Source organism: Pan paniscus, chromosome 9 (assembly GCF_029289425.2).
Source record: "Pan paniscus chromosome 9, NHGRI_mPanPan1-v2.0_pri, whole genome shotgun sequence".
Taxonomy (NCBI): domain Eukaryota; kingdom Metazoa; phylum Chordata; class Mammalia; order Primates; family Hominidae; genus Pan; species Pan paniscus.
The window spans coordinates 83615787-83687875 of NC_073258.2; the positions used below are offsets into that span (position 1 = coordinate 83615787).

The 72089-nt window shown below is 41.8% G+C and overlaps 1 protein-coding gene across 1 annotated transcript; it reads right to left on the bottom strand.

Moving 5' to 3' along the window:
• Positions 1 to 46649: 46649 nt before the first annotated feature.
• FAM181B (family with sequence similarity 181 member B) lies at positions 46650 to 53007 on the bottom strand. Its single transcript, XM_034933454.4, has one exon. It carries the CDS (start codon positions 50442 to 50444, stop codon positions 49164 to 49166), a length of 1281 nt encoding a protein of 426 aa, XP_034789345.3. The 5' UTR covers positions 50445 to 53007; the 3' UTR covers positions 46650 to 49163.
• Between the last annotated feature and the right edge of the window lie 19082 nt (positions 53008 to 72089).

Below are 72089 nucleotides of genomic sequence, written 5' to 3' on the forward strand. Positions count from 1 at the left end.
ATGGAGAAACACCAGGGTCCTTTGTCTTGTGCCAGTTAGATAAACAACATGGACACACATGGAGTGGTTTTTAAGGAACAGAAAGTTTAATGGGCAAGAAAGCAGAAGAAAGTCTCCCCCTGTATGGGGAGTTGGGGGTGGGCTCCAAATGGAGAAAAACCCTGTGTGCGGTGGAAAAGTAGTCAGTTATATTGGGAGGCTGCAGGAGGCAGTGTCTGATTTGCATAGGGCCCAGGGGATTGGTTTGAACAGATGTGTCATTCACGTAGCCTGCGAGAAACCTGGCCCTCTCACTCTGGCCTTTTAACAGGCCAATGCAGGTTGCCATGATGTCATGCACACATGGAGTCATCTGGAGGTGGCCATGACACCTGGCACACATGGTGACAAGGAGAAGAGGGTGGGAATCACCATACTGGATGAACCCAACTTCTAATTGCTGGCATTTGCATATCAAAGCTTGCTGGCCTGACTTTTCAAGCCACTTTTCTATTAGAAATGTTTCAGAAGCTGTTTATTTTAAAAGGAAAAGTCTTACCAAGGACTCCTTACCCTCCCTATCTGCCTAAAATAATTTATTAATATTCCCTGTATTATTCCCATTATAAAAGTGTATTCCATAGACACATGAACGGTCAGGGCACAGAGAGACCAAAGAGGTCATCATGCCTCATTAGCTCCAAGAGGGTGCATGACTCCCCAAAAGCCCACCATGAGCCATTCACTGAAATTAGAACCCCAGTCCCCTGATGCAAGCTGGTGCTCTTTCTACAGCATCACATCATCTCTTTGAGGAACAAGATTATTGGAAAAAAGGCACCAACTCGACTGGGAATTTAAGATCTGGGTTTGAGTACCAGTTCTCAAAAGTTCTGCTTTCCAATTACTTTTCCTTCATTAAGTGCTGAAAGTGAAGACTACATAAAAAAGTTGTGTGAAAGTGCCTCATAACCAAATTTAACACATAGTGGGTGTTTAATAATAAATGCTTTTTGAATCTGAATCCCTCAGGGGAGTAAGATTTGGCTAAGGTAATCCATGTGAACATATTATATAAAAGTGTAGTGTGATACAGAAATGGAAAGAATTGTTATATTTTTCGATAGTAAAACAAAGATTTTTTTTAGATAGGATTGCAGTGGATGAGGGAAGTTATTACTTTCCATCTCATGGACAAGTTGTGGCAGTATTTATGTTCTTAAACTACCATTGCCTACACTTCTGCATCCAAACTCTGAGCCCTGGACTTAAGCATTCAACTCGACTTGAAAATAAATCCATTCTATCTGGACCAACAGGAAACACACAGCGTATAGCAAATATACTGAAATAAATAGCTTAAATGTTGGCTATCACTTGCGGAAAATAGCCAACCAAGCCAGCCTATCTCCAGAAATAATTCAATATGCCCTTGAAATAAGAAAATTCTGCTTAAAACACCTAAATATTTTATAGAAACCAAACTAAAACACATTGATACGATGATAAAATCTTACTGCCTTGAATCTTCTGTGAAAATACCTGTTAACATCCCTTAAAGCATTGAGACGGAACAGACAGAAGAACTAACACTACTGGTGCCTGAATGCCAAGCACTCCACTAGATATTTGACATATACTGTCTCATTTATTTCCTCCCTTAATCCTGTTATTATCCCCATTTCAGAGAGGTGGGCAAATTTCCCCCTCTTTCATCCAGTTTGTAAATAATGGAACTAGAGTCAAATCCAGGTCTATTTTTTCCACTGCATACAATCAACTCAATAGAAGACACACAATCTCACATACACCACAAGATACACCTTTCTAGTGAGTTAGGCACAAAAGCCAAAGCAGAGATTTAAACACTTGGAAGACACTTAGGGAATTTGAGAGTCAATTTTGGAGCATTCGATTTTTGCTTCTTTCTCCACAGTAAAACGATAACAACACCTTTTGATATGGTTTGGCTCTGTGTCCCCAGCCAAATCTCCTCTCCAATTGCAATCCCTGTGTGTGGAGGGAGGGACCTGGTGGGAGGTGATTGGATCATGAGGGCGAATTTCTCCCTTGCTATTCTCATGATAATGAGTTCTCATAAGATGTGATCGTTTGATAAGTGTCCGGAGCTTCCCTCTTCTCTCTCTCTCTCCCACTTTCTCCTGCTACCATGTAAGACATGGCTTGCTTCCCCTTCACCTTCCACCATGATTGTAAGTTTCCTGAGGCCTCCCAGCCATGCAGAACTGTGAGTCAATTAAACTTCTTTTCTTCATAAATTACCCAATCTCGAGGTAATATCTTTATAGCAGTATGAGAATGAACTAATATACCTTGGTTCATGAAGAATTTTACAAAATGTTTTTAATAAATAGCATAGCTAAGATTTAAATCCAAGTTTTCTGACTCCAAGTCTAGCCCTCTTCCCAAGCAAAGGCTGACTAAAGGGACTCTAAACCAAACTTTGGATGTCTTAAGGGAGACAACGTAGTATTTTTGTTTGTTTGTTTATTTTTGAGACAGAGTCTCGCTCTGTCACCCAAACTGGAGTTTAGTGGCGTGATCTCTGCTCACTGCAACCTCTGCCTCCTAGGTTCAAGCAATTCTCCTGCCTCAGCCTCAGGAGTAACTGGGACTACAGGCACACACCACCATATCTGGCTTATTTTTGTATTTTTAGTAGAGATGGGGTTTCACGATGATGGCCAGGCTGGTATTGAACTCCTGACCTCAAGTGATCTGCTCATCTCAGCCTCCCAAAGTGCTGGGATTATAAGCATGAGCCACCGTGCCCTGCCTAACATAGTATTTTTGTAGTCTGGGCCATTACAACAAAATATCATAGAGTGGTTAGCTTATAAACAAAGGAAATTCATTTCTTATAGTTCTGGGGATTAGAAAGTCCCAGACCAAGGCACCAGCAATTTGGTGTCTGATGAGAGCCATCTCTTGTTTCATAGACAGCAATGCCTTCTCACTTTATTCTCATATGATTGAAGGTCCTAGCTAGCTCTCTGGCAAATCTTTTATAAGGGTATTAATCCCAGTCATGAGGACTCGTCCCTCATGACCTAATTACCTCCCAAAGGCCACCTAATACCATCACCTTGGGCATCAGGATTTCAACATCTGAATTTTGATAGGACACAAACATTCAGACAATAGTATCTCTGAAAAAAGAAACCTCCTTATTTACTGAGTAAATTCCCACTGAATAAAACAATTCCAACGGTATCATCTGAGGAATGTAGGTATCATAGATTGGTGTCTTGATGAGAAAATTAACAAGCAAGGAATAGTGATCAATTGTTTTCTAATTTCCCATCTATAAAATATATATTAGCTACTTGATAAAATCACCTAAGGCCATAAAGAGGAGCAAAAAAGGAACCATATTTATTGAGTCAAAAAAGACTTTTTTGAATCTAGTAGTATCACTCTTGAGAATCGTTATAGGAAGAGGGGAAATGCCTAAAGGAAAAGCTACAAAGACATTCATTACAATGCCATTTAAACAGTGAAACGCTGAAAATAACCTACAAACCAACAATAGGGGAATTGTTAAATGAACAGTGGTATATCAACCAGATGGTATGTTACGTAACTTGTAAAATATAATATTTCTAAACACTAGATAAAGATAAAAAGTTCACAGTATACTAAATTTAGAAAGAAAAATGTCTATGCCATGCAAAAATACCATATGCATACAAGCAAAGTGTGGAAGAGAGCATTAAAATAACAACTATTGATTCGTAAGGGTGACGGGATTATAGGCAGGTTTTTCTATTCATTTTTTAAATTTCCAGTACATTTTTTGTAATATAACTTATTTTAATTAGAGCTTGGCATTACTCTAAACCAACTGTCTTTTATCCAAACAACAGCAAGAGACCAGACATTTACAAACTCTGGGGAATCAGTATTTTTTAATCCATTGTGTGAAAGTTCTTGTAATTGATCTTGTCATTCAATTCAATGTCTCCCACATTTACAGATCTCTTTTGTTTCAAGGTAATGTAGATAAATGAGGCTCATATTAGACTATTGACATTATCTTGGCACCTGTGCACATCAGTACTTTGGATGTTTGATTAACACATAAGCTGGACTTGAGGAAGTTAAGAACTTGGTGTTAAGAAGTCATCTCTCCTTTCTAATTTCTGTGACAGTGTAGAAAGAGCACTGGGCTCAGAATTGAGAGACCTGGAATCTATTCAGTCCTAGTTCTATAACACACTAGTTGTATGAATCACTTAGCACCTGTGAGCTTTGTTGCTTATCCTTGACAGAATACAGAGGGATCTCAGCCTCACTCACCTCACAGGGCTATGGTGAGGCATAGATTCACTGAGAGGTAAATATATGCTACGCAGAGCTTTAGGCTGGGACACCCAAGACAGAAATATCTTTTCAGGTGTTTCAAAAATAATACAAACTACCACTTACTTAATACTGTCTGTGTGCCAGGCACTGTGATTAGTACTTTACATGCATAATTCACTTACTTTTAAAAGATGTGTATTAAGCATCTTATGTAACAAATGCTGGTGCGTGCTGAGTACATGGATTATATCAGCAGAGAAAACAATTCCCTGCCCTTGTGGAGCCGACATTCTTCTGGGGCAAGACAATGAATAGCAAACGTAATTATAGTGTGTAAGAAAATTATGGGGAAAAAATAAAAGTAGAGTAAAGGAAGTTCTGAGGACAGGAATGGGACAGGAAAAATTATAAATAGGGTGGTCTGGGGGAGCAAAGTCTTACAGGAGAAAGGAATTGGTCTTGCAGATATCTGGGGGAAGAACGCCTCAGGCAGAGGGAACGAGTCCAGGGCAAACAACTAAAAGTTGGAGTTTTCTTGAAATGTTTGTCAAAAACTTGGACACAGGAAGGGGAACCTCACACACTGGGGCCTGTTGTGGGGTGGGGGGATGGGGGAGGGATAGCATTAGGAGATATACCTAATGTAAATCATGAGTTAATGGGTGCAGCACACCAACATGGCATATGTATACATATGTAACACACCTGCACATTGTGCACATGTACCCTAGAACTTAAAGTATAATTAAAAAAAATTTTTTTTAAATTGATGATGTTTTTGTGTCTGGAATAGGGTGAAGAAGAGAGAGAGCAGACCAGGTGCAGTGGCTCATGCCTGTAATCCCAGCACTTTGGGAGGCCGAGGCAGGCGGATCACGAGGTCAAGAGATCAAGACCATCCTGGCTAACATGGTGAAACCCAGTCTCTGCTAAAAATAAAAAAAAAATTAGCCGGGCGTGGTGGCACGTGCCTGTAGTCCCAGCTACTCAGGAGGCTGAGGCAGGAGAATGGCATGAACCTAGCAGGAGGAGCTTGCAGTGAGCCAAGATCGTGTCACTGCACTCCAGCCTGGGCGACAGAGCAAGACTCCATCTCAAAAAAAAAAAAAAAAAGAAGAGAGAATAATCAGGAATGAGGTCAGAGATGTAACAGGAAATCTGATTGTACAGGACTTTGTAAACACCATTTTGGTTTTTATTCTGAGAATAAAATGGGGAGCTGTTGGAGAGTTTGAACAGAGAGGTGACATGATCTCACCTGCTTTTTAATACAATCCCTCTGGTTAATGTGTTGAGAACAAACCATGGTGGGGCAAGGGTAGAAGCAGGGAAATCAGTTTGGAAGCCATGACAAAAATAACAACAATGGCTTGAATCAAGAGGGCAGCAGAGGAGTTGTAAGAAGTGGTTGGATTCTGTGTTTATTTTGAAAGTAAAGTCAACAGAATTTGCCAATGGGTTGAATGTGGGACATAAGGGGAAAAGAGGAGTCAAAGATGATTGTAAGACTTCTGGCCAGAGAAGTTGGAAAGATAGAGTTGCTGTCACTTGATGTGAGAAAGACTGAGAACAGAATTGTCTGTCTTGATAATCCTCACCATAAGCCTATGAAACAGGTAATGTTATCGGCATTTCACAGACGAGGAAACTGTTGCTTGCACAGTTAAGTGACTTATCCAAAGTCACACCTTTTCAGATGTTGAGCCAGGATGTAAGCCCTGGTCTATCTGACACCAAAGTCTAAGCACTTAAACACTGCACATAGCTGATCTATAAAGTGAAAGTCAGGAGCAGCCAAGTTTTCCTATTAGTGGCCACATGATCAAAATTTCATATATGTGTAGGCATATGAATATTTTGCACCTTCATGGTACCCATTTTGTGATGTAACTCTCAGGATTATACATGAGTCATGTTTAGCTTCAAATACTGTATAATGACTAATGGATCTCAACATGCTGGCCTGACACCTGGCCATAGTTGTTATATAGCTAGTTCCCATCAGGATCATCTAGGGTGCCTTTTTAAAATGTAGATTCTAAGTCACACCCCTCACCTACAGAAATAGAATCTCCTCAGGTGGATTCAGGAATCTGTATTTTTAGAACTGATTCAGACAGAGTTAAACAACTAGTGATTGCAAACTTCTGAATTAAGCAAAAACAGTAGAAAACAGGTGGTTGGGGCCTCTTGGCCAGCTGGGTTAGACATTCTAGATACACTTAAAGAGTGTCACTACTCAGAGTATGTCCCCTGAGTGGTGGCAGCAGCAGCACCTGGGAGCTTGTTAGAAATGCTGAATCTCAAGCCCCACCCCAGACCTACTGGATCTGGACCTGCATTTTAACAAGGACTCCAGCTGCTTTGTAGGCACGTTGAAGACTGAAAAGCACTAGAACATGCTCAACAACAAATCACAAGAGGAATCCAACCCTGGGGTCAGGTGGGTTGCAAATTGCTCATTGGCCATTTGTTAGACAGTTGACACATATGTACAACTCAGTTGGTACTAGACCAGGCGCTTATATACATTATCTTACTTAATCATCCTAAAAACCCTACATGGTAGGCCCTGTTATCCTCATTTTTTAGGTGAGAAATCCAAGGCTCACAGAGTTATAGTAACTCACCAAAGGCCATTCAGCTTTTAATAAGCAGAGCTGGGATTTGAGCCTGAAATTGTCTCTCCAAAGCACACGCTCATTCCACTGCACCATATTGCTTAAAATGAAGAGCAAATCAAAGGCACAGCCAAATTTAGGAAAACTCATATGGGCAATCAGGTGAAAAATGGAGTTTGCTGTCCAAGAATATCTGTAGTGGGATTCAGAACAACATGTCACTGAATCAGGTTTGTTCCTCCAAGCCTTAATCACATTAGATACCTGCCATTACATTTTTACAAGACAGCAGGTTCGGCTACTCTCTACTGCACACATAGTGTGGCATCTGGCATCTGGCTGGCTCTTGGGATGGCGTAGCCTGTGTTCTACATTAGGTGGGAGGCACCCTGTGCTATTTGTAGCAGTTACAACCCTGTAATGAGTAAAATATTCCCTTGGAGTAAACTGTTCACCCATGTGCAGTAAACAGAACCGGAACAGCTGCTGCAGGGTATGCTAAGCAGTGCCATTTATGTACCATCAGGTTCCCTAGAATTTTGCAGGTAGCAATAATAATCACAGCAAACTCTTGGAAAGTGCCTTGGGGTCCACAAAGAACATTGACATTTGTTGTTTTATTTGATCTTTACAGAAGCCCCAGGAGTGAGATATTTTACTGATGAGAAAACAGATTCAGAAAGATTGATGGTTTATCCAAGACCACACAGCTAGCAGGTGGCCAAGCATGTACCCAAACCCAAAATCTGATTTTTAAATCCTGTGGTGTATAGCCCAAGACAGTGAAAATGAAATGATTTAAGAGTTGAGCTCCAGGCCAGGTGCGGTGGCTGATGCCTGTAATCTCAGCACTTTGGGGAGCTGAGGCAGGCATATCACGAGGTCAGGAGATCGAGACCATCCTGGCTAACACAGTGAAACCCCGTCTCTACTAAAAATACAAAAAATTAGCCAGGCGTGGTGGCGGACACCTGTAGTCCCAGCTACTCAGGAGGCTGAGGCTGGAGAATGGCACAAACCTGGGAAGCAGAGCTTGCAGTGAGCCAAGATTGTGCCACTGCTCTCCAGCCTGGGTGACAGAGAGAGACTCTGTCTCAAAAAACAAAACAAGAAAAAAAGTGGAGCTCCAAAGCTGTGAGAATCAGGGATAATTTGTGGCCCAATGGAGGGAATTTAGTACTTCTGAACCAGAATATGCATATAATTTTTTGAGAGAAGACAAACCATTTGTTTCCAATGCCAGGGACAACCCTTTCCTCCTCATTCCCTGAAGTCTTTATAATAAACTAGTTCAACTAGAAAGAAGAATAATAAAGTTTCCACAGACAACAAAGTTGGTTCACAAACCCCCTAACTAAACTCAGAAGGATTCTCAAGGTTAGTTCTTCAACCAAAAGCTTCTTTGTTACATAGAAAACCAGGTTTCCCCCTCCCCCAGTCCTCTGGCTTTACCTATAAATGTGTAAAGCAGTTAACAACATCTTTCTACTGGGGCACTTTTTACTGCACTATTCAGCTCTGCAGCCCAAACACATCTCACTGTACAACTGTACAGGCTCCATGGTACTCCTATGCTTTTACGTCATTCTCAGCAAATCTTTTCATAGTTATCACCATATGCCATTAGCAGTGTTAGTTACCATGCACCATGTGAAAGTGGCATTCACTCATGAATGAAAAAGTGGTGTGGGTTCACTCATTCCAGTCTGTTTTGTGCTGCTATTACAGAATACCTGAGACTGGGTAATTTATCAAAAACAAAAATTGACTTTCTCACAGTTCTGGAGGTTGGAAAGCCCAGGATCAAGGCACTGGCATCTTGTGAGGGCCTTCTTGTTGTGTCTTCACATTGCAGAAGGGACAGATGGGTTAAAGAGGGATGAACACTGTATCCTTTCATGGCAGAAGAGAGCAAACCCATTCCTGTAAAGCCTTTTTATAACAGCATGAATCCATTCATGACAGCCGTCATGATCTAAATACCTCCCATTATGTGCCACCTCCCAAGACAGTTGGAGATTCAGTGCCCAACACATGAATTTGGGGAAACACATAAAGGCCATAGCATGTGGCATATCTAACAGGGGCCTGAAGAAAACATCAGCAGGAGCGAGTGTATGAGTGCACAAAACTAGAACTGGACTGCCTCCAGGGTGGCTGTCATATGTCTCCAAGCCAGAGAAATCTTTAGATGTTTGAATGGTTAGTTTGCATTAAAGGGTATGCCACCAGCACTGTCAAATGAACCTGAATGGCCTGTTATGGGGGGACTATCAAATGATTCCCACTATAGAATGAGTTATTTGGGTTGACTAAAGATAAAAAGGAAAGCCTTACTGTATTGAACTGGGTACTTGGTGGAATTGTGTATACATACCCAATCAAGGAGAGTTCCCAGAAACAGTGGAGATAACTGGAAATGCAAGGCTGTAGTCACTCAAAGGTAGCTTGCTCTCCTGGCATGGTTATGCAAGAAATGAGGGCATCAGGAAAGAACTTCAGGCAATATGCTTTGGTCCAAAGAATGTTGAATGACTGGGCAAGCCCCTCCAACTGGGCAAGTGGATCATGGCCTTGAATTTGCTCTTGTGTAGTAAAGGGATAAAGAGCCTGTTTCATCCTCAAAGAAGGATAATAGACCTATCTCCACTGGTCATTCGGGGGGTAAATAACTTCTTTCATTCTCACTATGGTTGTTTTGGTCTGCCTGTGCTGCTATAACAAAATCTAAGACTGGGTAATTTTTAAACAATAGAAATATATTTCTCACAGTTCTAGAAGCTGGAAAGTTCAAGATTAAGGCTCTGGCAGGTACTGTGTCTTGTAATAGCCTTGTCTCTGCTTCCAAAGGTGCTTTTAACACTGACTTTTCACACAGTAGAAGAGACAAAAGAGACAAAAGGGACCTAGCCAGTTCCCTCCAGCCCTTTCATTAGGTTGCTAATCCCTTTTATGAGGGCTTTGTCCTCATGAATTAATCATCTCCTAAAGTTTCCACCTCTTAAGACTATCACATTGGCCATTAAGTTTCAACATACAAATTTAGGGAAGGGGGCACATTTGGACCACAGCAATGAACAAAGAGCCCCAAAAGAGTTCTTCTTGAGAGTCCTAGACAGTGGCTTGAAATGCAAACTCATCACTATGTTTGATATACAACTCCTTACCAAACCCAGCCACAGGAAGCCTCATTAACACCCACCTGCTAAGCACTGCCATAGAATCTGCTGGAGGCAATGGAGAAAATGTTGTAAGCCCCCCAGGGCAAAGAATAGATAGGCCCTTCATAACCTATTAATACATCCACATACCTCTTCCCATGCTGTCTCACTCCTCTCCAACATGTACCTTCTTCAGAGTGTTCATGTCCTCTGAGCTTGTCCTACACATTTCACACCTTGCTGCAGTGACTTCCTCACCTTGAAATGCTCTCCGTCCTCACTTCTGCCTAATTAAACCCTACCTATCCTACAAAGTCTAGCGCAAGCCCATCTCTTGCCCTCACCCCTGCCAATTAGGAAGATCATTCCTTGGCTATACAATTAGAATAACTGAATTTGCTTTACCTACTTCAAAGCACAGTTTTCCTTTTTTAAATATTCACTGAGCACCTACTATGTGCCAGGCCTTCTGTCAGGGACTAAAAATATCACCCTAAATATTTACTGTGCCCTCAAGGAGCTTCTGTTGGTCATAATCCAATAAGATGAGGAACGCATCTTACAAAAAAGGAAACAGATGTTTATAAATGTTATGTTGCCTATTCAGGTTCACACAGCTAGTTAACAGGATAACCAAACTTCAAATGCCTTTCTTTTTCTAAACAAAATGCTACCTTCCCATAGCCTAAATTTTCAGCTTTTCCTCGTCTACCTTCCAGCAGTATGGGGCTCATAGGCTCCTGCCTTTACTTTAGACTTTAATGTAGCTTTATATTTCAGTATACAATCTGATTTGGGCAATAGGCTGGGTGGTGTGGCCAAAATTAGCTAAGTAATAAAGGAACAAAATGGCAGGCACTCAACAAGTGCTGGCCTTATTGAATTAAATCAAATGGTTCAATAATTTGGTTTCAGGGGACTTGGAAAGGAAAATTCAAAGAGCTGGACCACTTCAAGTCTCCAGCTGTATCTAATCAGTTCAATTCAATTTAATTCAATTCAATAAGCCTTTATTGGCTATCTATGATGGCAGGGCACTGTGCTAGGATGGATGATACAAGTATGAACCTGAAGGACTAAAGAATATTTAGATAGAACTAATCTTAAGTAAAAGTAGCTGCTTCCATACCTGGTGGTTAGATACTGCCTGGTTACTTGAATGAATGAATGAATGAATGAGTATTTACGTTCCAATTACTACATTTGCTTTTTTGTTTGTTTGTTTGTTTGTTTGTTTGTTTGTTTGTTTGTTTTGGAGATAGTCTCACTCTGTCGCCCAGGCTGGAGTGCAGTGGCATGATCTTGGCTCACTTCCACCTCTGCCTCCCAGGTTCAAGCAATTCTCGGGCCTCAGCCTCCTAAGTAGCTGGGATTACAGGCATGAACCACCATTCCCTGGCTAATTTTTTTGTATTTTTAGTAGAGACAGGGTTTCACCATATTGTCCAGGCTCATCTCGATCTCCTGACCTCAAGTGATTCACCCGCCTTGGCCTCCCAAAGTGCTGGAATTACAGGCGTGAGCCACCGCGCCTGGCCTTCATTTGCATTTTTAAAAGAACAAGCGTTCTGATCACATAGATTTTTGTTTGAATTCTGGCTGCCACTTACCACTGAGTGTGAGCTTGAGCAAGTTGTGTAACCCCTCTGTTTCCTAATCTATAACAAGGTGATAATACTGCCTACACCTCTTTTACAAAGAGTCTCTCAAACACTTTAAAGAACCAAAGTTTTGAGAAAGTAAGGGAAAGGTTCGTGCTAGCTACAGAATTAAATGACAGATTTTAAATCTCTACTTACCCCTTCTTTCCAAGTCTTTGAGATCTGGTCCTGAGATCTTGGACTGGGACAGAATACTGTCTCGAAAGCTAACTTGCTTTGTGGCTTTGGTCAAATCCTTTCATCTCTCCAAGGCTTAGTTTTTTGTCTATAAAATGGGGAAAGTAATAGTAGCTAACTCACAGAATTATTTTGAGGACTAAATAAGATAATACGGGGAAAGCTCCCCTCCCAGTGCCCAGCACAGAGTAGGCACTCGATGAATGATACTTCCCTTCTCTTATACTGTCTCCTTTTTGCTGCTCAACCCTAACACAGTAGTCTCTTAGTTTAAACTCACTCTGGCCTTTCCAGTAGGACCTTCCAATCCACATTTAGTAAATGCTCCTGTCTGCACCACAGCAAAAGCAGTGGCAGAAGTCTCTCCCTGCAACTTGAAGTTCACCAACTTTTATAACTGGAGGTGCAACCACCCAATAGCACAGGAGCCCCATCCTGGGCCACCTAATTGCCAGGGAGACAGATCCTGTACCAGCTGCAGGCCGTAAAAGAAGAGGGACTACCTAGGGCCCTCTTTAACTCAAACAGAACCAACACAGCTGTGCCCCGCCTGGCGGAGTTCAGAGTAAACACACAGGCAAACTCCATCTGCTGGGAGAGGGTGAATCTACAGCCAGGTCCCCAGAGGTGCCTGTGGGCTCCGGGTGGATGCTGCAGGGAAGGTTGACTCCATTGCTGAGCTCACAGTGCCACCTGATGGGAACTGTGTGCCAACACAGCTACTCTAATCCCAGCACCAAAGCCATAATAGTCTGGGGTTGGTGGGGGGACCATTACCTCTTTTTTAAAATTATTGAAGAATATATTCCAGTCAGACTTACCCCACTGGTGAGTTGGAATTTGGGAAGTACAGGGCAAAAGCTATGCGGTGCAGACCTGAATTAAAATCCTAGAATTTAAAACCTACTGACATTAGCCTGGCATGGTGGCGGGCACCTGCAGTCCCAGCTACTCGGGAGGCTGAGGCAGGAGAATGGCGGGTGAACCCAGGAGGCGCAGCTTGCAGTGAGCCGAGATCGCGCCGCTGCACTCCAGCCTGGGCGACAGAGCGAGACTCCGTCTCTAAAAAAATAATAATAATAAAATAAAACCTACTGACCCGGGTAGCCTGGGGCAAGTTACTACTTACACCTTCAGAATGGAGATAACTGTACTGATCTGGCAAGGTCTGGGACAAAATTAAATCAGTGACTGTATATAGAACATCCGAAAATCGGCAAATATTTGTTCGCTTCTTCCCTGACCAGCATGAACTATCAGTGTGAGCTCTTTGTGTAGACAGACTTCTGACTCAAAGCAAAGATGGCAATGTTGAAATTAGTCGGTGGGTCCCAATTTTCATAAAGCTTTTCAAGTGTTAAAAGAACACCTTCCATTCCTGTCTTCATAATACGCCATCCCCTCAGAGGTCCCAGAGAGCCAAGTTAAGAACCACTTATTAAGACTGTTTTTGTGCCTTCTAGCTCACTGTGACAGGCCACACAAGAATTCATGTAGCTCATAAGAGAGGGCTTAAGTGTCAAGGTTTCAGCATAATGATTTTGTGAAGACAAAGATAATTTTTAAAAGTGATGCAGACACAGCCCTGGAAACTGCCCCCAGGCACTGGGTGCTGGGTGAGCCCATCGTGACAATGGGTTGAAAACAACCCAAGAGGGAGGAGGATCTGAAATCACAGTGGAGTTTTGGTATCAATACACAGCGTGAAGGCTAGAAGGAAACTTCAACACCAACTCTCCCAATCCTTCATTTTACACAGGAGTAAACTAAAGCCCAGAGAGGATAGAGCTTTGCAAAGATCATATTGAAATTAGTGGCAGAGCTAGGGACAATACCCAGATCTCCCAAGAGAGTGAAACCTTTTAATACATAAAAAAAGAAGATATTTCAAGTCAACAGGGAAAAGACAAACTTAGTCAATAAATAGCGTTGGAATTACTGGCTGGCCACTTTACAAAAGGAAATTAAGCTAGATCCCTACCTCACTTTCTGTGCCAAAATAAACTCCAGATAAATTAAAAGGTGTAACTACTAATTGTTTAACGATTATCAATTTTATTTTTAATAATTATTAGTTTTATTGTTAATCATTATTAATTTTACTTTTAAGGAAAGATGTAGAGTAACAGTATAGTGTATACATTTTTTCAAAGTATGTATGCCATAAATTTAAATTTTTTTCTTTGAAAAAAATATGAGAAATCAGTGATAGGTAAACCTCTTGAGAGAGGGATGGTAGGAGAATATTGTGTGGGTGAGAAAGAGAGACATTGTTTAATATTTACATTCTATATTGTTTACTTTTTTAAATCTTATGTATGTATAATATTTTCTTAATTGTGTTAACATCTGCTAACATAGAGATTCTCTGGGTGTTAGGCGGATTTTGTTAGTTTGTTTTCTTCCTTATTCTTTTCTGTCTTAAACAAATAAATATTATTTCAGGAATTTTTTTAATTTGCTTAAAAAAACTAAAGAAATAAAGTCACAGAAATACAAGAAAAGAATGGGTTAATAATTTTATAGTATTGGAGTGGAAAACACCTTTCTAAGCATGGTATAAACCCCAGAAGTCCTAAAGGAAATGACTGATAAATCTGATCACACAAAATGTTTATACTCCCACACAAGAAAACAAGTTAAAAGACACAAAGGACTTAGGGGAATATTGGCTATACATCTGCTAGACAAAGGGTTAATTTTCTTGCTTATCAAATGAGCTTTTCCAAATCATAAGGAAAAGCCATCCCACCCAATAGAAATGCTAATGTCTCATACACAGATTTTAATATGTTTGATTACATTCACAATTGAGTAAATACAAATTAAATAAAAATTGGGATAGCACTTTACATGCCTATCAGTTTGGCAAAATATTTAAAGTTTAATGAAATTCACTGTTGTCAAAGATAAGGGGAAATAGGCACTTGCATACACTGTGGGAGTAAAAATTTGTCCAAGTTTTAAAAGAAGAATTTGGGAACATCTACTCCCCCAATTCAAAGTGCAAATACCAGCATCTTTTTTGTTTTTATATATACATACTGCTATGGTCTGAATGTGTTCCCCAAAATTCATACATTGAAACTTAATCACCATTGTGACAGTATTAACAGGTAGAGCCTTTAGGAAGTCATTAAGTCATGAGAGCAGAGCCCTTGTGATGAGATCAGTCCCTTTATAAAAGGGCTTGGGGGGAATAGGTTTACTCTCTCCTGTCCTTCTACCATATGAAGGTGCAGCTTTCAAGGTGACATCTTGGAAGCAGAGACCAGGGCCCCCACTAGACATCAAACCTGCTGGTGCCTTGATCCTGGACTTCCTAGCCTCTAGAACTGTCAGGGAAATAAATTTCTGTTTTTACCAAATGACCTAGTCACAGGTATGTTGTTATAGTGTTACAGAAACACAAACGAACTAAGACACACGGTCTCATGTGGAGGTCCAGAATCTCTTTCCTGAAGCCCTGCCCCAACTTTCTAAAAGTCCAAGGGCTCCACAGTCAGAAGGTGAGGGTGGGCGCCAGCCCTGCTCACAGCTTCCAGCAAAAAGAGAACTGAAATGGGATGTCTGTTCCTCCAGTGCTTCTCATTCACTACAGCTCCAATCACTGTTGAAGGCTAGTTCTGGAGTGTTCCTCAGATGAATCTTGCCCCACTGCTCCTGTTGCCCTTATGATCCCTATTTCAGTCATTGGTATTCTTCGAGGGCATGAAATGTCCATATCCAAGAGTCAGCACAATGAAGAGGGCTTCTCATCACACTGGGTCTTTGAGGTCAAAACTTAGATTTCGTCACACAGCCACTTCACTTCCGTAGACAGGTCTGCAGGCTGCTTCACATTGGCAGAGGTGCAGGCCCAGAGTCTGCCCTTCACAGGCTGGGAGTGGTGGGGTGGTGGGGCTTCTGGTGCTTGTGGAAACATGACCCAGGAAGGCTCAGAGGTAGGGAAGGCAGTGTCCCAAGTGTGGTAGCAGACCTGGTCCCTACCAGAGTGGCTGGTGTGGGACCCTTTCCAGTGATCTGTGGTTCTTTGAAAATCTGTGAGTGTTACAGCCAAACCAGAGGCGTTCATCCTACTATCACAGACTCTGCTGTTCTCTCAGCTCTCTCAGAGCTACTTCCCCAGAGAGCAAGAGTGTTGTAAGAGGGCTGGGTTCTGGAAATTCATTAGGCCATAGATAAGATAGACAAGGCCGTCAACATCCACCCCAAAACCTCTCCTTAACTCTGAATCTCAGGGAGAAAATGAGTGCAGGAAGGAAACTTGGGAGATGTAGAACTCCCTGCCTCCAGATGAGCTTCTTACAACCATTGGCCTAACCCCTCCCCTGAACTTCCCAGTGACTCCATTACACCTTTTATCCAGGATAGGATCACAGCCTGGTACACATGTGCAGATTTAAGATGTGTCCCTCAAGATGTGCCTGTTCATGGTAGTATCAGTTGGCAGCTGCTTCCGCTGAAGAAGAAAAAAATAGATACCCTATGGTAGGGCTCCCTTATACCAGCGATGTGATTTGTGCTTGAACAAGTGCACAAAGACAGCCATTGTAGCATTGTTCGTAAGAGTGAAAAATGGAAACAACCTAAGTGTCCATAAATATGAGACTGATTAAATAAATTACAGTATGTGCATCCCATACAGTGCCTTGCAGCATTAAAAGCAATGAGGTAAATTTATGTTTACTGATGTGGAAAGATGTGTAAGATTCTTTAGTGTGTGAGAAAAAGCACACTGCAAAGCACTATTAAAATATGTTCCTTTATCATTTTAAGAGATTATCTATATTTTTTATATTGACTTCCTTGTGTTATCCTAGAAAAGAGATTATCTATAAATGTAACAAAGACTATATGCCAGGCACTGTAATTCCTTTATACATAACTCATCTAATCCTCATAACAACCCTGTGGGGTAGGTGTTCACTTTACTTATAGGAAAGCCATGGTGTAGGGAGGTTATGTAACTAGGATAAGCTCATAAAGCTATAATAGCAGAGACTAAGAGTTATCATTGGAACCCAGGCAGGCTGGCTCCAGATCCTTGCATCTAAGCATCACACTGTTCTGCATTTTTCTGTGCAGGTGTGTATGCCTACATCTGTCTGGAAAGATACCCAAAAAAACTCTTAATACTAGTTACCTCCAAGGAACTGAAGGAATGAATGCTAAGAAAACGTTTACCTTCTCACTATATGGCTTTCTGTACTGCTTGACTATTTTTATAATGAGCATACATTACCTTTACAATATACATTGTGTGTGTGTGTGTGTGCTTAAAGCGAGTCAGTAGACTTGGACTGATGCAATCATCCACCTTAGGCCTAAACTCACCGATACTCCCTACACTCATACACTAAAATTCTACTCAGGTTTTATTCATTCATCCATTAACATTTAAGCCCCACTGGGTACCAGGCATGGTCATTGGATGCACTACCCTGTTTAAAACCTTCAGTGACTTCCTACCAGCCATGACTGTCTGTGATCCAGGCCCTCCCCACCCCAAACCCTTGCTACTTCACACTCGAACTGTATACTTCAGCAATGCCGAACTGTTAATCATTCCCTGCTCACCAGTGTCTGGTACTAGCTTCCTTTCTGCACCTTCTTCATGGAGTACTCTCATCCAGCCATCCTCTCCCACCCTCCGATGCTGAACCCCTACTCATCATGTACTGACTCAGTTGAAGAAGCACCTCAGACAGGAAGCTTTCCCCAAGCTCGTCACCAACACCCTTCCCCATCGAAGGTGACTTTGGTGCCCCTCCACCTGCTCCCATAAACCCTGCCTGAGTCTCAGTCCTAGGGCTTCACACCTTGTTTTAATTGTCTACTCTGTGCACTTGTCCTCTTTGACTCCATGAGGGTGCTGTGTTCATCTTTGTTTTTCAGGCAACTAGCATAGGACCTAGCATAATGTATATGCCCAAAAATGTTTTGAAACTAATAATAGAGAATATTAAAAATAATAGCTAGGACTTATTAAATCCTATCATATGCAATATATTAATCTTAACCCTTTATATTTATTAGCTCTCAATTAATCCTCACAACAGCCCTGTAATTAGGAATTAGAAGATCCTCTTTTCCAGCTGAAGCCATTTTAAAGCACAGAGTGATTAAGTCATTTGTCTAAGTGCACACAGCTGAATAGCAGGAGTCAGAAATAGGCCCAGGGATGGGACCCCAAAACCCGCACCCAGCCCCTGTGCAACAGTCGCCTCTTGAATGGAAAGCTCAGTGCACCATTCAAAGCTTGGTTTTTAACCTCTCTCCAGCCTCCCCCCATCACTCTCTAATCTTTGACTTAGAAATGAAGCACCCATGAAACTTTTATTGTATGAGGCACATACAGGTGCCATTTCCTTGTTCCACCAAAGCTTCCTAAAGAGGACTCCAGATATTGCTCATTTCTGTTACCCTGGTGATCAGCCCAGAGCTAAAAACCTAAGAGCTGGCACTAAGGTATTTTCTGAAGCAAAGAAGAAAAGGAGTGAGAGAAGGAGCAAACAATAAGTCTTCCATCCTCCACCCCCTTTGTCACTGCCAACATGTACTCACATGTGTACATGCACATGTGTGTGTGCGCACACACACACAGCCCTTGGATCTCACCTCTTCCAAGTATTTCAGTGTCAGGGGAAAAAACACCTTGAAAATAGCATCTCATCTTCTTTCCTATGGTTTTCTTTATAAAGAAAACCAAATGGTCCTATCATTCTGCCACAATTCCTAGCTGCAGCAAAGCACCTCAAAACTGACACTACAGCGCCACCTTTTGTTCAAAGGCCATTATGCCATCCAAATTGAACCATGCAAACAGGGTGGGAGTAAGTCTCCTTTGTCCAGTCTAATGAGTGTTAATAATCACACAAACACAAACATTGTTTTAAGAACCCCACCCCCTTACAATACCAAGGCATGGCAGGTACGGTGTGCATTGCTTGCAATTCACTTCAGTGAATGGCTTGTTGCCTGCTGCTGGGACTGTACATGTGGAAAGACTTCGGCTGTTAACAAATTGCCTCTACTACAGAGACCTGCCTCTCCCAAGGTCACGCCCTCCCCAGAGTGACCCACATAACAATGACTGACTGAGGCGGTAGTGTAGATGCTTGACCAACTTACCCCAGCTCAAGACCTCCGAAAGGCCATTCTCGCTCCAGATCTCCCCACAGGGTGGGCTGGGGCTGATATTGGGCCCATGTTGTTGGTCAGCTTCTCTCTCTGGCTAATCCTACTTCCAGTCTCTTCATTAGGTGTCAATCCTAAAGGCAGAGCTGAATAACCATCTCAGAATCTACTTCTACAACACCACCTCTGCTAGGGAAAGCATCCCTGTCCATTCTATTGAAGGAGCATTTATTGAGCCTGCATGCATTAAAAAAGCAGACATGTAACGAACACGCACGTGTACCGCCTGAATCTAAAATAAATTTTTTTAAAAAGAGAAAAAGAAACAAAAGACCAAATTCTCTATTTCTGTAATCTAAAGCCCAAACTAGTCCATATGTAACTCTTAATCCTGTCAGATCAAGACAAGGGTGACTACAAATAAAAAAGGTAAATCAGCTAATATCCCAAAACCCTGTTTGAGTAACAACTGAACCACATAATCTTAGACTGTATCCATGTCATATGACCTACCATTCATGGGAAAAAGAGGTATGGAAGTTTCCCACTGGATTCAAAGGGTACATTTTGAACACATTTAGTTAAGGTAGAGAGGGAGAAAACTTTTCTCAAGGCAACATTTCATAACCCCTTCTTGGTTTTAGCTCCTTTTCATCACCACAGCAACTAAGGGCACTTTCAGGTAGGAATCAGCCACTGTCAGCACCACCGTTTGGGAGAGACCCCAACTTACAAAAGAAGTGTGGCTTTGCCAAGCCCCCACAGAACAACCATAGCAGAGTGCACTCTAATAAGACACAGAGAAGTAAAGTAGTGGAGCGGGTTTTGTTACGCTCTAAACAGGTCACTCGCCTCTCTGGGTCTTCTTCATTTGCAGCAGGAGATATAATAGTAGCCATTTGATGGCCTGTGTGTCTCAGGTGCTGTGCTTGGGCTTTACTTTACACTTCACCTTACTTCTCTCAACTACTTAACAAGGCAGTTATCATTTATTCTCATTTTACAAATGAGGAAGTGGAGGTTCAGAGAGGTTAAGTGACCTGCCCAAGGTCCCCCTGCTGGGAAGTGGCAGAGCTTGTATTTGATCCTAGGCTTATGGAACTCCATAGGCCAGCCTCTTCACACATTGCCATCTCTTAATTCCACCATACAAGTTTCCTGAAAGGGCACATGTGAAAGCCCCTCCTAGCTCAGTGTCTGCACATCCGAGACACTCAATAAATGGAAGAAGAGACTGAAGGTAAACTGGAGTCATAACTGCTCAATGCAAATTTGCCCAATGAAAACTTGAACAACCCAGTCCACTGCCATCACATAGTCATCAGTAAGAATGGTTACCCTAAACTGAATATGGAAGAGGCAGTGCATGCTCCCTTACCCAGGACACCTCTCAAAAAGATTTTATCCGGGAGGCAGTTTCAGGTGCTATATAGACCCGAGCACGGCTGGAAATTTTCCCCTGTGTCTCCAACTCTTCGATTCAATACCTTCACCCCAGGCAAGAGGTTTATAGGTCTTCATGCATTTTGTCACACCCTTTCGCTCCCGTGATTGGTGCTTTTAGAATAAATGATCTGTCTTTCAGCCATTAATTGCCTGAGTTTCAGGAACCTTTTCTGCAGTCTCAGAAAAGTCAATGAGTCATGCTTCATCCCCAGGTCAATCTTTTTCCAAGGCAAAACTGAAGCAGTGAGGCCCAGAACATTAGTATTTTATTGACAAGTTTATCTAACCAAGACAATGAAGCTTCTCTTACTGACCTATGAAATAAGAATAGTGAATGGAATAATATTAATAGACCATATCTAGCATATTTGACACCTGGTGGGGATCATTCTTAATACCTCCCTCCTCAATAAAATTAATTTATTTTCAGTAAAAACCACAAAATAAAGCAAATAATAAATTAAATTCTAGAGGGTATTTAATGGATAATCAGACAACATAAGCAAGCAGTGAAATTTTTAATACTGTATTATTCATGATAATAAAAATAAAAACTGAAAAAAAAGTTAAAGTAGAAAAGGAAAGAAATAATAGGTTAACATTTTATGATTACATTAACTATCTATTTTTTAAGGAGGGGGTAGTAAACAAATTAAGAAATACTTCCAAGAGAGTAAACTCTGCAGGGTTCTAAGAATGGTTTGCATAGAGAATGACAGAATTGAAATAACTCAAGTTCTGTTTTTTCATCTTTAAATCACTGTGCTATCAGTATTTATTTTGAAACTACTGTTTAAATGCATAAACATATAGTACCACAAGGACTGGGGACACAGGGAACTGTGCCCAAAAGGAGCTGGAACAATTCCACATGATTATGAATGTACCCTTCAAACACACATATGTAGCTGAGTGTATGTGTGTCAGAGGCTGCCTGAATACCTGGGAAGTCTCCAGCTTAACTTCCACGTAAATTCCAATTTTTAATAAAAGATAAATAACAAAAACATGTTAGTATAAAACAGATATTTCTGCATATATTAATGCACTCACATGTTTATTGCAGCTCACATGTTTATTGCACTCACATGTTATTGCTATTCACAATAGCAAAGATATAGATCAACCTGTGTCCCTCAGTGGATGTTTAGATAAAGAAAATGTAGTATAGATGCACAATGGAATACTGTTCGGCCATATAAAAAGAATGAAATTGTGTCTTGTAGCAACATGGATGGAACTAGACACCATTATCTTAACAAGTCATACACAGAAAGACAAATACCACATCTACTTATTTATAAGTGGGCACTAAATAATGTGTACTCATGGATGTAGAGTGTGCAATGATAGACATTGGAGACTCAAAAGGGTGAGAGAGTGCAAGAGGAATGGAAGATGAGAAATTAATTGATAAGTGCAATGTATGTTATTATGGTGATGGAGACACTAAAAACCCAGACTTCACCACTACATGACATATCCATATAACAAAATTACACCTGTATCTCATAAATTCACACAAGTAAAAAAAAATTATTCAAAAGCCACAGTACCTATAGCAACTCTTTTTTTTCAGAGATAGGTATTTGTAATTGACATTGTACAGAATTGCTAGTTTACAGTGATAATAAAAGGCAGATCAATTTCTAGACAGCTTTATTACTGTTTCTAAATTCCATACAGAAAACCACTCCTTTACTACTTACACATGCAGCAGACCACTTCCAACATGCACCCTTGGTGCATCACTGTTATACTCCTATTTTCAGACTCCTGCTTTGTGCCATAGACTGCTCCAAACTTGAAATACATTATCTGATTTAACTCTCACAGCAATCCTGTTAAATGAGTGCATATACTCAGGACATTGCTGAGCACACAGTAAGGCCTCAATAAATGTTAGTTATCATTATCATCATTTTGAGGCAGGTTCTTTGTGCATTGGTTACCACTTCAGCCCACTTCATCTTGGGCTGCGCTTCTACTACTTGCCTGAGTCCAGTGAGACAAAACACTCACATCTACAAGTTACATGAGGGGACAGCAAGGGACCATAGAAGCCTAGGATTCACTTCCTAACCCTTGTCCCCCAAGGCTGCTTGGGGTGGATGGAGTCTCATCTGCCTGTGCTCCACATCCACCACAGCCGGGGAAGCCCAGAAAGCACTCTGCCCTGGATTTTATACCCCAGGAATAACATGATTCTCTGGGCTAATGTGTTGAAGGACAGCCTGTTCTAGGCAGGACTAGAACATAGCCTGGGCTTTTCCAGCCAGTTTCTCCTTATTTTAGGATGTTGCATCCCCTGCACATCCACAGTTATTTTGGGGAACTTTATGCAAGAAAGGGGGTTAAACTAGGTCGGTTCAAAGCCAACCAGAGAAATGCCCTAGAGGCATCATCAATATCATCAGTCCCACTTAATCATTTAACACTGAGGCAGAGAGAAGCTAAGTTATTTACCCAATGTGATCCAACTAGTGAGAAATAGAATCAAAATTTGAATCCCAATCTACCTGACTTCAAAAGTGAGTTCCATCCACAATGCCATTTGTCTAAACATTTGCACACTGAATATTGTGTAGCAGAAAGAGAAGCTGCCTACTTGGAAGTGATTCAATAGGTCCCAAAAGCTTCTGTCTGCAATTAACTCTCTCAAGCTAGCCTTTCATAATAGCTGAAATTCAGTCATTTGCCTCTCTTCAGTTTTAAGTAACATTTACAGCATTTATTACAGATCAAAATTAAATATTTCTGTGATCATTGGATTAATGAGTGTGTCCCCCATAGGCTGACAGCTGCATGAGAGTGGGCGGGGACCACACCTGATGCTCCCAGAGCATCTCCGGGACCTTGCATAGGTACCAGAACATCACAACATCAAAAATGCATATGTGTACAAATAAAATAGTGGTGACTGAAGCAGTTACCCAGCTCCCTGCCTCCTTGACCCCTGTGAGTTTAGCTGTCTTTTTTCTGCCTATATTCCCACCATCTAAGCTGTAAGCTCTACAAAAATAGGGACTATGTTTTGAAGACTGTTGTATCCCCTAGCAAGTGGCACAATTTTGGACACATTGTAGGTATATAATAAATACTTGGATGATAAGTAGAAATATATGTATAAGAAATAAAATATTCTGAACTTGAGTCTCAATTCTTTCTTATCTAGGAGTCCTTAGACAAGTGACTTAAACTTTTGAACCCAGTTTACTCATCTATACAATAGTGATAGTAATACTTTATTGTAAAGTTGCTTTAAGAATTAAAGATACAAGAATTCCTAGAATTGGCTGGATGAGGTGGCTCATGCCTGTAATCCCAGCACTTTGGGAGGCCCAGGTGGGCAAATCATTTGAGCCCAGGAGTTCGAGACCAGCCTGAGCAACATAGCAAAACCTCGTCTCTGCAAAAAATATAAAAATTAGTCAGGCATGGTGGCATGTACCTGTAGTCCCAGCAACTTGGGAAGCTGACGTGGGAGGATCACTTGTGCCCAGGAGGTCGAAGCTGCAGTGAGCTGCAGCTGTTAGACCCTGTCTTAAAAAAAAAAAAAAAAAAAAAAAAAAATCCTAGCACCTAGTAAGAACCCAACAAATGACAAATGCTTATTTTTCTCTGCCCTGTTCAGCTGTAGTCATAGAGGACCCTCAAACAACAGGTTTAAACACTACCAGTTCCTACATTAAACCTGAGAAACTCGGCAGAATGTGACGACCCTCTTCCCTCCTGCAAGTAGGCTCTGAAATTGCTCTTGCCTCCTTATGCCTGGCACCTGGTGTGCTGGGTGAGTCCTGGACCTAGACCACTAAGGTGACAACCACCCTAAGCCGTACCTCAAATCCACATTTTTTCTTGTTTTATGCACCCTTGCTGATTCCCGGTTTCCGCTGATTCTGACTAAAGTTTCTGCTCTACTCTGCCCTGTATATGTTTCCTGACACACCCGCTAAAATGAGAATCCATTTAACAAACTGTGTTCAAGTTGCCAGAGCGGGATAGAAAGATGGATAGAGCGCACACCTGTCGTTGGGGAGCTCACAACACAGTGGAGTCGCCCACGTACACAGAAAAATTACAATTCAGAATGCTAAGGACAACAGCACAGTGATGCAAAGACTCCTGAGAAACTCGAGCACGGGGTGACCACAGCCTTCTTATGCTCTCTAACCTGTGAACTCTGTGTTGTAAGCACACTCAAGCCTTGGGAGGGGCCTTGAATTGCTTATTTTGATGAAAAAAGAAATTTTTAAATGGGGGTCCAAGCAAAAACGGGGCCTCCTAATCCCATCATGTGGAACATGGCACGATGGTTAACATACTGGCACAGCTCAGGACTTTCTTTCTGCCCACAATCCCTGCCTGTTACCCTCTCAAAGAGGAGGATAACAAAGAGCTCCCAAATGGGCACAAGGGCAGAATGGAGACTTTAGGACGTAAAATTAGGCCATAAGGCTAAGAGATTGTGTCTGAAGGGACTGCATAAGTCCTTTCTTGGCCTCTTCTGCACCTCTTTATGTTCTGAGTTTTATCTATCTATCCATCTACCTCTAGTTCTATCCCTATCAGTTTCCCAGGCAGCTGGTAAGATATGAAGGCCCTGTGCCTGATACAGCTTAGGTCCTTCCAAAATGGCAACATGGCAGGGGTAAGAAGGAAGGAAGCACAAGGAAAGCTGCTCAGACCGGCCTCTAGTCTGGGCTAAAAAATTGACCTCAACACTTATAGGTGTTTCAGCCCAACTACAGTAAGACCCACAAAGGAATTTATGGACAACAGCCCATGTGGTAACTAAGACTGTCCTTTGACCGTCCAGAACACAGGAGTGAATACAGTCACAGCAAGCACTGGTCTGAGATTCAAATCCTGGCCGCCTTCTCCTCAGAGGAAGAGAAATTATCTAGATCTACCAGCCCTTGGAGATCTAAGCCAATTAGTTCAAGGCCAAGAGCTGCAAAAGCACAAAGTCCTTGAGTATCAGGAAGTGAGAGGTGGATTTTTTTTCTCCTTATCTCCTCTGTGTTCCAGATACCTGCTTTTGCACATCTCTCTCTAGTTTTCACCATTTTCTCCAGATGTGAACCTTTCCTCTCCTTTAAGCTCTACAAGAATGCCTCCCATCACGTGTGCCTATGTAAGCTGATTATCTCAGCGGAAGATTTCACACACAGAAGCAGCTTCCAGTAGGAATCATCTCTCATCCCTTCCTCAGGCTCTGCACCAGGGGCCTTCCTGACCCTTCACCTGCGTGCTTCCAGCTTCTCCAGTTCAAACCTCTCCCTCTTGTTTTCTTTGCTCCTTACCTCACCCTGCCAGTTGTTCCCACCTCCCCAATCCCAGAACTCCATATTTTTCTGCCCCAGGTGTTAAGCCATTTTTGCATTGCTATAAAGAAATACTCAAGGCTGAGTAATTTACAGAAAAAAGAGGTTTAATTGGCTCATGGTTCTGTAGGCTATTCAAGCATGACACAAACATCTGCTTCAGGAAGGTTTTACTCACGGCTGATGCAGAAACAGATACATCACATGGCAAGAGCAGGAGCCAGAGAAGAGACACAGGAGGTCCTAGACTCTTTTAAACAACCAGATCTTGGGTGAAGTAACTGAGTGAGAACTCATTTATCATCAAGGAGATGGTGCTAAGCCATTCATGAGGGATCCACCCCTATGCTTCAATCACCCCCCACCAGGCCCCACTTCCAACATTGGGAATCACATTTCAACATGAGATTTGGAGAGGACAAACATCCAAACCATATCACCCTATATCCAAAACTATAGCACCAAAGTCAACAAGCCACTAAAAGCACAAAGGTCTTGCCATTTAATGTGACCTGCCCTCTTTAGAGGTATATGTGAATATATACGTAGCAAAATAATTTCTGTGGGCATATTTAATAAACGGCACGCCTCCTTGGATGCAGCACTCTGAAATTCTACTTTGACACATTTCATATCACCAGTCTTGAGGCTATTGAAGCTACCCCTCCCTCCTTGCAGTGTCCAGACATTGCCATTTAAGTCTCCAATATTTATATATGATATATTCCTCATTCCTCATTCAAAGGATACAAGAGTCTCAATTAACTTCAATTCAACATTTATAGTGTCAGGTACTATAAAGGAAGAGGCAGGAAATATTAAGCAAAATCTTTGCTCTCAAAGAACTTGCTTTCTAACAAAAGAGACAAGCAAATACCCAAATGGACGGGAAATGATTTGCTTTCATTTCCATGTGCCAGTTACTACAGTCTAGTATCTTTGCTAGACACAGTACTGAAGTCTGTCTTACGTCTTTCCTTACTGGTCCCTGTGATTCATTTTGTGTGTGTGTCTCTCTCTCTCGCTCTCTCTCTCTCTGTCTCCCAACATGAGAGTAGCTACGTTGAGGCCATCTGAAATAAAAGACTCGAGTAGGAAAATAACATCCTAATTTGGTATTTGCTTAATTCCCTTTGTTTATTGAAGAAAACTTTATGTGCCTTATAGTATTAACTTTCTCACCCATATCTTATTTTGTTGCACAGAACAGATACTCTTCCATGGACCTCTGGACTGCTATAAAGGCAAAAAATAAACTCCTATCTGTGTTGAACCATTAGATGCATGAATCCTTTTGTTACCATAATCTAGCCTACACAAACTAATTTTAAAATTGATCATAATACAAGACAGAATGAAGTAAATGCTCGGCAGAGGTTTAGGTCATGTGCTTAGAAGAGCACAGATGAAAATATTACATTTTCTACAATTCATATCTGATATTCATTATCTAGCATATCAGAATTTATCCTCACAATAACACTGTTTAGAATATTTTATCTCTCTTTTTTTTTTTTGAGATGCGGCCTCGCTCTGTCACCCAGGCTGGAGTGCAGTGGCACGATCTCAGCTCACTACAATCTCCACCTCCCGGGTTCAAGTGATTCTCCTGCCTCAGCCTCCCAAGTAGCTGGGACTACAGCTACAGTACAGTAGCTGGGACTACAGGGATTACACACCTGGCTAATTTTTGTATTTTTAGTAGAGATGGGGTTTCGCCATGTTGGCCAGGCTGGTCTCAAACTCCTGACCTCAGGTGATCCACCAGCCTCGGCCTCCCAAAGTGCTGGGATTACAGGTGTGAGCCACTGCACCTGGGCTGTTTTATCTCTTTTATATAGCTCAGGAGACTGAGGTTCAGAAAAGCTAAGGAACTTTCACAACACAAAGCTAACTATTGGTGGAAATGGGATATAAATTTAAGTGCCATTTTAAAACCCAGAATCTTTTCACTACACCATATTACCTCTTATAGCACACCGTATAGTGGAGGTCAAAGATGATTTGACAGGGAACTGCTATATGAATGGGGCCTGGCATAAGTAGACTTGGTGTCCCACAGACTAAGATGTCCCACAGACACCCACACTTTCATGCAAATTAAGCTTTGCATGAGTGACCCCAAGTTATATCATCATGGCTACAAATATGGTAACAAAACTCATTTAATTCATAAAGTCACTTTCTGGAGAGCTAATTAATATTCTTGCTTTTAGCAAGAATGAAGTGAATGCCAGGTAGAGCTTTAGGTCATTCTTTGAACAAGAATATTGATTCTTCCTCTTCTTCTAATTGCACAAGTTATTGAGATAATGGGTCCATCCACCATCTGTCTGGGTCAATAAAAACTGCCAAAAACCAGGGACTGAAGCTCTTAACAGAGTGAGGAAGCTCTAGTATCAGCAGTTGGCTTGAGCCTTCTCACATAGAACATGCCAATTAAAGAGGCTAATTAGGCTTCAGTTAGATTGCAGTGGGATTTATTAAAGGAAAATCTCATAAAACATTTTATCCTAGAACATGTATTTGTATAATCCAGAAGAGTGATTTAATTAGGGAATTAAAAGCCCATTGAAGTATATTCCAGAGTGGAATTGTTTCTCTGAAAACTACATGGAGATCACAGTCCTGGGGCAACAATAAAGACATACTAAGCATCCTCTGTCCTACTTTTTAATGGGCAGATGGCTGCAATGATTCATTTATTAATCATTCTAGCCCAGGCACATAGAGCAACTTTTATTGGGTCTTTCTGCCATGATTAAGCCATATTGATAAATATAGATCTCAATTTATCCTCCCAGTGTTGCAAAACTATATCATTGGGGACTGAATCCCCTAACATAATCCATGTTCAAGGTCAGCCTTGCACTAGAGTTCTGTGTCTCCCCTTCCAGATTGTGAGAGAAGCACAAGGTCTGCCACATAATATTAACACCAACTCAGTGTCTGGTATATTGTGTGATAACCCAGAGTTTACAACTGCTCCACCCTTCTGGTTCTTTGCATGAATCTTGCATTGTCCTAAGCTTCAAATCCTGTTTGTGAGTGAGGATGGGGTCACAGTGACCGTCAAAATCCAAATTCCACACTTTCTCTCTTCCATCTATATATGCAAACTCAATTCCTGCAAAGTAACTGCAGAGTCTTTCTAAGAATCCCCAGAACATATCTCACCTGTGCTCAGGAACAAAGCCGGGCAACTAGCATGTGAGGTCCACAGCCTCTCTCCTCTTCCCACCCACTTCTTTCTTTCCAAGGAACATAGACCCAGAACCAGTGGGAACTACATGAGGAGACAAACTGAAAGAGAAGACACTACCAAGTCCTCCTTGCTGGCTCAAGTTTATTCAGCTTGGCGTCTTTTTCCCTAGGGATAGAAGCTTTTTAGGAGGTTCCTCAGACCCCCTGAGCAAACAGACTTCTGTTGAGTGAGACCCTCTATGTTAGCAGATAGCTGTGCCTCCTCAGACTAGTTTAGGCTGCTGTTCCTCGGACTGGAAGTTCATCACAGCATTATTTGTGGAGACAGGGAGTTGGAGGCAATCTGGGTGTCCACTGGGTAAAACATAGTAGGTGTCTACCTTGGAGCAGAGCAGTCAGACGTAGTAGATAAGATGAGCACAGAACAACTCAAATGGGTCTCTAAAATACAGTGATGAGTGGCGGAAAGAATGGATGAAACAAGATATATAACACAGGACCACTTATGTGAATAAAAATACACATACACAAAACAATATGCATTTTACAAGAGTACATACCAAGAAGATACATATTAAACACACACGGTGGGGTGGAGAATGAGGAATGAAAATGGAATTAACAAATGAATGAACAGATGAATATATGTATACATATATAAAAGAAAAGAGACTTGCAGAGACCAGTGATGATGATGTACCTTCAACTGAAGAATATGATTACTTCAACCCTCTGCACTGAAGTTCCAACCTAAAAAAAGAAAAGAAGGTTTTGTGAATGGAGCATTTGAAGGAGAATGTAACAGTGGCCAGATGGGTAAGGTGGACAGGTTATAGCATTTGATTTTTCCCAAGGGCAAGGTAGTTTAATACACTGAAGCAAGGCTGAATCCTGTGTCAATGCTGGGGTTTGCAGACTCTGAGTTCATCTGAATCACCTGGAGGGCTTGCTAGAAGACAAATTGCTGGGTCCACTCTCATAATTTCTATGTTAGATCCGGGGCAGGCTCCAAAATTTGCATTTTTATCAAATTCCTTGGTGATACTGATGCTGCCGGTTAGGGATTCTAAAGGCTTCTATTAGTCTTAGACTGGCAAAACTACTCACTTAGTGGGAACTCTCCTCATAGAGTGGGGGCTTCTCTGAATCATAAATTAGGAAAAGCAAGGGAGGTGGTAAGCTTCCTTTGTAATCTTTGAGTATTTTCTCTTCCTATCGTAATTTGCTTTAAAAGATGTACAAACATCCAGGGTGGGCCCCACCGCAGATTGCATTGGATTTAAGTAAATAAGTGTTTCTATATCCTCAAAAATAAGTAAAAACGGAAGAGTGAAAGAAATACAAAATATCTCTTTGTTATAGCAGAATTTCAGAATCTCTATATAATGATCAGAACACAGAGCAAGAACGACGAAGAGCAAACAGCTTAAAGATGAAACAGGCTAATTTTGTTTTAACCAAGCCTGGTACTGGCAAATCAGTGAGAGAGCAACTCTTCATCAAAGTAGCCCTCGATATCAAATAATACCAATAACAACAACATCATTGACTACGTGCCTGCTATGCACCAGTCACTGCGAAGTGCTTTGCATGGATTTAGTCCACCAATAAGGGAGATATCCTTAATATCCCTCTTTTTCAGATGAGGAAGCTACAACTTATAGAGGTTAAGCATCTTGTCCAAGCCCACACAGCTGATAAATGAAGGAGTCAGGTTTTGAACATAAGAAATCTGAGCCCACACCCAGTGCTGTCTGAATCACGCTGTCTGATATAATTACCAGATTCCATTCTCAGCACCTTTGAAACAATACATTCGCACTCTCAAAGGCCATCGATGCGAAATTCCTTATTTTCCCTTGTGAGTGCCTCAGGTCTAAGATCTAACATCTTCTCAAGGGATAAAGAGAACACAAAATTATGGCTTCTTACCAAAATATATTTTCCCAGCTCTATCAGTCACAGTCTTAGCCAAAAACTGATGACATGCTCCAAGGGAGAAACCAAAGAGAGTTTCACAAAAAAAATACTACTTACAGATGTGTGGACGGAGGTAAGGGAGCCAATGAGGGATGGTGAAGACCCAGCGCCTAGAAACAGCAAGACGCCTTTACCACGCCCAGGCATGAGGAAGCCAGGGAAGAAGCAGTGTTAGAAACCCTGGACGGAGCTGGAACCGCTAAGCTACCAAACAGGAAACGCAGCCTGCTGCAGGCAGAATTCCTGAGAATGTCCCCAGGAGTCCAAACCCTGTCCCTACCCTTTGAGTGTGATGAGGAATCCCTCCGTCATTGTGTTATGTTGTATCTCACTAATGGCCTTTACCAATAAGGGAGATTATCCAAGTACATCACTCAAATCACACGAGCACTTAAAAGCAAATAACATTCTCCAGCTGGTAACAGAAGAGGAAAGTGGGAGGAGATGACAGAAAGATTCGAATTGTGAGACAGACTTGATGTGACGTTTCTGGTCCATTGAAGATAAAGAGAGGGCCATGTGGGAAGGAATAGAGGCAGCTTCCAGGAGCAGTGTGGAGCTTCCTTGCAGCTGACAGCCCGCCAAGAAATGCAAATCTCAGTCCGACAACCACAAGAACTGCATTCCTCCAGCCTGAATGATCTTGGAAGTAGATCCTCACCTCCACGTGAGCCTCCAGATAAGAACCAGCTCTACAAACACCTTGATTTCAGGCCTCTGAGACCCAGAGCAGAGAAGCCAGTTGAGCCCACCAGGGCTTCTAACCTACAGAACTGCGAACTAATAAATGAGTGTTGTTTTAGGCCACTAAACGTGGTGATTTGTTAGGCAGCAATAAAACACCATTGTACAGCCAAAGAGGACACAGCTGTTGCCAGAATTAGAAGCCAGTGCCGGGGAGGCAGGGAAATAGGGAAATCAAACTGTTTGCTCCTGCCCTCCATCCTCCTGCCAAGGCCGCCCATTGATCAGGCCACTGAAGTTAGTCTCCCAAGAAACTTCAGCCTCACTGCAAGCCATGGATATGTTCCAGTCCCAAGAGCAAACTTGGATTTTGTGAACATGAAGTTTACACAGTTTTAGGGGTGAGCTCAAGAAATGACTAAAAAAGAGCACAAAATTAATTACAAAACTAAATACTAGTTTAAAATGAAAAAAGTAATAAATTATAAAATCTATCAGGTACCAAACATCCCAAAATTCAAAATACTGAAAAGTAAACACAATCATGTGTCACTTAACACAGGGATACATTTTGAGAAATGTGTCTTTAGGTGATTTTGTCATACTGCAAACATAGAGTGGGCTACATAAATCTAGTTGGTATATCCTACTACATTCCTACGCCATATGGTCCAACCTTTTGCTCCTAGGCTACAAATCTGTACAACATGTTACTATACTGAACACTGTAGGCAATTGTAACACCATGGCATTTGTATATCTAAACATAGAAAAGTACAGTAAAAATATGATATTATAATCTTACGGGACCACTGTCCTAGATGCAGTCTGACACTAACTGAAATGTTATGCAGTGCACAATTGTATTTTTATTAATTGCTTTTTCTCCTGGACTTTTGACTATGTTGCCTGTAACTGCCCCTTCATATGATGACAATGGCTGTATATAACATTTTCAATAGAGAGAATATAAAATTGTCTTACCTTTAGCATGAGTGATTGATTTTTTAAATTATTCATCTTTCCTTTAGCATGGGTGATTAATAGTTTAAGAAAGTGTTTCTCACCTTCACAATTTGTAATTGGCTCTGCCATATAAATTTTTAGAATCGTTGTTATATGTGGGAAGAGGTCTATCAATTCTTTCATATTTGAACGGTAAGATTTCACTGTATTTCAAATTTTCTTATGTAGTGGCTAGTCTTAAATCATTCTTGAGTTGATTACACTCATTAACTAGTTTGTTGTTGATGTTCTTGCCATAGTGGCGTATTGTGAGCTTTACGGGTCTGAATTTTACACCAAATCAGCAAGAAATTGAAATCATTTCTGATGTGTGCATATGATTTACTCCTCTTCAGTAAATGGATTACCAAGTAATCCAAGAGCCTACTAACTATTTCTATTTGCAATTTATCTTTTCCTCTAATGAATTACTGTGCTGGGTACTATCTGAAGAATTTTTTGTTACAACTCACTTCTTAAAGTCAGATCTTTTCTTATTTTTATCTCTTATTAATTGTTTTTCTTTAATATTCCATTACTTTTATCTGAATTTTCTCTCTGTTCTTTAATAGCTAAATTTAAAGTGTCAAAGAAGGTCCAAATCAAAAATCCATAATTTCTCCTTTTTCTATTAAGACATTCCAGAATATCTTTTGGAAATTCAATTTAAATGCTGTATTCAAGCTTTATCAACTAAGCTAGTCCCATGAAAAAAGGAGATAAAATATAAAGTATATTTAAAATTGTATATGGTTTTAAAAATTACCGAGTGTGTCCTGACAGGAATGAAATTCAATTTTGACAAAGCATCAATAAGAACTAAATTCTCTGCTTACAATTTTACACATCAGAATGGATTAGAAGAAATCTCTATAGACTAGTTTCTGACTCCATACATTTCAAGCCTTGTTTCTCCCCTCTGCTCACATTTTCACTGAACCAGGCACCCTGAACAGACTCTATTATAGTACAACCTCTGACCTTGCATCGTGTTTTCACAGCTGCACAGTGGGCAGAGTACTATCCCTGGAAACCATTCTTATACCAGAACAGCTAGCAATAACTCTGCATGAAAGAGACAGAAAACCATGACAATACAACAACTACACTCAGACTAAATGTATCCCCACTCAACTTCCCTGAGCTGGGTCCCCAAAATGTCCATGCTTCCCCAACGCCATCCAACACAGAGTAAAATGTGATGGAGCGGAAGTTGACAAGGAAAGAGGCAGCACACCTAACCAATTGCATGCAGTTGAAAATATCTTACTTTTGCAAATTTCACAAAACATAACCATGAGAACACATTGCCAGGGGAACCCCCCCCCCCCACCCACTTCCTCACATGCACACCTTGGACCTTGGAAAGGGCCTACGCAAATGAAGATCCCTGAAGCTAGAGCTTCATTGGCTTCACGGTAAATCTGTCTCTGATTTTCATAGTTAACTTGACTAACAACAACTATATTCGTTAAGGTAACCCTAAATGGTATAACAAACAAACAAACACAAAGATGCATAATAGCTCAAAGACACTTAGAGGTTTACTTCTTGCTATGGAAAGTCCAAAAGAGGTGTTCTTCATGGACAGGTAGCTCTCCTCCAAGTGGTGACTTGAAGACCCAGATTCCTTGCATCTTGTGATTCCATCTTCAACACATGAATCCCAAAACTGCCATGCTCATCTGCATCACACCACAAAAGGACAAATGACTTGGAGATTTCTATGTAGAGAGTTCTATGGACCAGACTCACAAGTGATGTGTATCACTTCCGCTCACATTCCATCACCTAAGACTCAGTCACAGGCCGGGCATGGTAATCTCAGCACTTTGGGAGGCAGAGGCGGGAGGATCACTTGAGGTCAGGAGTTTGAGACCAGCCTGGCCAACGCGGTGAAACCCTGTCTCTACTAAAAATACAAAAATTAGCCAGGCATGGTGGGGGGCGCCTCTAATCCCAGCTACTTAGGAGGCTGAAGCAGGAGAATCGCTGGAAGCTGGGAGATGGAGGTTGCAGTGAGCCAAGATCATGGCACTGCACGCCAGTCTGGGCGACAAGAGTGAGACTCCATCTCAAAACAAAAAAAAAAAGACTCAGTCACATGGACACAACTAACTGCAAGCCAGGAGCTGAGAAAGGAAACCAAGGCTTTGTAGCAGCTCAAGTCTGTAGAGGTTCCCAGTTTTCCTCCAACATCACTCTGAAGTCCAGGGTTACAAGCAGGGACAGTGGACACTTACATCAATCCTTTTCTATGGTTGCCAGGGCAGGCACAAATTTAGGAGAGGAAAAAAATAAAATCCCTTTCCATTATCTCTGTTCCAGTGAAGTTACTGGCAAAAGCCAGCGTCGTTTGTATGTGCAACCACTAGATGGCTCTTTAGGCCTTTGGATTCCCCAAGTTTTTGTTCTGAGATGCTTTTCAGCCAAGCAGTTTGAAAGGATTCTCCAGTCATCTGAGCAGAGATATAAACGGCCCTATTCTTCCTAGCCTCACCCCAAGAATGGACCTGGGCCTGCCTCCACCTCGGGAAGATTGGCAACCAAGATAAAAGAGAAGTCAGTGCTGTTAAGCAGAGCATGGGGAAGTCCGTTGGAAGCAGAGACACTGAGCCCAGAAGGCTTGGCTAGAGGCGCAGCTCTGCCCAGAATGCTCAGTGGAATGTGGCCTCACAGTACCTGTTTTATTGTCTGTTAAATAGAAAATACACTGCTACTTTAATTTAATACAGGTGTCCTGCTTTTCCAAGTGCCTTTACAAACACCGTCTACTTTTGTCCCCATAACATCCCAGTCAGGCCAGCATTAGGCATTATGGGTCCCACTTTGCAGATGGTGAAACTAAGGAACTAAAATGTCAAATAACGTGCCCAGTGAGGTCACGAGGCAAGTTATCCTTTTCACGGTTTCGTGCTTTGCGTTTTGTAAAACACTGCCAGTGCTTTGGCTTCCTCGTTTCTCACAACAGCATATGAAAGCAAGACAAGCATTGCCATCACTATCTTCATTCTATAGAGGGGGAAAAAATGCTAAAATCTAGTGAGGTTGAAGCAATCTGTTCATCTTGGCAGCACTCATGCTATAACTCTCCTTTCCAGATCTCCCCGTTAAAATTAGATTTTCAGGCTTAACACCAATTACTTTTCTGGAACAAAAGGGCCAATTCTCTCCACTTATGGTCACATACAAAGTATAAATATTTAAATTCTTTTTAAATTTAGAAAAGACTTCTTTTATCTCTTCTATAGTTTCTTTAAACATGAAACCATAATTTTCGCCAATGTCAAGATTAGCTCTGTCTTTTGCATGCTTTCGTTGTACATTTTGTCAACTACGTGAATAAAGAGAACAGAAACATAAAGGCATTGACGGAGACTGAGGAGCAAGCAGGTAAGAGAATGTGTGGCCAGTCCTTGGCGCCTCTGTGAGAAGCATCTGGACAGAGCAGTGGCTTCCAACTGTGCTCACCCCAGGCCCAGCTGCATCAGTCACATCTGTGAGTCTGGGGAAGAACTGGGCTGTTTTTCAAGTCCTCCTCTTGTCCCAGGAGATTCAGATGCACAGGCAGCACTGAGGACAATTCTGTTCTCCAAAATAAGATCCAGCACTAGAAGTCCACGGTTTGCTCTTCTGTTTGAAACTTGCCTCTTAGCCAAAGGAAGATGAAAATCTCCCTCAGAGGAAATATCAAAGTGACCTAAAAGTCAGCTACAAGTATTAAACACAGTCAAATACAGTTAAATAAATAACAGGTCTTGGATCTTCCTCAGACTCCAGATGAAATGGAAATAAATTCATAGCTAAAGGGGAGATTTTATTCTCCAACCATTGGATTTTCAGATCCTACTGACATTTACTAAGGCCTTGCATTTGGCAAATGCTATGCTGGAGGCTGTTTATATTTCAGTTCATCTTCACAACCACCATGTGGAAACATCACATGTCCCCATTCTAGAGATGAGAACGAACACTGATACTCAGAAATGATGATGTGACTGTCCTATCCAGCACTAGTGAGCATCAGCATTGGTTACATCCAGGTCTTAGAAATAACAGTATCTACCAGTACCTGGGAACCTGCTATATGCCTGGCCCTCAGCAGTAGCTACCTACCTGATTTCTAATTCTCACACTAACCCTGAAAAGCAGGGAATATTGTTATTCCCACTTTCCAGATGAGAAAACTGATGCTTAGAAAGGTTCGGTAAGTCTACAAAATGGCATCAGTAAGAAAAGGCAGAAGTGAAATTTAAACCGGTTCAGTCTGGGCCGGTGACCACTGCAGTGTGCCAATTCCAGGTCCAAGGCAGCTGTTGTAGCTGCTGCTGTTGTGTTGTTGTTTCACCACCTTTTAGTGTCATTCAACTTGCTCTCAGCAGTTGGTGTGTAACCTGTAGAAACCTGTAGGAACAAAGGTAAGGTCCTCCCAGCTGAACAGTGGCCCTGCTCAGGGAAAGGATAATAAAGTCATGCTGCAGTGCTTCCTGTTTCCTCATGCCATTATGTGGACAAGATTGGCTTTTCTTACGATGTTCTGGCAGCATCCCATGACCCAGACCTGTGCCAATGTGATTCAGATACCGTCCAAGTTCTGGGCTACTGTTCAAATATGTCCTGAGCTCCTCTGGGTCACTTTATCCCCTGCCATGCACTGAAATCCTGTTGCTGTGGGCAAAATTGATTAAGAGATCGGATTCTGAGCAGCACTCTGCATCCAGATCTTGGGGGCCCTGGTACTCGCATAGCACAAAGCTGACCACCCACCACTGGGCCCTCGGAGGGAGGCCCACTCCCCTCCAGGAGAAGAACCAGACACTCCAAACACGCTGGGAAGATGCACCATTCCTGCCAGGCTGCTGCGAGTCCTTTGTGTGGGGTATTGTTTTGTCTTCTGGGGTAAAGGCTCACTCTGCCATTGCTCCTTTACAAACCAGCTCATATGAAGGGGCCAGTTAGTCACGGATTCCGGGTCATTGTGGAGGGGTAGGATGTTTTCAATGCCAGTGGTTCCAGTACCTTTTAAATCCTGAGATGAAAATCCCAGGGCACCCAGAGCTCTTCCTCATTGGATGCAAAAGAGGGACCAGGAAGTTCAAGGCTCTTTTTCAGCTCTCTCCTGAGGCTTCTTATTCAAAGAGGGTCTTTGTATAATGCTGGGGGCTTTACATATGACATCTAACACAGCCACAACCATGTGCCATATCATTATTGCCATCTGACAGGAGAGGAAGTTAAAGCTCTGGTTTAGGGCATGCAGCTAAAAGGGAAAAGCAGCAATTAACAGTAAGCTCTGTCTAACTCCAATGACGCCAAAGATACTCCCAACCTTCAAACCTCTTTTCCAATGTAGCCAGGACCCACCAACAGCAGCCACTACTAGACAGTAGGGAGCTCTTGTTTAGTAAGAAAATTTGCCAGCTAGAATCATATAGGCAGGAACAGGAAATAAATTGTGAACACTGACAGGGCCTCCCTTAGAATCAAGGAGCCCCATAGTCAAGGGAAAGGATTTAAAAGAAAAAAACTGATGACCCAAGTATATCGCAGAAAAAGAAGAGGCGTGCTGATGGTGCTGGGTCCCAGAGGCACAGGTGCCAAAACCAGCCCTGACCCAGTGCTCCTAGGGCCTAGCCCCAAAGGAGGAGATCATCTTCCCACAATGCACATGGGGCCTCTGCAGCAAATGGGAGCTGCTGGCACCACCAAGTCTGTTCTGGGTAGGACCAGTTTTCAGTGGTGACTCAGGGCCACCACCAGCTTTATAGTGTCTTTGTGCAAATTTGTTTTCAAGAAGCCTTCCCCTCCCTTGGATGCACAGCTTGGTGACACTAGAGTAAGCATGAGCTGGACTTCAGTTTCCACTCATCTCCTTGGCCATGCTCGCTCGCACAGTGATGATCTGTACAATCCTCTGGTGCATGACAAACAATGATAGTAGCAGATTTACCGACCCCAGTCCTAGACTCACTTGAAGAACAAAGCCAGCCTGAGTCCCCTGTTTTGACTTATCTGTTGGACTGGATAAACCTCCAGGGTTATGGCACACCCTGGGGAGAGGGGAAGACTGTAGGGAGAGATACTAAGGCTCTACACAAAAAAGGCAGGTAGGTGCTTGAGCCGTTGTGTGAACGTAAGAGAAACCTAGTCATTGCTGCCCCCAAATTGTTGAGTTGTTTGCACAAGTTATACTACCTCTCCTGTTCCAAGTCCCTGCTCACTGCATGCTATTCTCATTTGCATGCCATCTGTATAGGTAGATCCTAAGGTCTTTCCTGGTCAGGAGTAAACTGATTATGTTTCTCACTGAATGTTAGCAAGAGGACTTACAGTTTATAAACTGTAATCTCTTCTGAATTTGGACAGTGTGAGTCAATCCTCAAGCATTGGATCTGTTTTGTGGCACTGACGAAATAAATGCCAGATGGAAAATGGGTTTTAACCTAGGCATATGGTAGTAAATAGAACTGAATTCATGCTCTGAAGGCAAGAGTGCCCTGTTCAATTAACAATGTCTGGCATGACTACAGGAGTAAGGAGTAGTTCCTGCCATACATTTGCCAACCCTGGACCACATCAAATTTCTGCAAATGCCTATTAGTCCTTTCCCCATAGCACATATGCCCAGTCTCTTGTACTTTTATCACACACCATGTCCATTTCCTTGCCCATCTTTCCAATCATGATATCCCCAGCACTTAGCACCATACCTGCCCTAAGTGGGTGGCTTAATAAAAAAGTGTGAAATGAAAGAAAGATAACATCACTCATTGAAGCATCTCACAGAGTTATGAGCTTCTCCTTGTTCCCCTAGGACCTCATTTATGCCCTGGGTCCAGCACCTATCACACAGTGCTATAATTATATGTTGGTTGTCTCTCTGTCCCACAAAGTTAGGTACCACTCGAAGTTAGGACCTGTATTATGTTCATCTCTGCATATTCACACCTTACGCATGATGGGCACAAAAGAGAAGCTCTATAAAGTTGTTTGAATAAACAATTAAATTAATGTTTTATAAATGAATCCCCTCACCCAGGCAGTTTCCCTCACCAGAAATGCCTCCTCTGTCCAAGTTGTTCACCAAATTCTATGCATTCTTCCAGTCCTGCTCCCACCAGAGAATGCATTCTGACTTTGCATGTCATAAACCAGCAGCCTTGGCCACACAAGCTTGATGGAAATGGCATGTGAGCACATAAATTATTTAGTTTTGTTGAGAGGTCTTTCCATTAAGATAGGCTGACATTTCTTCATTACTATTTTCTATCTTGAGAAAAATAAAGTTATTTTTATACTGTTGCCAAACAAATAGAACCATGACTCATGTAGCTAATTTTGTGTGTTTTTAACAATTCCAGCAATTTCTGACTTTAACAAATACTCCTTCTGAGAAATGAAAGATGGGGTCTTTTGTGAGGTGGATGATATAAAGAAACCCAAACAAGACTAAAGATATGATTAAGGCCGGGAGCCTGAAAAGCTAATTAGTCATGAGGTCCTAGAGGCAAGTGGGACTTGGGCCTGTTTTAAGCTGGACTGGAACATGCGTTTGCAAAGAGGAGGGGCAGGGGAGGCACTCAGAGTTGTTGGACTCCATGAAAGGGAGCCACATGAGAGGCAGTACTCTAGTTCCAAGGCATGTTTGATTCCCTTGAAGCAGTATCCTGAGCTCACAGTGAATCTGGCAGCAAGAAAGGATAGGATCTTGCCGATAGCAAAGACAACTGTCCATTCATATGACAAATATTTTAGTTCCTGTATGTCAGACACAAGTAGTCTCTGGGGGTACAATAGTAAACAGGAGGCACACAGTGGCTGCACTCACAAGCTTGAACCCTAGGGAAGAAGAAGGGTTCCAGGCCCCAGCTAAGTGATCCCAGCATCCCATGAGAGCTCCAAACTCAGCCGAACCTCAGTGGAAACCAGGGCAGCAGCCGTGTCATACACAGCACACATAAAGGGGACAGGGGAAAATTGCACCATCTAGAGCACACAGTTGCTTGCCAGCTTCCCCCCCGCCCGCCCACCCTCCACTGCTGGATACCAAGGTGGCCTTTAGACCCACCTCTTACTGAGGAACAGATTCCCCATGCACTGTTAGGACAGGCTCTTACTGGCCAGGTGCTGAGTATTTGCAGCTGAGTGGAGTTGGATGTGATAAGGTTCGACAGTAGCCTCAGAGAGCTTAAGAAGTAGCTACACTCAAACTCTGCCAGATATGCCTCATAATTACCTAAGCCTGGGCAGGAATGGAATTGCTCATTTGGCTCTCCAGCATTCTTGCTGCCAACAGTCCACCCCTCAAATTACAGGCAGCTTTTAGAGGTTTTGTTACATCTGTACCGAGCCCCTTTCCTGGTATTCACTAAAATAAAATAAATGTGTTTAAGGTTACATAGGTCCTTTTTAAGCACAAGAAGCCTTGTGTGGCACAAAAAACAGGATTAATTTGTATTTGTGTTGATCTTCATTATTTGCTGTATTTTTAATTGCCTAGGACTGCTGTAAGAACACAAAAACTGAGTGGCTTAAAATACTATAAATTTGTTGTCTCACGGGTCTAGAGACCAGAAGTCCAAACTCAAGGTGTCAGCAGGACCAACAGTTCTCTGAGAGCTCTAGAGGCGATTCCTTCCTTGGCTTTTCCAGCATCAGGTGGTCGCCGGCAATCCTGGCCATACCTTGGCTTGTAGATGCATTGCCCTAGTCACATGGCCGTCTTCTCCCTGTGTGTCCTCACACTGTCTTCCCTTTGTGTATGTGTCTAAATTTTCCCTTTTTATAAGGATGCCAATCATATTGGATTATCCCCCACCCTAGTGACTTCATTTTAACTTGATTACCTCTGTAAAGACCCCATTTCCAAATAAGGTCATATTCTGAGATACTGGGAGTTAAGACCTCAACTATCTTTTGAGGGGGACTACAATTCAACCCACAACATTTATTAGAGGTAATAAATGGATCTTGAGCCCTGTGCCAGGAATCTAATCACATATTCATTCATTCATTCTCTCTGTCGTCACATTCTATGGAAAAGTAAACATGATTTTTTTCAACTTAGAATGTTTCTAGGATCATCACCTTTTGAAAATGGAAATAAAGCTGCCTAAGCCATTCATTTAGCAATTAAACTCTCTAGACTCGCTAGTGTTTTGTGACATCTCTTAGATTATTTTCTTATAGTTTCTTTTTTTTTTTTTTTTTTCTTTGAGACAGAGTCTCACTCTGTCACCCAGGCTGGAGTGCAGTGGCATTCACTGCAACTTCCACCTCCCAGGTTCAAGCGATTCTCATGCCTCAGCCTCCCAAGTAGCTGGAATTACAGGTACGTGCCACCATGCCCAGCTAATTTTTGTATTTTTAGTAGAGATGGGGTTTCGCCATGTTGGCCAGGCTGGTCTCAAACTCCTCATCTCAAGTGATTCACCTGCCTCAGCCTCCCAAAGTGCATTATATTGTTCCTTTACTCCCATATTGATTGACACTGAACATTTCATATATCTGTATCTTAATTGCCCAACTCAATTTCAGACTCACTGAGGGAAGGGCTTCTAGTGGTTCATCTCACAGAGGAACATTCTGGTCACACTTTATGGGCAGAACAAATGATCAAAGCATGTCACCAACATCATCTATGCTTTCCATAACATGAGCTGCTTCAAGAAAAATAACTCTGCCCTTTGGCTTGATAAAAATACTGGTATGGTTATTTTTGCCATATACATAATTCCTGCTGCAATTAAGGTTCCCACACAAAAGGGGGTCTCTTTGTATAATAGGTCCTTAACAAATGGGAGCATATGATTATATGACCATTTGACATTTGGGGTGAAGCTCAAATGACAAGGTGAGTGGAAAGTCCCTTATTTAATTCTAAAGTTCCATAAAATTCATCCAGTCATCATGGGTTACACATTACTATTGCCAGATTCCAAAAAGTGATAAGAAAGCAGAGGCAAGTACCTGCCTCCAGTAAAGGAGGCAGAGGAATAACAAATGACTACTATAACAGTGTGATTAACTGCTCTCAGAACCTGGGGTCTTTTAGTATGATAGAAGATTCCAAAGTAAAGGTGCTTAATTGATTCAGGGAGCTTAAAACAGAAGGTGACACTTGGGCTAAGAATGAGAGGCTCAGTAAAAATTAGCAAGCAGAGAAAGTCAGGGAGTGAATTTATGAAGGTAACATGGATATTGAGCATTAAAGCACCTACAATTAGTACAAAATTTCTGGAACACAGGTACTATTAGGAGAGTGGTAAATGAGAAAAGAGAGGCTGGCTGAAGCCACATTTCTAAGCAAAGTCTTTACCCTAGAAGTAACAGGGAGCCATTGAAGGATTTTAAGCAAAGAAGTGAAGACACCAGAATTGCTTTTTAGAAATATTACCTCAGCGAGCAATGGGAAGAATGGTTGAGAGGATTGTGAGCCCAGAGACAAGCAGGTCATTAGGCGATCATGGTACTAGATTAGGTGAGGGGTAATGAAGGCCCAAACTAAGGAAGTGGCATTGTAAAGGAGTAGAGGAGACAGACGAGAGTTGCTTAGAACAGTGTCTTTCAAACTGCAGACCCAACCTATCAGTGAGCCATGAAATCAGCTTAATGAATAATAGCCAGGTTTTATTAACAAACGGAAAATAAACTATCAGTGTAACATATAGCTTCTTAGAAAGAATCTGGGCTCTGTAAAAAATTTTCAATTATATATGAAAACATAATTGAGTATTAATATAGATTATAATATAATAATATTTCCACTATTCAATATGGGGATGTTTGTCTGAATATGGATTTATATAAACATGGTTATGAATATATTGACACATAATGTCCAGTGAAGTTTTTCTGAAGGTCATGGATAAAAGTATTTAAAACACACTGGCATAGAAGGTAATATGAAATAGGTCTTGGTAACTATTTGAACAGGATGGGACAGGCTAAAAGAGTATGGCGAGGTTGACTGTGGCTAGTCAGTTTGTGCACGTGTTCGATTTTGGGCACAAAGTTTGAGGAGTTTATGAGCCCCCAAGAGACTCTATCTAGGAAAGAGGCAAGTAATGGGTCTAGGACAGAAGAAAGAAGCCAAGGTTGCAGGTATAGATTTGAGGGTCACTGAAACATTAAGAATAACTAATCCCTTGGGAAAAGACACTAACACCCAGAAAGAATGTATGGAGGGCAAAGAATACAGGACAGAAGTGAGGGAACCCTGGGTCACGCCAATGTATAAGGTCACATCAATGAGGAAGAAGGCATGGCCAGGAAGTTATGAGGAAAACCAACAGCAAATGAGATACCAAAAACCCAAAGAGGAGAGTTATAGGGAGACAGAGCCCAACTGTTTAAATGTGGCACAGAAGTAAAAAAAACTGAAGTCTGGCCGGGCGCGGTGGCTCACGCCTGTAATCCCAGCACTTTGGGATTACAGGCCGAGGCAGGTGGATCACAAGGTCAGGAGATCATAGCCATCCTGGCTTACACAGTGAAACCCCCTCTCTACTAAAAATACAAAAAAAGAAATTAGCCGGGCGTGGTGGCGGGCGCCTGTAGTCCCAGCTACTCGGGAGGCTGAGGCAGGAGAATGGCATGGACCCAGGAGGCAGAGCTTGCAGTGAGTCGAGATCACACCACTGCACTCCAGCCTGGGCGACAGAGCGAGACTCTGTCTCAAAACAACAACAACAACAACAAAAAAAAAACCTGAAGTCTGAAGACCCCATGTTTGGTAATTGAAGCTTCCACGAGAGAAATTCCTGGGAAATGGTAGGGCAGAAATGGCATTTGCCTAGAACTAAGGGATTTCTTGTTATGTGGAACTTCAACGCTAAAACTGAAACAGTCTCAAGCAAACTGGAATGGTTGGTCACCCTAAGACTCAAAATAGTTAAGGTTTATGTAGCAGGTGAGGTAGAAGCAAAAAGCGTAGCTTCTTTTTCAGAGAGTTGACTCTTACGAAAAGATGACAGAGAAATATCTAGGGAGGGATACAGGGCTGAGAGAGCTTTTCACTTACTTATTCCTCTTTGTTCTTTCTCTTAAAAATCATGCTAAATGTTTATTTCTAGCATGAGAGAAAAAAGTGGGGAGCAAGGATGAGGCTGAAGATATGGCTAATAAGGAGAAGATGGAGCAACAGCTTGTCCTCATGAGGCAGGAGGGGCAGGATCCTGAACCATGAGGGCAAGAGAAGGTCCTGCTTGCTGAAGAGAGAAATTGTGTGGAAAAGTGGGGTGGGAAATGGAAGGGTGTCACAACACATGGTCTCCATCTTGTCAGGACCTGGGAGTGAGAGAAGGGATAGGGTGGAGGCTTGAATGGAGATGCGCAAAGGTTTGGGACATGAGGAGGATATAGGAAGACACTAAAACACATTCCAGGTACCAAGGAACACCCAGCTGAGATGGAGGATCATGACTATGAGGCATGCAAGCATAATTATTATTACCAGGTTAGGATACCCAGCCTGTCCAAAGCCATACCAGCCTGTCCAAAGCCATACAACTACACGCATATTATAGCATATTTCTAGTCTTGAAAAATACCTACCATTGCACTTAAAAAGAACTCTTGGCCAAGCGTGGTGGCTCATGCCTGCAATCCCAGCACTTTGGGAGGCTGAGGCGGGTGGATCACCTGAGGTCAGGAGTTCAAGACCAGCCAGGCCAACATGGTGAAACCCCGTCTCTACTAAAAATACAAAAATTAGCCAGGTGTGGCAGTGGGTGCCGTAATTCCAGCTACTCAGGAGGCTGAGGCAGGAGAATTGCTTGAACCTGGGAGGCAGAGGTTGCAGTGAGCCGAGATCACGCCACTGCACTCCAGCCTGGGTGACAAGAGTGAGACGCTGTCTTAAAAAAAAAAAAAAAAAAAAAAGAATTCTCTATGGGCAGGGATGTGGCTAAGCAAGATATTTTTTTTTTAAAAAAGATTCTAACAGCTTTCAGCAGAAACTGATATAACAGAGGGAACAATAATTTCAGTCCTTGGCAAAACGATTACTAATGGGCAGTACTTACTGTACTACAGTAAGTGGCATGGTCAGACACATTATGTGCCCAGACTGGAAGGCAAAGTGGGGAGGAATAGGGCTACATAGGGACCTGAGTAACAGGATGGATTGGAACCTTGACATAATGCCAAGCCTTGGCTGTCTGCTACTAAGTACTGCCCCCTTCCTCTTAGAGGATATTTATATATACCCTATGCCAAATCACAATAACGCTTTGTGATCGATCGTTATCCAATTTTTCCAATGCATAAACCATGCTTCAATTTGGTTAAGTTACGCGTTCACTGCAGGTAAATCAGCAGAGATGAGATGCACCTAAGTTGATTTAGCCCCTCCCCTTGGCCTTTCTTATTTGTCACCTATAACAATGAAGATAATAACACCGAAGCACAGGCCTCTGTAGGAAACAAAGGAAATAATGTATATGAAAGCACCAAACACCCCACAGACACTTTCTATATACATTTCTCTAGCATAGTGGTTCTCAACTGGCAGTAATTTTTCCTCCCAGGGAGACATGAGGTAATGGGGATATTTTTATATTGTCACAACTAAGGCAGTGCTACTGGCTTCGAATGGGTAGAGGCCAGGGATGCTGCTAAACACTCTACAATGCACAGGATAGCTCCCACAGCAAAGAATTATGACACCCAAAATGTCAATAGTGCTGAAGTTGAAAAAACCTGCTAGTACCGTAATACAGGGAACTGGAAACCACACACATGTACAAAGCACAGGAGAGCCTGGCAAGTAACAGGCAGGTCTTGGTATTAGGACACTTGTATATTTGGATCTTGGATCCACCACTTGCTGTTGACAAGCTATTTATCTTACCTGAGCCTCAGTTTTCAAATAGGGGTAATGACAGTACTGTATTAGTCTGTTCTCACACTGCTATAAAGATACTACCTGAGACTGGGTAATTTATAAATGAAAGAGGTTTAATTGACTCACAGTTCCACATGGCTGGGAGGCCTCATGAAACTTACAATCATGGCAGAAGGTGAAGCAGCAGGAAGGCACGTCTTACATGGTGGCAGGAGAGAGAGATAGCAAGGAAGTGCCACACTTTATAACCATCAGATCTCATGAGAACTCCCTCACTATCACAAGAACAGCATGGAAGAAACCACCCCCATGATCCAATCACCTTCCACCAGGACCTCCCTCGACATGTGGGGATTACAATTAGAGATGATATTTGGCTAGGGACACAGAGCCAAACAGTATCAAGCACCTACATCATGGCAATATTAAGAGGCTCAGTGAGTTAGCTTAAATGCCTGGGATGCGGAAACAGACAATGTTGATATTATTATTAATTAAAGGTATAGCAAGCAAAACAGTAGGAGAGAGATAACCCGTTTTACTACACTAGGTAAGAAAGGAGAGGAGAATTAAGAAACATTACAATGACACTATAGTCTTAGTAACAGTCACAGGGTTATTAATGTTTTCCTACCGTGCAAGTGTATCCTGGATTGTATTCACAACAGTTTAGACAAATTAAATCGTTATTAAGTAATATTCTGTTAGCACAATGGAATTAATCACCTTTAACCACTTTGGAAGAAATTCAATAGACATTAGCTTTCTGGAGTTGCAAAAGTTCTTTTCATCATTAACAGTACTCGTTGTTCTATTTCCCGTGGTGCTTTCTTAGGAAAGGCTTTATTCAGAAGAAAATGACTTACTGATAGCATTTAAAGTTGCATCTACCATTGGTTAATACTCATTTTTTCCAGAAATTCTTTTATGAAAATATCACAATACTTTTGATGTGTGCAAACATGAATCTGGATTTTTACACCTCTTGCGGTAACACTCGGTTTTCAACTAACTCACATCCAGATATTCCTGCAATCAATCCTGGGTGCCTTGAAGCCAAGCAGCTCTCCTTTGCAGCATCATCAGAAGGCAGCCTCTCGCTCAGATGTTCTGGGCGTTGCTCTCTTCATGCCTTTCTCCCCGCAGTTCTGCAGCACCAAGGGCTCCTCTTTTCCCTCCAGCTGCTCACTTCCCACCAGTCTTTCCTCCCCTGCCCCTTAACCATCCTGATGGTGCCATGTGTCCTCTCTGCCACATTCATGGCTGGTAAAAATATTTCTTTTTCCCCAAATCTCCCTCGGACAACAGATCATACTCCTCCCTGCAGAGCCCCTTCAGATTCCATTCATCAGACCTGCTATTCAGGGAACAGAAACTCCTTTGGAAACTTCACACCTTTCTTTATGCCCTTCCATGGGGAGGGTGTGGGTATAAGGACTGAGGAAACACAGGGAGGCAGAAACCAACAGAGGTGGAGGGGGAGCTGTGGAAGGAGAGAAGGAGGAATGGTAAAGAGAATGTACAGTGTAAGGGAAAGGGCAATCACCAGGCAAGTAGATAGCCCCCCGCCAAAAAAGGCATGGGACTCACAACTCTGTTTCCGTGTGTAGAAACCATTTATATATACACAGCAGAACCAATCAAGCACTGCCACAGCCTCAAGACATTTTACTTATTTCCCTCTGAGCTACCCAACCAGTTGTGAAGTGAGTAGAAGAACATTACCGTCTTCACCCTCTCAGATCAGGAAACTTGATACAAAGAGGTTACAGTTTGCCCACTCTCTCCCTCCCAAAGTGGCTGGAAAATGGGGAAAAGACAGGAGAGAAATGGAACCCAGGTTTGCCAAATTTAAGTCTCCTACAAAAGAGATGTGCAAGAAAAGCCGGCCAAAAGAAATAGAATAATGAGAGGCCAGGCAAAGAAAGAAGGAAAGTAAGCACTGGGACTGTGATAAGGATGGAAGGAGATGGAAGCAGGAAGCGGGCAGAAAAAAGAGTTAAACGGTGACAGAAGAGAACCCTACCCAAGGACCAGCACAGGAGGTCAGCAATGGACCACCGGCCTCCTCCCTCAGCCACAGGCTCACCTAACAAACCTAAGCGACCAGACGGAAAACCGTCCTGTAAGAAAACACCCAAATCAGTAAGTCTCACCTCCATTCTTTTCAATATAGGCTTTAATTCAAAATGCACTCAAGGAGAGGGAAGGGAGGGACTAGGACACTGTTTAGAAGGGGTAATTACACTAAATACACTGACCTTCGCTGAAAAATAGAAGGGACAGGTGGCTACAGAAGCCAGCTCTTACCCCTTTTGCCGTCCCCACCCCATACCCCAAACCGTCTTGGTTTCTTGACTCCTCTGGTCCAGTAAGAACCTACTAACGTGTTTGTTTGTTTTTGTTTTAACACTTGAGGTTGTGATTAAACAATCCCCAACTCGTCTTCATCTCTTTTTTCTGAAGTTGCTTTTATTAATTGAATTTTTAAAAATCCGGTTTCATCTCCACGTGCATTTTCCCATCGTTCTTTAGATTTAGGAGAAACCCACGGAGGCGCGGCGCTCTCCACAGCCGTCTCTAATGAAGGGAAGCGTGCCTCGAAGTCAGTCCCGGTGCGCCCCCTCCTCCCCCGGCGCCCCTTCCCAAACCCCGTCGGATCTCCAAAGGCTGGAATAGGCGGTGCGGCTGTAGCCCGCGCTGTAATCGTAGGACACCTGATGGGGCGGCGGCGGCGGGGGCAGGGCGCAGTCTGGAAAGAAGGGGGCGAAAGAGGCCAAATGGCCCGGCCCGTCCTCCCCGCCGGGAGAATCCGCAGCGGCGGGGTACAGGGGGCGCAAGGGCTCGTTCAAGGTCAAGCCGCCGCGGGGGGCAGTCAGGGGGGACTTTTTGGTCGGAGGGCAGCCCGGGACGCTCCAGGGCTCGGGGTACAGTAGGTTTCCCACCACTGCCGGCGGCGGCTCAAAGAGGCCGGGCTCCAGCTCCGGGGGTCCCCGCAGTACGGAGGCTCCGGCGGGGAACACGTCGAGAGGCTCGGCGGCAAGCAAGACTGCCGCCTCCGTGCCGGCGCCGTAGTCGGGCCCCAGCAGCTCAAAGAACTCCACGGCCTCCGCGCCCTTCTCCAGGTCGCCCAAGCTCACGTCCGGCCCCGACGGGCCACACCCGCCGCCGCCTGCCCGGGACGGCTCCGTGAAGAAGGACGGAGGCAGATTGCGTGCCCGCAGCGGGACCTTCCTGGCCCCTGGGATCGCCGTGGCCCCCGCGGGGCCTGCCACGTCCCCTCCGGCGCCCCCAGTGCCCGCACCTCCTAGCCCGGCCGCCGGCGCAGCCACCTCACCCCCCGCCGGCTCGGCACCCCCGGGGACGTGGCGCAGCGAGTCGAAGAGCGCGGCCAGACTTCGGCTTTGCAAGCTGGCGGCCGCGGCGGCCTGCGACGCCTCCCGCCGGGGGGCAGCCTTGCCGTGGGCCGGGGCCGCGACTGTCGGGGCGCTAGGGGCGGCCAGCGGCCGTTTGGCTGGCGTGTCGGCGGCGCTCGGGGAGGGCGGGCCGGGGGGCGCGGCGCCCATGAGGCCGCTGCAGCGCTTGATCTGCTTCTGCAGGTACTTGCGGTGGTTCACCTTCCGCTTCGACTTGCCCGGCTTGTCCAGCGCCAGCTTGATGTTGCTGGACGCCGAGTCAATGAAGCTGAGTAGATCGCGGGTGGCCTCGCGCACGTCCCCTCCTTCGGCTCCCGACAGCAGCGCACCCGCCGGAGCCCCGGTCTCATCGTCCTCGAAACAGCAGCCCTTGTCCACGGCTCCGAAGGCGCCCCCTAGCCCGTCCGGGGAGCCCCCGAAGCCGAAGGGCACGAAAGGGTGCGTGCTGAGAAGCGCCGCCTGCACCGCCATCGCCGCGGCTCCCGGGCTGTCCGCAGCGCTGCCCGTGCGCCCCCGCCAGCTCCTGCCCGCCGCCCAGGCCCAGCTCCCGCCCCGGCGCGGCGCGCGCGGCGCAGCCTACTAGCTCCGGGCCTGGCTGGCTGCGCTGCCTCCCGGGGGAGCTCATTAGGTCTTGTAAGCAAGGGGCGGAGGGAGGGAGCGGGCGGCGACCGCCCCGGTGGTGGAGGGGAGGGGCTTACTTAGCCTGGCTTGGAGGAGTGGGGGGTCGCTTTAGTTTTCTGAGCTTTCTGAAGCTCTGAGTTTTCTGAAGCTCAACGCCTTAACCCCTTCGTTTCCCTTTGCCCCGCGGCGTTTCTCTTGACTCCTCTAACCGCAAGGGGTGAGGAAGAGATGGCTGGTCCTCAAACTCCAGCTCAGGCCCATGAGGCCGCTGCAGCGCTTGATAGGCTTCTGCAGGTACTTGCGGTGGTGCCTCTCCTGAGGCAAGAAGGCAGGAGTCTAGAGACGTGGGTTTCAGTCCAGCTGTATAACAACACCCACCAGCTTCTGGGCGCTTGCTTCTGCTAGGCGCTGTCCATCTATTATCTCATTTAATCCTTGAACAACAGCCCTGTAAATTACATGTTATCGCCATTCAACAAACGTGGACACTGCACCTCAGGGAGGTTCAGTGAGTTGGCCAAAGTCAGAACTAGCCCATTCTGAGTCCAAAGCCATTCCTAAGCCCTTGACAATACTTGCGTCCTCTCTTGCCCTTGCCTTTCTCATCTATTAAGATGGGGAAGGAAAATGAGTATTTCTTAAAGCTCTAGACCTGATCCTAAGATTCTAACCTGAGTTTTCCCAGGATTCTCAAGCCCAGTGCTCTTTCTTCTTGACTGTTTGCCACTTGATTGTTACGAGTAACAATTGGCTAACAGTAAATTGAGGCCAGCAGTGGCCCATCTTTTATTAATACATAGCAGGAGGCAATGGAGAAAGGAGTCGATGTGGCTAAGCCCCCTGTTACTTGAGAACACTGTGTGTGTATAAAACTCTCAGCATGTTAGAATAAAAGATGGATTGGAACCTCTCCCCTACCTGTCATACCATTTAGGTTATCCCTGGAATTTTCATTGCATTTCAGGGATCATCATGAAGTTCACTTAAAACTAATTTCACCTGGGCAATCCTCTTTGGGATAGATAGAGAAAATGAGCAATAAGGTCATTTTCACAAGAGATTCAGAAAAGGCTTGGGTTCTGGTCTTAGCCACCACTCAATAACCTCATGACTTAGGTTGAAATCCTTGCTCTGCTGAGTGCATGGCTTTAGACAAACCAGCGTACTCTCTCTGTTTAGCTTACTCATGTTAAATGCAGGTAAAGTTGCCCTCCCCACAGGGCACTTGTGATATTTAAATGATACATTGTTCCATAGCCTGGATGAGTATTCACCCTTACTTCTCTGAAACACAAAAAGGTGACTATATCCCTTATGTGTCTTCTGGATCATAGGGTGTTCATGAGCATTAAGTGAGATCACAGATGCTTCTCAATTTGTGATAGAGCAACAACATCCTGATAAACACATTGTAAGTTGAAAATATTGTAGGTTGAAATGCATGTAATACACTGATTCAAGTTGGAAAATCATAAAGTTGAACCATCATAAGTTGGGGACTGTCTCTATATGAGAACACTGTGTGTGTGATAAAGTGTTCTCTAAATAAGTTACTCTAGTTTCGATACAGAGCTTGCATAGGAGAGACATAGACCATCTCTTTCAAAACTCTTTTTATTAAGCCTCACTTTGTAGATGTAGCGAAACCATTTTTGAACACCATGAAGGCACAGCCTTACCAAAGAAAAAAGGCCAGATGGCCACCAGAGAAATACAAATCAAAACCGCAATGAGATACCATCTCACACCAGTTAGAATGACGATCATTAAAAAGTCAGGAAACAACAGGTGCTGGAGAGCATGTGGAGAAATAGGAACACTTTTACACTGTTGGTGGGACTGTAAACTAGTTCAACCATTGTGGAAGACAGTGTGGCGATTCCTCAAGGATCTAGAACTAGAAATACCATTTGAACCAGCCATCCCATTACTGGGTATATACCCAAAGTATTATAAATCTTGCTGCTATAAAGACACATGCACACGTATGTTTATTGTGGCACTATTCACATAGCAAAGACTTAGGACCAACCCAAATGTCTATCAGTGATACACTGGATTAAGAAAATGTGGCACATATACACCGTAGAATACTATGCAGCCATAAAAAAGGATGACTTCATGTCTTTTGTAGGGACATGGATGAAGCTGGAAACCATCATTCTGAGCAAACTGTCGCAAGGACAGAAAACCAAACACTGCATAGGTGGGAATTGAACAATGAGAACACTTGGACACAGGATGGGGAACGTCACACACTGGGGCCTGTCATGGGGTGGGGGGAGGGGGGAGGGATAGCATCAGGAGATATACCTAATGTAAATGACAAGTTAATGGGTGCAGCACACCAACATGGCACGTGTATACATACGTAACAAACCTGCACATTGTGCACATGTACCCTAGAACTTAAAGTATAATAAAAAAGAAAGAAAGAAAAAAGGCCAGATGAACATTTTTCATTTAGAAGATGAAGTAGCCACTTCCCAAACCCACATAGCTGAGCCGAACTTTTTATTTTAAATTCAAATTGGCTCAATTATCATGGACTTTTCATTTGAGTTACACACAGCATTTTGTCCTCCAGGCCGAACTGTCTGTTTTACTCTTGGTGGTATTCGCATTCAGAAAATTGTGCAGACCTGTCACTGATTTGTGCTTCTTCCACTCCAGATGTGGATGTCAGCACTGCCCATCCCCTTTCCAACAGGGCCATTCCATAGGCTTCCAGGTCTGGCAGCCAAAAGCACTAACTTTTTTTTTTCACCTTCTGTCAACTGAGCACTCTTACAAGTCCTTGGACACCAATTGCACAGTACTGTACATTTAATCGACATCTTATTCTGAAAAAACTCTTAATCCCCAGGGTTATCTAAATCCTAAAATCATATTCGAAATAAATGGAATATGAAAAGCTTCATATGTAAAAGTCTTTCTTCATTTCTATTGGAGTTCTGCACATCAAAGTTGATTTGAAGTTAGATGAGGCCAGGTTCAAATTCTGGCCCTGCCTATTGGTATTGAACTGCTTGGACAAGTCAGTTCATCTTCCAAAGGCTCAAACTCCTTATCTGAAAAAAGAGAATGGTCATAATTGTTCTCAGGGTGAGAATTACATGACATAACAGGCAAGTAATGCCTCTGAGTCTTACTTTTCTCACCTGCACAGTGGAGATAATCTCAACTCCTCAAGGTTGTTGTGAGATGGTATATATAAAAGCACCTCACACAAAATAGCAGTTCAACAAATGTCCATGTTCTTGATTCCTTAGGCCCCACCCATTCCTTACCAACACATTACCCTATGAAACCAGCATCATTTGTCCTTTCCCTCAGCAAAGTGAGTGACTATTTTCAAATGCAAGAGAGCAGCTATACTTGGGGGTTGTAGAAACTTACAAAAAGACAATGAAATACAGGAGAGAGAGTGCTAAAACTGGAGCCAGAGACTGACACTGGAGTCCAGTCCTGCCTTTATTATCTGACTGCCTATGGAAAAGTCACTTAACCTTCAGGACCTCGATGTTCCCATCCATAAATGGGGAATAATAATGTAATCCTATTTGATAGGGCTATTGTGAAATCAATAAGATAATGGAAATTGAAGTTTCTGTAAACCATGGAGCTGAAATTCATGGCTTAGAAGTTCTATAGCCTGATTCACAAAATTGATCCTTTCAAATAAATATCCATCCAGTCACTGATTTTTTCCAACAGAAAGATATTGACACCCACAATGTGCTCAGCGCTATGCTAGTACTGGGGATACAGAGATAAGAAGCCATGATTTCTACCCTTTGGGTGGAAAGACAAACATGCAAACAAGCCATTGTAATATAATGTGATACATGTCCAATGGAAGTAAAAGGACCCTCAAGTCTGCCCACAGGAGTTGGAGAAGCCTGCATAGACATGCAGCATTTGAGCTAAGACTTAAATGATATATCTGACTGTGTAAAGCAAACACACAATATCTATGGCAGAGAGAACAGCCTGGGCAGAGGCATGGCTAAATGAAAGCAGTGGTGTTTATGGGAAAATTTAGGCAATAGGGCAACAAAGAACAGCTTCTGCTTGAAGTAATTCTACACCTGAGACCAAAATAAATCCTTAGAGCTTCCACTGTCCAACTAAATTGTACATATAGACCCAGGCTCAAGGCCTTGGCTGCTTTTTCCCTTGATCTCCTTTCCTTTGGGGAAGAGCTCTATCTGGAATAAAATTGGTTTCTGTAAAGTTAGTAGCCAGCTCTTGCCAAGCCCATCAGTCCCTCCTCCTACTCCCTGAGTGAGCACATTCATTTGAGTGGCTTTGACATCAATACATTTCACTTCCTATGGAGCAGAGGGACCCGGCTCCAGCCTGCAGTAGGGGCTCTCTGCAGAACTCCAAACTAGAGCTCTTTCACCCCAGTGACGCTTAATGCTGTGCAAGTGGGATTAGTCTCCTTGGGAACCAAGTCCCCCAGGGGCTCAAGGGCTGAACTCGCCCCAAACCGTTTGGGAGAATTGAGATTTCATATTGTTCTTTTACACTTGGATTTCAGGACATTACTTAGACAAAAGCCCACCTGAGAGCTGCCTCCTTTCTTGTGGGTAAATATAGCAGCAGGATCAAAAGCTGACTTATTTATTTTGTTTTCCTCTTTTGTAACTTTAATCATATTCCCTGCAGGACAATCTTAGCCCTCAGAGATGTCAGGAATGTACATTCATAATGAAAGAAATAATTATGCATCTGTTTTTCTCTCCCTTCCCAAACCAATTTCCTGTCATTCATTATTTTTTAAATCTCAAATAAAGCAAATTAATTCCTGAATTTTACCGCACGACTTACAAAGTATCATTATCATCATCACAATAGAGTGTTACCTTACAAATTGTGCACCCTCACAAATGTCTCTTGTTTTCTTTCTTATCGTTTTCCCCTGCAAACCAGATTCTACTAATACTAGATTTTAATTTATGTCTTAAAATATTAGATGTTATTCTGGTTATCTATAGTTATATAACAAATTACTCCAAAACCTAGTGGCTTAAATCAACAACCATTTTATTACATCTCACAATAATATGGGTAAGTAATTTGAGCAAGAGCTGGCTAGGTGATCCTCCTGGTTCATGTGACATTGACAATGGCTGGCCTGGAGGATTCAACATGGCATAATTCACATGACTGCACCTGCACCTACACATACTGGCCTCTCCAGTATGTTGGTCTAAGAGTACTCAGACTTGTTATGTGGAGCCTCAGGAATACTGGAGGCAGTGCTGCAAGAGGCCCATGTGGCACCTGCCAGGCTTCTTATGACCTAGCCCAAGAATTCCCAGAATGTCACTTTCACAACTTTCTATTGGTCAGGCAAGTCATTAAGGCCAGCTCAGATTCAAAGGAAGGGAAATTAGAATTTACCCCTTAATGGAAGAAAAGACAAAGAATTTGTTTGGTATGTCTCTTAAATCTCTTTTAATATATAACCACATACACTTACTGTTTTGTTTTCTTTGTGATTTGTTTGTTGAAGAAACTGCATCTTTATCTTGTCAACTTTCCCACATTCTGTACTTGGTTGGTTGCATCTGTCTCTATGATGCCACCTAACATGTTTCTATGGTCCATGTGTTTCCTGTAAATGAGAAATAGTTGTAGAGGCTTGATCAGATTCATATTCTTTTTTATGCTGTTTTATATATGTGCTACAATATGTGCAATAGTTTTGGAATAACAATGCCAATATTCTTACAAACAACACAACTACTACAAACAGTTTAATTCCTTTTTCTTTGTCATTCACATTTTTTGTCTTCAAAACCTATCCCAATAGGGATGAACAGTCCAATTACTGTGTTTCAAATTCACTTTAAAAACCTATCTCTGGTTGGCCAGGCATGGTGGCTCATGCCTGTAATCCCAGCACTTTGGGAGGCCGAGGTGGGGGGGCGGGTAGATCATGAGGTCAGGAGTTCGAGACCTGCCTGGCCAACATAGTGAAACCCTGTCTCTACTAAAAATACAAAAAATTAGCTGGAAGTGGCGGCGCACGCCTATAGTCCCAGCTACTTGGGAGGCTGAGGCAGGAGAATCGCTTGAACCCGGGAGGCAGAGGCTGCAGTGAGCCGAGATCATGCCACTGCACTCCAGCCTGGGCAACAGAGCAAGACACCATCAAAAAATAAAAAACAAAACTATCTCTTGTTATGCCACCCCCTCAATGCACAATCAGATTCACTTGTTTTACTTTGCTTTCTATGAAAATAGCTTTATAAATCTTTAATTTTGTTTTATAATTTTTCTACAGTTTACATGGTTTCAAAGTCAAAACTGTGTCACAAGATATATTCAGGAAGGGCTAACCTCTACCATAGTTACCTCCACAATTTTCTCCTCACCTCCTAGAGTTAATCATTGTTGTTTTGTTTTGTTTGGGTTCAGGCCTATAATTCATTAACTCAGTCATATTTTCATTATACAAACTTTCCTCTAACTTGTTCTTTTCACTTAACAATATATCTTCCTTCCTTTTTTTTTTTTTTACAGTGTGTAGTATTCCATTGAATGGATCTACTATAGTTTATTCAACTAGTCCTGTTTTGATTAACTTACTTGGAGGTTTTACAGACCTTTTATATTATAGATAGTGCTACAATGAATCATTTCAATGTAAAATCAAGATTTACTAACTCCTAGTCTGTTGCTCCTTTTATACTATTGGTGTAGTTCTGAAAATAAGGCATATACTAATTTATATTTTATTTGTCCTTTCATTTACTTAATAAACATTTATTAAGTACAGATTATGAGTCAGGAAGTGGTAATAATTTGGGGGGAACACAGAGATGCATAAAGTCAGATCCTATCCTCAAGAAATTCATAATCTTACAGACAATGCAGACTCATCTTCAATAGAATGCAAAGCCTTATAAAATAAGGTGTGAATGAATCATTGTGGGTTCAACAGAAAGAGAAATTCACTCAGATCAAGGAAATTGGGAAGGAGATATGGATAATGTGACATTTGAATATAACTCTCAGGAAGAGAAGAATTTCCCAAAGTATATAACATAAATAAGACATATAGGCCACATGGAGGCTTAGAAATGATATATGTCCTTAGGATTTTTAAAAATTTCTTACAAAGAGAATCATTTCATATATTACTTATTTATATCTATCACATGTTTAGTCAAAAATGTTAATTTTTCAAAGAATATGGATGGCATTTTTAGTAATTAATAAGTACTTCTGTGTTTGTGTTTGTGTTTATGTTTATAGGAAAATAGTGGGAGACAATGCTAACTGGGCTAGAACTATTAAAGATACTGAATGCCAAGCCACAAATGTATAATCAACATTAAACTCTAAAGTATGTCTCTGCCTTTCTGTATCTCTTGAGAGATATTGGGTTTGGTTTATGCCAAAGGAAAATAAGATCTGGAGAGAAAATATCTGGGTTTAAGTTTCAGATCTACTTTTTAAAGTGAATCTTATTTATTTATTTATTTTATTCTGCTTTATTTCAGAAGGAATTTTAGGCCACTTATAAGGGTACATAAAATGCAATAAGATAACACAAATTAAAAGCAGGATGACAACCTAATGCTCAAATATTGTTTCCTAATACCATTCTCCAATAAAAAAGAGCTAGAGCTCCTCGGATAACTGGTTGATTCTGGACTGGGGCAGGGAATATACAAGATGATCCTGAAACATCTAATAGTTCAAGGAAGCAAGGAAGTGCTCAAATCAGAAAACAATGAGGGTATGTCAAAGGGATACAGGAGCCAACTAAAAGAACTCCTTAATGACCAAAACTAGGACAATTTGAGCCACAGAATAAATAATGGGCTACAGAATTATAAGCCAAAGATAAAATAAATAAATGTGTCCATACTAATACAGACAAATGATGGAATAAATACATGAGAGAAAATAGAACATCTCCCATGCAAAAAAATTTCAAGTAACTTAGATACTCTGCTCTTAAGAGGGTGAATCATAACTCCCCACTCCTTAAATGTGATCTGTGCATGATGACTTACTTCCAAAGAGTACATTATAAAATGAGAGAAAAGAATGACTTTGCAGTAGAGAAATCTGACAAGCACCATTCAGCCAGGTGATCAAGATTAATAGCAATAGCGATGTTATGTTGATAATATCCTTAATAGTATATGATGAAAGTGAAATTTTATTTCTCTGGCCTTTCCAAAAACCTATTACTCCCATCTAATCATGAGAACATCAGACAAATTCCAATGGAGAGGCATTCTACAAAATACCTGACCAATCCTCCTCAACACTACTAAGGTCATCAAAAACATGGAAAGTCTGAGAAACTCTCACAGCCAAGAGGAGCCTAAGACATGATGACTAAATGTAATGTGGTATCCTGAACGGGATGCTGGAGCAGAAAAAGGATGTTAGGCGAGACTAAGAAAATCCGAATGAAGTATTAAGTTGGTGCAAAAGAGATGTTCAACATTAACCTTGTAGGAATTCCAGAAAAAAAGAACAAAGTGGAGGCGAAAAACATTGTCAAGAAAATAAAGCACGGAAATTTTGTAGAACTGAAGAAAATGCATTTCCAAATTAAAAGAACCCACTGAATGCCTAGCAAACTTAATGAAAAAAAGACACCAAAGCACATTATTATAAATGTTTAGAACATCAAGGAATAAGGATAAGACCTGAAAGATTCCAGAGAGAAATAAACATCATGTACAAAAAATAAAAACAAACTAGAAAAGAATCAGAATAATACCATACCTCTCATTAACAGTACTGGAACTTGGAAAACAATGAGGCAATGCCCTTAAAAATCTGAGAGAAAATTATTTCTTACTTAGAATTCTGTAGTAAACCCAATGCTCAATCAAACATGAGGATAGAATAACATTTTTGTTTGCTTGTTTATTGTTTGTTTGTTTTGAGACAGGGTCGCACTTTGTCTTCCAGGCTAGAGTGCAGTGGTTGCAAACGCAATTCAGAGACTCTACTTCCTGGGCTTAATGGATCCTCCTACCTTAGCACCCCCAAGTAGCTGGGACTACAGGTGCATGCCACAATGTCTGGCTAATTTTTGTGATTTTTGTAAAGACGGGGTTTTGCTATGTTGCAGAGGCTGGTCTCGAACTCCTGAGCTCAAATCATCCATCTGGCTCGGCCTCCCAAAGTGCTGGGATTATAGGCATAAGCCATCGCACCTGGCCCAGAATAACATTTTAAGACATGCAATATATTATGAAATTTCCTCTCAGGAAACTTTTCTCAGGGAGCCATTGAATAATGTGCTCCATGAAGAAAATAGAAGAAAAGGGTATCCAGGAAACAGGAGATCTATTGTGGAAAAGAAGCAAAGAGAATTCCCCAGACAATAATAAAGAGAAACATCAGGACAATAGCCATATGGCAAGCCTAGTGACAATCACTCCAAATTGGAACAGGAGAATGTAGTGCTCGAGGAAGGGTGATTCCAAGAAAAATAAATGGAAGTGACATATTTCCTTATGTATTTGATCATAATGATAGGAAGTGGTATACACTCTTGTTGCTTACCCACAACTATCCCATTTTTATTCTTACACAACAGAGTCCATCTCCTTCAGTGGAGGCTAAAAATGATGGGCAATTGTACTTTCCTTTTAGCAAGACCATGGACATGAGATCCAATCTCGATCAATGGGACATTAAGTCTATCTTAGAATTTTAGGAAAGTCTCTCCTTACCTATATATAAGAAAAAAGAAATAAAGGGAGAGAAAAGGAAGAGGGACAAAGAAGTATTCCTCTTCCTGCCTTTGGTGTATGGAAGTGATACTTGGAGCTATAATAGTCATCTTATGATCATGAGAGGTTAAGCCTGGAAACAAAAAATCAACATGCTGTGGCTGGCAAAACAGAAATGTGAAAAGCACCTGTATTCATAATGACATTGTAATTGTCACTGAATTAACCAACCACAAAAAGCCCTGGCTACAGACTTCTTTATCAGTGAGGAAATCTTCTTTAAAACCTATTTTGTTTAGGTTGGACATAATGCTACCTGCAATCAAAAGCATTCTAAATTCCATAAGAAGATGCTATCCTTCTATTAAATTGTTTAGGGAAGAATTAATGAAATGTATATGGAAAACTAAGTACCCCCCAAAGAAAATTATTTATTTCAGGCAAAACAAAAAACTGTACAAAAAATTTCAGTAAAATATAGATGAATTGTGGAAAGCGTGTACAGAATAATAAAATAATCATTAAATCAATATCAATTTGATGACTGTTGAGTGTATAATCAACAAGATGCCTTGTTTGATCCAAATATCCAGAACTGTCTAACAGAACCACAGAACATTTGCTCTCATTTCCAATAACCTATAATTCAGAGTTAGGACTTCTAAGTTAATATAAATAGAGAGTGCAGAGAAGAAGAAAAATTGCTCAGTTATGGAGTCTACTTCTGAAGCATTCTGTTTTGATCTGGATACACACACATGGCAAAAGACTGCATATGATTTCATTACTCTGAGTGAGATAAAATTTTTAATTACTTTTTTAAAGCTGTTTTTTCTTGCTAAATTCTGATTTTTTTTTTATTTCACTTGCCTAAAACTAGAGGTCTATATTAATGGATATGGGATTTCTTTTAGGGTTGATAAAAAATGTTCCAGAATTAGTGGTAATGGTTGTACAACTTCATGAATATAATTAAAAAAAAAACACTGAATTGCACACTTGAAAAACAGTGAATTTTATGGCATGTGAATTACATCTTTTTTTAAAAATGGTGGTCCATATTTATGCTGAGTTTCCACTAAGAGGTTCCCATACAAGCCTGGGCAACTTAGCAAGACCTAGTTTCTGCTAAAAAAGAAAGAAAAAATAGCCTGGCATGGTGGTGCACACCTGCAGTCCCAACTACTTGGGAGGCTGAGCCGGGAGGATGGCTTGAAGCTGGAGGATCGAGGCCGAAGTGAGCTATGATCGCACCACTGCACTCCAGCCTGGGTAACAGAGCGAGACCTTGTCTAAAAAAAAAAAAGATTCCCACATGTAAAACTTTGACAAAGATGATCAGGGATGGACACTAGATCTCTAATGAGGTGGAAGTCAGGCAACCATTTGCACTTTTTCTTCCAGGCAATTTCATGGGCTGTGAAGAGTCCCTGGTTCATGTGGGCTGTTAAAGCTGTCCTACATAATGCTGAACAACCACTTCATTAACTAAACCAATGAAATTATCAATTTGCCATCTTAAAATCCTCTATTCACAGAGTGCAGCACTGTTCTGATATTGCAATGGCCAAGAGAAGTTAGGCATTATCCCATTTTCAAGCCCACAAAGTCCAGTCTGTAACTGAAAAAGTATAAGGGATTGTGGCAACACAGACAATAGAGGAGAATCTGGCTAAAAGATGAGAGAAAACTTCACACAGGCTTGAAGGCTGGAGAGGAAACTGCCATGGGGGAAAAAAGGGAAAGGGCATTTCAGGTGAAAATACAGCCAGGTCACAGAAGACACAGGGGTAGGAGACAGAATGCATTAGCAAAGAGTGAGATGCTCCCCTAGAATATGGTTTGCATGGATGGAAGTGGCAGGAGAGGTGGCCAGGGTCAGATGAGAAAGGGCTTGAATGCCATACTAAAACTTTTTGGCATTCAGTATTACCGTGATACCAAAACCAGACAAAGACACATCAAAAAAAGAAAACTACAGGCCAATACTTCTGATAAATATTGATGAAAAATCCTCAATAAAATACTAACAAACTGAATTCAACAATACATTAAAAAGATCATTCATCATGACCAAGTGGGATTTATCCCTGGGATGCAAGGATGGTTCAACATATGCAAATCAATCATATTGATTGATACAGCATATCAATAGAATGAAGGGTAAAAACCATATGATCATTTCAATTCATGCTGAAAAAGCATTTGATAAAATTCAGCATCCCTTCATAATAAAAACCCTAAAAAAACTGAGTATAGAAGGAACATACCTCAACATAATAAAAGCCATATATGACAGACTCACAACTAGTATCATACCGAATATGAAAATCTTTCCTCTAAGATCTGTAACATTACAAGGATGTCCACTTTCACCACTTTTATTCAACACAGTACTGGAAGTCCTGGCTAGAGCAATCAGACAAGGGAGAGAAATAAAGGACATCCAAATAGGAAAGGAAGAGGTCAAATTATGCATGTTGCAGACTATATGATCTTATATTTGGAAAAACCTAAAGACTCCACTGAAAAACTATTAGAACTCATGAACGAATTCAGTAAAGTTGCAGGACACAAAATTAACATACAAAAATCTGTAGCATTTCCATATGCCAACAGTGAAAAATGTGAAAAACAAATTTAAAAATGTAATCCTTATAAGACATGGAATCAACCTAAATGCCCATCGATGATAGACTGGATAAAGAACATGTGGTACATATACACCATGGAGTACTATGCAGCAGTAAAAAAAAAAAAAAAAAGAGAGCGAGAAAGACCATGTCCTTTGCAGGGACATGGAAGGAGCTGGAGCCATTATCCTTGGCAAACTAACACAGGAACAGAAAACCAAATACAGCATGTTCTCACTTATAAGTGGGAGCTGAATGATGAGAACACACAGACACATAGAGGGGAACAACACAACTGGGGCCTATTGGAGGGTAGAAGTGGGGAGGAGGGAGAGAATCAGGAAAATAACTAATGGGTACTAGGCTTAATACATGGGTGATGACATAAACTGTACAACAAACCCCTATGACACAAGTTTACCTATGTAACAAACCAGCACATCCTGCACACGTACCCCTGAACTTAAAATGAAAGTTAAAAAAATTATAAACACTTGCAAAACACACACACACACACACACAAGTAATCCCACTTACTGTAGCCACAAATAAAATTGAATACCTAGGAATTAACCAAAGCATTGAAAGATAACTATAATAAAAACTATAAAACACTAATGAAAGTAATTGAAGAGGACATCACAAAATGCAAAGATATTCCCTGTTCACGGATTGAAAGAATCAATAGTGTTAAAATGTCCATACTACCCAAAACAATCTACAGATTCAATGCAATCCCTATCAAAATAATAATTACATTCTTCACAGAAATAGAAAAAAATTATCCTAAAATTCATATGAAGTCACAAAAGAGTGATTCCAAAGCTATCCTAAGCAAAAAGAACAAATCTGGAGGAATCACAATACCTGACTCCAAATGATACTACAGAGCTATGATAATCAAAAGCACATGGCACTGGTATAAAAACAGACACACAGACCAATGGAACAGAATAGAGAACTCAGAAACAAATCCACACATCTACAGTGAACTCATTTTTGACAAACATTCCAAGAATATACAATGGTGAAGAGACAGTCTTTTCAATAAATTGTGCTGGGAAAACTGGATATCCACATACAGAAGAATGAAACTAGACCCCTATCTCTTGCCACATATAAAAATCAAATTAAAATGGATTAAGGACTTAAATTTTTTTTCATTTTTCTTTTTCTTTTTCTTTTTTTTTTTTTTTTTTTGAGACAGAGTTTCGCTTGCTCTGTCACCCAGGCTGGAGTGCAGTGGCACAATCTCAGGTCACTGCAACCTCCATCTCCCAGGTTCAAGCAATTCTTGTGTCTCAGCCTCCCACGTAGCCGGGATTACAGGCATGTGCCATCACGCCTGGCTAATTTTTGTATTACTAGTAGAGGCGGGGTTTCACTGAGTTGGCCAGGCTGGCCTCGAGCTTCTGACCTCAAGTGACCCACCCTCCTTAGCCTCCCAAAGTTCTGGTATTACAGGTATGAGCCACCACGCCCGGCCTAAAGACTTACATCTAAGACCTCAAACTATGAAACTACTACAATGAAACATTGGGGGAAATCTCCAGGACATTGGTCTGGGCAAAAATTTCTTGAGTAATAACCCACAAGCACAGGCAATCACAGCAAAACTAGACAAATGGGTTCACATTAAGTTAAAAAACTTCTGCACAGCAAAGAAAACAATTTACAAAGTGAAGAGACAACACACAGAATGGGAGAAAACATTTGCAAACTGCCCATCAGACAAGGGACTCATAACCAAAATATATAAGGCGCTCCAACAACTCTATAGAAAAAAATGTAATAATCTGATCAAAAAATGGGCAAAATATTTGAATAGACATTTCTCAAAAGAAGACATACAAATGGCAAACTGGCATCTGAAAAGGCGCTCAACATCATTGACCATCAGATAAATGCATATCAAAACTACAGTAAGATATCATTTTACCCTAGTTAAAATGGCTTTTATCCAAAAGACAGGCAATAACAAATGCTGGTGAGAATAAGAAGAAAAGGGAACCCTTGTACACTGTTGGTGGGAGTGTAAATTAGCACAACTACTATGGACAACAGTTTGGAGGTTCCTCAAAAAACTGAAAATTGAGCTACAATACGATCCAGCAATCCCACTGCTGAGTATATGCCCAAAAGAAAGGAAGTCAGTATATCGAAGTGATATCGGCACTCCTATGTTTGTTGCAGCACTGTTCACGATAGCTAATATTTGGAAACAACGTGAGTGTCCATCAACTGATGAATGGATAAACAAAATATGGTACATATACACAATGGAGTCCTATTCAGCCATAAAAAAGAATGAGATCCTGTCATTTGCAACAACATGGATGGAAGTGGAGATTATGATGTTAACTAAAATAAGTCAGGCCCAGAAAGACAAACATCACATGTTCTCACTTATTTGTGGGACCTAAAAATCACAGCAATTGAACTCATGGAGATGGAATGAAAGGATGGTTACCAGAGGCTGGGAAGGGTAGTGGTGGGGTGGGGGAAATGTTTAATGGGCACAAAAAAAACAGCCAGAAAGAATGGTAAGACCTACTATTTGACAGCACAACAGGGTGACTATAGTCAGTAATAATTTAATTGTACATTTTAAAATAACAAAAAGAGTGTAATTGGATTGTTTTTAACACAAAGGATAAATGCTTGAGGGGATGGATACCCCATTCTCCATGATGTGATTATTACTCACTGCATGCCTGTATCAAAATATCTCATGTACTCCATAAATATATGCTGAGACCAGCTCGGTCGAGGAGACTCTAACCCAGTAGTGCTAGAGGAATTAAAGACACACACACAGAAATATAGAGATGTGGAGTGGGAAATTAGGGGTCTCAGCCTTCAGAGCCAAAAGCCTCGAACAGAGATTTACTCAAGTATTTATTAACAGCAAGCCAGTGATAAGCATTGTTTCTATAGATTATAGATTAACTAAAAGTATTCCTTATGGGAAACAAAGGGATCTGCCGAAATAAAGAGATGGTTATCTGCAGCAGGAGCATGTCCTTAAGGCACAGATCGCTCATGCTATTTTTTGTGGTTTAAGAACGCCTTTAAGCAGTTTTCCGCCCTGGGTGGGCCAGGTGTTCCTTGCCCTCATTCCGGTAAACCCACAACGTTCCAGCGTGAGCACCATGGCCATCATGAACATGTCACAGTGCTGCAGAGATTTTGTTCATGGCCAGTTTTGGGGCCAGTTTATGGCCAGATTTTGGGGGGCCTGTTCCCAACAAATATACACATCAACTATGTACCCACAACAAAATTAAAAATTAAAAAATAAATTTGGCATTATTATATAAACAATGGGGGAATGATGAAGGATTTTAAGCATATGGTCATTTCTTTTTTCTTTTCTTTTCTTTTTTTTTTTTTTTTTGAAACTGAGTTTCACTCCTGTTGCCCAAGCTATAGTGCAATAACGCAATCTCAGCTCATTGCAACCTCCGCCTCTGGGGTCCAAGCCATTCTTCTGCCTCAGCCTCCTGAGTAGCTGGGATTACAGGTGCACACCACCATGCCCAGCTAATTTTTTGTATTTTTAGTAGAAACAGGGTTTCACCATGTTAGCCAGGCTGGTCTCGAACTCCTGACCTCAGGTGATCTGCCCACCTCGGCCTCCCAAAGTGCTGGGATTACAGGCGTGAGCCACTGCACCTGGCCTGATCATTTCTTTATTTTAGAAAGAGCATTCTATGTGGTAGATACATGGAATGGAAGAGTATTCAGTAGTAAAAAGGTACAAACTACAGATGCAAGAACATGGACAAATCTTGAAAACATAATGTTGGGCCAAATAAGCCAGATATAAAAGAGTACGTACTGCATGATCCCATTTATATGAGATTTTGAACCAGAAAACTAAATTATGATGCTGGAAATCAGAATTATGGTTGCCTACAGGGGCTGGAATTGACTGAAAGTGGGGACAGGGAGCTTTCTGTAGTGATGGAAATATCATGTATCTTGACTGGGCTGTGGGGGCGTGAGCATTTGTCAAAACTCATGGAACTGTACACTTAGGATATATCATGTCTATGTCAGTAAATGCTACATAAGTAAAAGAAAAAGAAATCTCAGCTGGGGTCTGTACAGAGGGTGGATTGACAGAGAGTAAGGCCGAAGATTAACCTGTTTTTCAGTTGTTTTTTCCCCCCTCTTCTGTTAGAATATATTCAGTGCCTGCCCCATTACGTGACCAGTCTGCTGCAGGCCCAAGCACATAAGACCAAGACAGAGCTGAGGGATTCTATTTCCAAATAATGATTATGCCCCCTCCTTTTCCTGAAATGAGGAAAATTACAGAAGTCTGTCTACATGGAATCTCTTTTTCCAGACTTCATTAAAATACCTGATAGCTGACCCCTTTAAGAAACACTAGACTCAAGTTGAATGAATATGTGAATCATCAGTCCATACAGCATAAGGCTTGCACAGAGGTTTGCACCAAAATGTGACAAGTATGGACACCAGAAAAACCCAGGGCCTTAGTGAAGCTGGGTAACTTGAGCAGCCCAATATCCGGTGCACCAGACAGAAATGCTTAAAGACCTAGATCCTATTATATGAGGTTGAATTCATTCAATTAAACAGCGTAAGCAGCTCGGATCAGCCGCTGGAACACTACTCTGCAGAGTGCTAAAACAATGGCCTGAGGGGCAGCTGAAGTTTACTTTCTCTTCTGCGAGGCCAGCTGGAGTTGCCTAGCACATCGCCAAGCTGGGGAGGGCCAACACCGCATAATTGCATTAAACCTGCCTGTTCTTTCCGGAAAGTACTTCCTGACCGCATCAAGGGAGGAAATTAGTTAAAGGAGTGCTTTCAAGTCTTAGGATACCACACCTATGTTTCAATCCCCCTACTCCAGTTCCTCAAAACCACTACTATGCAAAGAGAATCTGAAATTAGACTCCCCTGCCTATGGCTAATTTTACTATATTACACTTGATCTTTCCTCAGTGTTATTAAATTGACTTTTGTTGGGTGCAGCATTTGAGACAGCAGAAAATATGTTCAATTATATTTCTATAAGACTGAATTGGGGAGTCATTGGTTCCACTGCACTTTCTGAAGATCCTATCCTGCTTTTAAAGCCCACATTGAATATTAACCTCTTTCAAAAAGCCCTCCCAAGTCCTCATTATCACCAGTTCAGGCTGTCACATCTCTCTTCCTCAAGTTCCTTTGATATTTTACCTTTATTTCTTTTATAGCACTTCTTCATTCATCCATTTATTCACTTAAGCACTTATTGAGATCCCACCTTAAATTTGAAGCAGTGCTGAGCACTTGCATACATTATTTATTTCATCCTTACAATAATCCTTTCAAGTAGGAAATATCATCCCCATTTTACTGAAGAATCCTAAACTGTCAAAAGTTTAGGTAGCTTGCCAAAGGTCAAATGGCTTTAGCTGCAAAACCAAATCCCCTATTGCCAGGCCCAGTGTGCCTTGTATCAGCTATTTGTGTACTTGTCTATCTTCGTCACTTACTAAATATCTGTTGGGGGCTTACTATGTGCTAGGCACCATTCGAAGCAACAAGGATACACACATGATTGACTCCTGGTCCTAAGAAGATAGATATATTTCCAATGGTCTATTCATCATGTTATTTATTTATTCACTCAGCAGACATTTACTGAACACCTACTATATCCCAGTTACACTGTTTACTAAACATGGAGAATAGGCATAGACATATTTTCTGCCCTCAAGATAGTGTTTTATAGAGGCACAAGCAAATTGTCACTGGAGCACACAAAAAGGAATAATTCATTGTGTATGAGAAATGTCAAGAAAGCTCCATAAGAAGATGCCATTACATTGGGCCTAAAAAGATAAGGAGAGTTTATATAGACAGAAAAAAGAAAAAGGGCATCCTAAAAAGCATCCTCGTGGACCAAAATATGGAGATTTAAAATTGCAGGGTAACAACATAATATTGGGTGAGAATAACAAAGTTGAAAAACTGACACTATCTAACTTCAAGATTTAACATGGAGCTACAGTAACTAATACAGTGTGGTATTAGCTGAAAAAAATAGACAAAGAGATCAATGGAACTGTATAGAGAGCTCAGAAATAGACCCATGCAAATATAGGCAACTGGTCTTTGACAAAGGAGCAAAAACAATACAATGGAGAAAGACAGTCTTTTCACTGAATGGTTCTGAAACGATTAGACATCCACATGCAGAAAAATGCATATAGACAGAGACCTTACATCATTTACAAAAAATAACTCAACAATGAATCATAGAACTAAATGCAAAACTATAAGACTCCTAGAAGACAGCACAGGAAAAAATCTGGATGACCTTGGGTATGAAGATGACTTTCTAGATACAAAATTAAAGGCATGATCATAAGAAAAATAATTGGTAAGCTAGACTTAGTTAAAATTAAAAACTTTTGTTTTGTGAAAGACAATGTCAAAACAATGAGAAAACAAGCCGTAGCTTGTGAGTAAACGTTTGCAAAAGACACATCTGATAAAGGACTGTTATCCAAAATACACGAAAAACTTATAAAACTCACTACCTGAAAATGAACAATCCAAATGAGCAAAATACTTGAACAAACACCTCACCAAAGAAGTTATACAGATGGCAAATAAGCACATGAAAAGATCCTTGACATCATATGTTATCAGGGAAATAGAAATTAAAACAACAATGAGGTAGCACTTACCCATCTATTACAATGGCCAAAATCCAGAACACTGACCATGCCAAATGCTAACAAGAATGTGGAGCAACTGGAATTCATTCATGGCTGGTAGGAATGCAAAATATTACAGCCACTTTGGAAGACAGTTTGGAGGTCTCTTACAAAACTAAACACACGCTTACCATACAATGGAACAGTTGGTCTCCTTGATATTTACCCCAAAAAAGTTGGAAATTTATTTCCAACCAAAAACCTGCACATGGATGTTTATAGCAACTTTAATTATAATTGCCAAAACTTGGAAGAAACCAAGATGTCCCTTAGTTGGTGAATTGATAAGTAAACCACAGTACAACCAGACAATGGAATATTATTTATCACTAAAAATAAATGAGCTATCAAGCCATGAAAAGACACGAAGGAACCTTAAATGCATGCTACTAAGTGAAAGAAAAGAATCTGAAAAGGTTGCATACTGTATGATTCCAACTATATGACATTCCGGAAAAGGTAAAGCTATGGAAGTAGTAAAAACCTCAGTGTTTGTTAGGTATTGGAGGGCAGGGATGGATGAAAATGTGGAGCACAGAGGTTTTTTAGGGCAGTAAAAATACTCTGTATCGTAGCATAATGATGGATACATGTCATTGATTTGTCTAAACTTATAAAATGTACAACAGCAAGAGTGAACCCTAATGTAAACCATGGACTTTGGACAATTATGATGTATCAATGTAGGTTCATCAATTATAGCAAATGCACCACTCTGGTGGGGGATGTTGATAATGGGGGAGGCTATGTATGTGTGGGGGCTGGGAATATATGAAAAATCTCTGAACTTTTTGTCTTAATTATGCTGTAAACCTAAAACTGCTTTTAAAAAAATTAATTCTTGAAAAATTTCACGGTAGCTTAAATAGTACTATATGTTTGGAATGTGAGGTGAGAGGCAGGGAGTAGAGGGGGAGAACACTGGAAAGGGTGGCTTGAATGCTTGATGGAAAGGAGCTTAGACTTGATCTTATATGGTGAGCCATTGGAGATTTCTGAACAGAGGAGTGTATTTATCTTTCTATTCCATGGTGTGTGGCACATTGACTTGTTCTTGGTAGCACTTTTTAGCATTTGTCACTTTCCTGGCACAAGAGGGGACTCTGGCCCCCAACCTGAAGCCATCCTCTGTTTACACAGGAAAAAATAATTCCCCATCCTCTTGCATATAGCAATTTTCTTGCCAGCCTCTCTGCCAAATCCTCCCAGGTCTGTGAGCAATTTTTCTCTTTTAACTGAGGCCAAATTGCTGCCTCCATGTTGTTGTCACTGCTACAGATCCTACTAATTTCTTTTCTGAGAACAGAAGACAAATAAGTGCTGGTCCAGTGGAAGAAGCATTAGCCTGGGGGCTTAAGGAACCAGAGTCCTAATCCCCACTCCACAAGTACCTAGAGTGTAACTTTGGACTATATTCCATCTATAAAATGAATAGATGATCTCTACCTTTCCTTCCAACTTTCTGAGTGTCTGATTTTAAGTACAGGGTCAACCCTCTTCAGCCAGGCCAGAGATGGATATATCTGCAAAGTTCTGCTTTACCATGTGACAGAATAATTCTTTGTGACTGTAATCTGTTTTTATTCTCCCTGTACTTTGCCTCACGTCTCCACATTCCACCTCCTCCTTACCCATTCTAGGAAGATTGCCAGGAATGGTAGATCTCTGCCTAAAGGGAGTTTTGTGCTGCTAAGTTAGAAGCAGAAGTTGCTGAAGGAAATTCTCTCTGCCAGTGTTCTTTGAAATCCTAAATGCACCGAAGATACTAGGCTACTTGTTCCACTGGGATGCAGAGAAAAGAACCTCTTAGTTAGGATGTCCATAAAATCGAGCTTCTGAACAAGGAAATTTTTGAATACAAGGTAACATCATTTAGAATTACCCTGGAAGCCTAGGCATAAACCAGGATGGTTCACGGCAAACTGTGTGATGTAGTCACCCTTCACCACCATCAAATTCAAGAAGAAATGTAACCTCACTTTCCACTCTCTTGTATGGACATCACTTATCAATCTTCACACTCTTTCCACTGAGCCCAGATGAGCCTAGAACCCCTCTCAACATAGTGCTCCTGACATTCACTACTCATCCATTGGTGTTGACCCTTGAGTTGTTATATTTTTGTTACAGATATTCTTGTAATAAAAGCCAAATGTAGTGGATACCATGAAGCTCTGCACAGATCCCACCTAGGGGCTGATTAACCCGTCCCCTAGCTGCTGAGCTGGCTGGCTACTAATGGCTTACAGCTGGCCCCCTCACCAAGCATTGAACCTCTGCTGAAGGAAACTGGATTAGCCAAGTTCATACCCCTTCCCAGGCGCACCAGAGACCAATGACTGGCTGATGCAGGGATACAAAGGCAAAACCTCTCTTTCCTCAACTTGAGTCGGG

Excerpts from the sequence above, each read along its gene's own strand:
- FAM181B (XM_034933454.4), bottom strand. The coding sequence starts at position 50,444 with ATGGCGGTGCAGGCGGCGCTTCTCAGCACGCACCCTTTCGTGCCCTTC.